This window comes from Bos indicus, chromosome 23 (assembly GCF_029378745.1).
Source record: "Bos indicus isolate NIAB-ARS_2022 breed Sahiwal x Tharparkar chromosome 23, NIAB-ARS_B.indTharparkar_mat_pri_1.0, whole genome shotgun sequence".
Lineage (NCBI taxonomy): Eukaryota > Metazoa > Chordata > Mammalia > Artiodactyla > Bovidae > Bos > Bos indicus.
In genome coordinates this window covers 49271349-49343437 of record NC_091782.1, presented here as the reverse complement: position 1 = coordinate 49343437, position 72089 = coordinate 49271349, and the positions used below count along the sequence as shown (strand labels likewise).

At 44.8% G+C, this 72089-nt stretch overlaps 1 long non-coding RNA gene across 3 annotated transcripts; it reads left to right on the top strand.

Moving 5' to 3' along the window:
- The first annotated feature begins 18888 nt into the window (after positions 1–18888).
- On the top strand, positions 18889–46328 carry LOC139178913 (uncharacterized). 3 transcript variants are annotated; one of them, XR_011563326.1, is made up of 4 exons: positions 19031–19619; positions 20556–20943; positions 45919–46021; positions 46126–46328. It is a non-coding gene; the product is annotated as an uncharacterized lncRNA (long non-coding RNA). The 3 variants fall into 3 exon arrangements; XR_011563325.1 differs by lacking the exon at positions 19031–19619 and adding an exon at positions 18889–19001 and having other exon boundaries at positions 45919–46328; XR_011563324.1 differs by having other exon boundaries at positions 45919–46328.
- Positions 46329–72089: the final 25761 nt, after the last annotated feature.

Here is a 72089-nt window from a genome sequence, read left to right as displayed (position 1 = left end):
ATTAAAGTTCTAGAAATCCCAGATGCTTTGGGGAGCAGCAAGAATAAATTTAAGTGAAAAAATTTACTATCTCTTTTGAAAAATTGTTGATATTTGCAGTTTACTTTAAATATTATGTTGGTAGCCTTAGTAAGTGTAAAACAAGTTGTAAGGTGGAATGTGAAAGTGGGTTAGTTATTGGTTTCTTTACTCCTATCATTTTTGGTGTCGGTGGGAACCAATTGAGGAAGATTCTCTCTTTTTTTAAAATAAATTTATTTATTTTAACTGGAGGCTAATTACTTTTTACAATATTGTAGTGGTTTTGCCATACATGGACATGAATCCGCCATGGAAGATTCTCTCTTTTAGAATTTGTTAAATTTAATCCAATTACACACTGAACATTGGGTATCTATAACATCTCAGGCACTGTGTTAAACTCTAGAGGTATAAGACACTGAACGAGGCTCGCTCCTTGCCTTTGAGAGGCTCATAGTATATTGAGCAGGCAGGGCTGTATGTCTACAGATTCTAATAGACATGATTTATGAGGTAATAAGGGCTTTCCTGATGGCTCAGCAGTAAAGAATCTGCCTGCCAACCCAGGAGATTTGGATTTGATCCCTAGGTTGGGAAGATCCCCCGGAGAAGGAAATGGCAACCTGCTCCAGTATTCTTGCCTGGGAAATCCCATGGACAGAGGAGCCTGGTGGGCTACAGTCCATGGCATCGCAAAGAGTCAGACTTAGTGACTTAGTGACTAAACCACCACCATGATATAATGTGGGTATGAATTACAGGGTGTGGGGACATAGAAGGGGGAAGATTTGGCTCTGCTGGGTCAAGTCAGACTTCGAAAGGTGACACAGGGTCTTGGCCAGGGTTCCTGGAGGCTCGTGAGTCTCTGGCTGTGCTTGGTGTTGCGTTGACAACTTCGGGTCCCTTTCCCTGCAGAGTCCACTCACTATGAATCCAAGTGAGATGGTTTGCTGCCTCTGCCTGCTGGGAATGCTATGTATATCAAGTCCTTGGGAGAGTCTGCAAATGAAATCAGCCTCAGCCAAGCCAGAGGGGTTCTGTCTGAGCTTGCCTCTGCACCCCCTTCCAGGAGAGGGTGAGAGGAAGGCAGTCTCAGGGTGGAAGCTGGTAGATTTCACACCGCACTTCTTCAGTCTTTAAAGAAGCCTGCTCGCATCTTTGCAGCTCTGTTTGCAGGTGTGCAAGTGTCAGAGAGACTGACGCCAGTGTTCAGTGACCTGTGATCACGGCTCCTTCCAGCCCTTGGTCTTTCTGCCTTGCTGAGCTCATTCCGTGGACGATAACACCACACGGAGAGTTTGGAAAGGGCACCAGGTGAACCTCACCTGCTCAGATTAACTTTGAGCTTCTCTCTGGAGCCTTCATGGCCCTCAGTCCTATGGTTTGCTGGTAGAGTTCTGCCCTCTCTGGTTTTATGCAATTTTAACTCTTTTTCTCTCCACTGGCACTACCCCTCCTCTCTCTCCCTCCCATTTTCCTGCCCCCTCCCCACCTCCCAAATTGCCGAAAAACCCTTGTCATCCTTTGCTTTGATGGCAGCCACTGTAAATAAAGCCAGGGAGCAGGTAGGACCTGCAGGAGAGGGGCGAGGTCACAGAAGCTGCCCTTTAAGCCCTGGGTTCTGTCTTCTGTGGAAGTCACAGGAATGGCCTCTTTCCTGCCCCCACGGCTCTTTGCTCTTATCCTTACCTCGGGCAATATTTCTGCTTTTACTGGAAGAAAAAGCAGAATGCAGAGCAGCTCTTTCAGAGGCTTGTGTCTGTCCAGCTGTGTCTGGGTCACCTTTGTCCCGACGTGGAGAGAGGAGTAGGGGAGGACGGATGGGGGGACGCCAAGACTGGAGGAGAAGTGGGTTTCTAAGGCTGTAGTCCTGAGCAGGGTTTCCTCTCTGAGCTCCATGACCCCGCATCTCCATAGTAATGGATTTGCCTGAGAATGTAACTTCCTATTTTGGAGTCATCAATGATCAAAAATATCAAAGCTTTTAAACTCTGGGCTCCTCTAGAGGAAAAACGATCACTAATTTGTGTGACTGGGTGCTTGCGGCGATGCAGAACCTACCCAACCAGGGCTGCTGGATTCTGATCTCGGATGCCCAAATAAAATGAGAAAATCAACGTGGAGAAAAAGATGAATTGCCCTTTATGTGCCAGAATTTTACCTACTTATCTCATTTAGATATACGCTCAGGCTCTCTGGGGGCTTTCCTGGTGGCACAGTGGTAAAGAACCTGCCTGCCAGTGCAGGAGATGCAGGTTCAACCCCTGGATTGGGAAGATCCCCTGGAGGAGGAAATGGGCAGCCCACTCCAGTGTTCTTGGCTGGAGAAGCCCATGGACGGAGGAGCCTGGCAGGCTACAGTCCATGGGGTCGCAGGGAGTCAGCCACGACTGAGTGACTGAACAAGAACAACAAATGGTCCTTTGAGGGGGTGTTCTTGTTCTGTGACAGAGGCTGGGAGAGGGTTCAGGGAGTTTCGAGCAGAGCACAGAGCAGAGGGGTTTCAATCTAGGTATGACTGCCTGGCTACTGAGCTAAGAAGAAGGGTTGCTGTCCTACTGACTTGGGGAAGCAGGCACATTCGGCTCTAATAGGAGCAGTTTATACACACTGAAATCTGACTGCAGAGTTATTAGGTATGTCTGAACAGAAATGGCACCCCATAGAGAGCGGGTTTATGCAGGAAACACAACTGATATAAAGACTCCGTCTTCCCTCCCTCCTTAACCTCCTGGAGAGGACAGGGAGCTATGCTCAATGTTTTGTAATAACCTATAACGGAAAAGGGGCTTCCCAGGTGGTTCAGTGGTAAGAACTCTCTTGCCAATGCAGGGGATGGAAGATCCCTGGAGGAAAAAGTGGCAACCCACTGTAGTCTTCTTGCCTGGGGAATTCTGTGGACAGAGGAGCCTGGCGGGCTACAGTCCATGGGGTCGCAAAGAGTCAGATACGACTGAGTTCACACACACATACACATACACATATAATGGAAAAGAGGACAGATAACTGAATCACTTTGCTGCACACTTGAAACTAACACAAATTGTAAATTAGCTGTATTTCAATTAAAAAAAAAAAGAACATCTGCCAAATTGTAGTCATCTCTCAATATTGGTTGTGGGAGTCTAATGAGAATCTCCTTATAATTTTCTAGCACATTGTTAATTCAAAAGAATTTATATCATTAAGATCATTAAACTCTGTTTATTTGCTATTGGCTATTAAAGAGAATGCTAATAATTTAAACTTTCTCTCTGATCCTGCAAAAAAAAAAAAAAGGTTGATGTGTCCCAGTTCATTTTATTTTCATTCTTGCCTTTTTAAAAACTGGACATCTTTATCTTCCAATAATTTTTTCAAGTTTTCAGTGGTTGAACTTCTCTGTGTAAAAAGATACCATTTAATCGGGGGAAAAGGCTTTCAGGTTAAGTGAAAAAGTTTTTCAAAACATTCATAATACTGTTTTATTTCGTGCCATAATTATTTAAAAGGTGATATTTACACCTCCATTCCCCTGGTCATCTTCCCCGTGTCAGTAAGCGAATGCAACCTCGTGAACACGGTCCACAGAAGCAAATATGTTTGGCTGTATCAGATTCCATTGTTTTCCAGAGAGCTTCCGACGAGGAACATAAAAAAAGGTGACAGTTTCAGAAGCCAGTAAAATTTTACACTTGGCTTTGTGAGTAGGATTAATGCATTTTAGCACAACTCCATAAGAAACCCTGGCCGCTCTGCTGTGTCTCTGTCACAGCTGTGAAAACTCCCAGTACGTCGGCCTCTCTCATAAAGAGTAAGTAGATTGTAAAACCGTTTATAGCCTTTATAAAAATATTTTGACTATTTTACCCAACTACCTGAGTAGGACACCTGATACTAGCCTTTCCAGTCAAGCCTTCTAGAATCCAGGGGAGGGTTGACAAGAGACAAGTCTCTTTTTTATTAAAGTGACACGAGGATCACGTCTGTCTCGTCAGAGCAGAGTCTCCGCGGTGGGGAGCATTCCATAGTACAGGCAGATGTTAAACTGAAATGCTGCACACCTGAACTTTATATAAAAAAAGAATCTTTGAAATTTAATATATTTTTTATTTTTTGGCCATGTGGTGTAGTATGTGGGATCTTAGTTCCCTGACCAGGGATTCAACCTGTGCCCCCTGCATTGGAAGCATAGAGTCTTAACCACTGGCTCGCCGGGGAAGTCCCCAAAGAATAAAAGTTTAAGTCTCTTTGCTTCTCATGCTTTATTTCCAATAGCTTCTATAAGGGATTCTGCTCCTGGCTCCCACCTGAGAGAAGCCAGACATTTTATTGAGGTGGTATCCGTAAGACTATCAAAGATTGAGGTGGTGTCTGCACGACTGTGTACCAAAGGGATGTAGAGGCCAACAGGCTGTAAGGGACATGCCCAGGGGTGTCCTGTCCACACCCTGAGCCTTGAAAAGGTGTGGTCCTTTTCTCCAGAGGATTCAGCCCCTCGGGGCAGCAGCCTGGGCCTCTGCCCCGCTCCAGCCCGGACAGCTGAGCACCCTGTGAGCACGTGGCCAGCCTTGACCTTGCGCGTGTCCACCCTCACGCAACTCCTCCTGTGCACTTTCTTCCCAAACGCTTGTGTGTTTACCAAACAGACCTTACTCTTAGTGCCAGCCAGGAATCCAGAAGCCAGTTCTTATTTCACGTATATGGACTGAGAGCTGGTAAATACAAGTGGATGGTCTCCAGAGCATATAGGAAAACAGAGCTGCAGCAACCAGCCCAGGAAACCCATCCATTATCTGCAATAGTCAGCCCTGGCTGCCAGCCTGCTGTCTCTAAGACAGGTTTATGTCAGACTACTATCTCCAGTAACAATCCAGGACACCGAACAATAACCCCTGTGATGATCATCCCCAAATGGTCAGGACTGAATAACTGACGGCTTCCCTAATTTTTGTCCCCATCTCCAACTTAGAACCAAGCCAAAAAAAACAAATATGCACCCCTACCCCATCACAAGGGATGCCCCACTTCTTGTGAGCCCATCTCCAGCTTCCCCAGCCCCACAGCAAAGGACAAAACTTTAAAGAGCCTGAACTTGCCGCTGCTGCTTACAATTGGGCCTCCCCTTTCTCGGTGCCTGAAGGTTAATCACACAGCTAACAAAGCAAGGAAGCTCTTGAGAGGGTCCACAGAAAATTCGTCTTATTCACAGGCTTTTGGTACCCCAACAGCAGTAAGAATTTGGGACAGAATGCTAGTTGTTGAAGGGTCTTGTCCTAACTATGTGGCTTTCCTGGTGGCTCAGAGGGTAAAGAATCTGCTTGTAATGCAGGAGACTTGGGTTCAGTCCCTGGATTTGGAGGATCAATACCTGGAGGAGGGCATGGCAACCCACTCCAGTATTTTTGCCTGGAAAATACCCTGGACAGAGTTGCCTGGCAGGCTACAGTCCATGTTGTTGCAAAGAGTTGAACACGACTGAGCACACACGTTTGTCCTAACTGCCACTTCATCCGGTAGCTTCTTGATCAACGGTCCTAGGGGGACAATATAACTCGTGTGGGGATTTGGGTTAGTAGAGTGGAGGACTGGACAGGGAGAGAAAGGGGAGAATGATGGATGATGAGGGGAAGGAAAAAGGAGGGGGAGTAAGGGAGAGGACAGCCGGCCTGGAACCCCAGTTCCCGTTGGAGTCTCTCTCTGATCCTGCAATCGTGGGGATGGTAGGAATCTTCAGTTTAGTTCTGGAAATGTCCTGAGTCACTTCCGGTGCATAACCAATGGGAACGTCCAGTGGAAGCTCTTAGACCTAAGGGACTGTCTGGTAGATGAAGGTGAAACACAGTTATTAGAGCAAAGAGCTACTTCTTTGGGGGGAAATCCCTGAGAAGACTTAGGCTGATGCCTTGTTTATTGGGGTCATTTCCCCCCTCAAAAACACATGAGTTGGACACCACTTGGCTACAAAAAAGGATGGAATAATGCCATTTTCGACAACATGGATGTACCTAGAGATTATTGTACTAAGTGAAATAAGTCAGAAAGAGAAAGACAAATACTATATGATGTCACTTACAGGGGAGATCTAAAATATGACACAAATGACCCCATCTACAAGGCGGAAACGGACTCACAGACGTGGAGAACAGGCTTGCGGTTGCCGAAGGGGTGAGGGGTAGGGGAGGGATGGACTGCGGGTCGGGTTGGCAGCTGCAAACCATCGCGTAAAGAAAGGATGGATAGCAGGTCCTACTGTACAGCAAAGAGAACTATATTCAATGTCCTGGGATAAACCATAATGGAAAGACTATAAAAGAGAATATATATATATATATATAACTGACGGAGAAGGCAATGGCACCCCACTCCAGTCCTTTCTCTTGCCTGGAAAATCCCATGGGTGGAGGAGCCTGGTGGGCTGCAGTCCATGGGGTTGCTAAGAGTCGGACATGACTGAGCAACTTCACTTTTCACTTTCATGCATTGGAGAAGGAAATGGCAACCTGCTCCAGTGTTCTTGCCTGGAGAATCCCAGGGACAGAGGAGCCTGGTAGGAGGTCATCTATGGAGTCGCACAGAGTCGGACACTACTGAAGCGACTTAGCAGCAGCAGCATATATAACTGAGTCACTTTGCTGAAGAGCAGAGATTAATACAGCACTGTGAATAAACTATACTTATATATAGAACATCAAACCACACACAAGTGTCCTTTCTCCCCAACATCTAGATGGTCGTGCATCCAGACGATGCCTCATGGAATGGCCACTGATGTCTATGAAGGCAGACACTGCCAATAGATTCCCTTGAAGATTTGTGAAAAGGGGCTCCGATGGAAAGTTTATGGTTTATATTTCCTTCTGCTTTTAGTTTTTCAAGATAAAATTCCCTGAAGGCTCAGATGGTAAAGAATCTGCCTGCTGCGCAAGAGACCTGGGTTTGATCCCTGGGTCAGGAAGATCCCCTGGTGAAGAAAATGGCAATTCACTCCAGTATTCTTGCCTGGAGAATCCCATGGGCAGAGGAGCCTGGCGGGCTGCAGTCCATGGGGTTGCAAAGAGTCGGACACCTCTGAGCAACTAAAACTTATGTTAGTTTTTCAACATAAAATTAGAAGATAAAATTCTGACGGCCTTAAAAATCAATTTTTAGTAACTTTATATTTAAGGCCATTTGTAGATTGCCCTTCTGTGTATTTTCTTTCCTTGAGCCCATTTTTATGATCCTCTGAAGCTTGAAAAATAAAGCTTGGAATGACCACCTCCATCTTTCACTTGAGATTGTGGTGATCTTTTTGTTAGCATGGCCTCAGGCTCCAACAATGTGGCTGTGATAAAGCAGCTTGAAAGAGAGGTTTTATTTAAATACAAGGCAGGGGACAGCTCCAAGTGTGATGACTGTTTTTCCTGACTGGTAAAGTCTGTTGGAAGGACTGATGTTGAAGCTGAAACTCCAATTCTTTGGCCACCTGATGCAAAGAGCCGACTCATTTGAAAAGACTCTGATGCTGGGAAAGATTGAGGGCAGGAGGAGAAGGGGACGACAGAGGATGAGATGGTTGGATGGCATCACCGACTCAGTGGACATGAGTTTGAGTAAACTCTGGGAGTTGGTGATGGACAGGGAAGCCTGGTGTGCTGCAGTCCATGGGAATGCAGAGTCAGACACGACTGAGCGACTGAACTGAACTGAAAGTCTGTTGGGTTTTGGAGAAAACAGGTGGTAACTATCCTTTCCCACATGGGTTCTGAATCAGTTGAGACAAAGGGTCTGATAAAGATCACCCAGTAGAAAGCCAGAAGGAACATTTTCTGTTTTTCCTCTTTGAATTGCATGAGCTTAACTGGCCAGTTGGTGCTGGCCAGCTGGGGACCTCCTGGCAGGTGCAGGCTGCTTTCTACCTGGGGAAGAAGGTGCGTGGGCTGTAGGCAAGTTAAGACTGAGAAAATGAGCACAGATGGGGCTGAAACGCTCCGGACCCCTCCCTAAGCCCCGCATTTAGATGTCACTCCTTCTTTCGTGGGACTAGTGAAAGGGAGCTCAGGTTCCCCCCAAATTCCAGAAGGCTAGAAGTCCCAACTTTGGGGGGCTCATCAGGAACATTTCTAAGGGAAACCCCTAACTTGAGCCTGCAGCTTGGCCCCGGTGGAGAGCTGGAAACATGTGACGGCCATGAGGAGGCAAAAATCAGAGGAATTCTCAATGATTCTAAATTCTGATCCTTGTGGAGAATGAATCAAACAGTAATTTCAGGGTATTTTTTGGCAGTGCTTAGAACAACTTAGGGAAATGAGATTTACCAGATAAAAAGGACCAGTATTTTATCTTGGATTTCCACCTTTATCCCATCAGTGACATTAGCATTTACATCCAAATACATCTTGTTTTCTTTTTAAAAAGTTTTCTTGAGATAAGATTCACATATCAGACAATTCACCCATTTAAAATACAGAATTTCAGGATTTTATTACGCTTAAGGAATTGTAAATTCATCACCACATTCGGTTTTAGATCATTAAAAAAGTATGTAGCAATCTGAAATTTATTTTAATTTTTTATTGGAGTATTATTGCTTCATAATGTTGTGTTAGTTTCTGCTGCACAGCAAAGTGAACCAGTTACATGGATACATATGTCCTCTCCCTCTGCCCCCCACATCCAGGGCAGGAAGAGAGACACAGGTATAGGGAATGGACAGGTGGGCACAGAGGAGGAAGGGGAGGGTGGGATGCGCTGGGAGGTGAAGTTTGACATACATACACCGTGCTGTGCTCACTTGTTCAGTCACGTCCAGCTCTTTTCGATCCCACGGACTCTAGCCCGCCAGGCTCCTCTGTCCATGGGATTTCCCAGGCAAGAATAGTGGGGTGGGTTGCCATTTCAAGGGTATTTCCCCAACCCAGGGTCAAACCCAGGGCTCCCACATTGCAGGTGGATTCTTTACTGTCTGAGCCACCAGGGAAGCTCAAGAATATTGGAAAGTGCAAGCCACTCAGTCATGTCCAACTATACAGTCCATGGAATTCTCCAGGCCAGAATATAGGAGTGGGTAGCCTTTCCCTTCTCCGGGGCATCTTCGCAACCCCGGGACAGAACACAGGTCTCCCGCATTACAGGCGAATTCTTTACCAGGTGAGCCACAAGGGAAGCCCAAGAATACTGGAGTGGGTAGCCTATTCCTTCTCCTGGGGACCTTCCTGAATTGAAGCAGGGTCTCCTACATTGCAGGCAGATTCTTTACCCCCTGAGCTTACCAAGAAAAAGTGAAAGTGAAACTTGCTCAGTCATGTCTGACTCTTTGCGACCCCGTGGACGGTAATCCATGGAATTCTCCAGGCCAGAATGCTGGAGTGGGTAGCCTTTCCCTTCTCCAGGGGATCTTCCCAACCCAGGGATTGAACCCAGGTCTCCCACATTGCAGGTGGATTCTTTACTAGCTGAGCCACAAGGGAAGTCCAAGCTTACCAAGACAGCCTATAAATACAGTACCATGTGTAAAATAGAGAGCTCCTGGGAACCCGCTGTATAGCACAGGGAGCTCAACTTGGTGCGCTGTGATGACATAGAGCTTTTTGATTAGCCCAAGAAAGTGCTCCCCTCCCCTGAATGACCTCCTCTCCAATTCCCTACCAATCTACTTTCTGTCCCTATGGCGCACCCTCTTCTGAACATCTTATACAAGTGGAGTGATTACAGCGTTTATCCTTTTGTGTCTGACTTCTTTCACTTTACAGAATGTTTTCAAGATTCATCCATGTTGTATCATTTATCAGAATTTAACTCCTAAAGGAAATCAACCCTGAATATTCATTGGAAGGACTGATGCTGAAGCTGAAACTCCAATACTTTGGCCACCTGATGCACAGAACTGACTCACTAGAAAAGACCCTGATGCTGGGAAAGATTGAAGGCAGAAGGAGAAGGGGATGACAGAGGATGAGATGGTTGGATGGCATCACTGACTCGATGGACATCAGTTTGAGCAAGCTCTGGGAAGGACAGGGAAGGACTGGGAAGCCTGGCGTGTTGCAGTCTGTGGGGTCACAAAGAGTTGGACATGGTTGAGTGACTGAACTGAATTGAACTGAACTGAGCTCCTTTTCAAAGCTGAATAATATTCTGTTGTGCGTGGATATCAGGTTGTGTTTATCCATGTATTCATGAATGGACGCTTGAGCTATTTCTGCGTTGTGACTACTGTGAATAATGCGGCTGTGAACATGTTGTGCCAGTGTCTGTTCGAGCCTTGGCTTTTGATTCTCTTGGGTAGAACCCCGGAAGTGGTATGTGTTGCTTAACCACTTGGCAACTCCATTTGGAACCATATGAGGAACTGCCCTGCTTACTTTTAAACGACATATTTTTATGATTTTAATTGTGAAAAAAATAAGTGAACAACCTTTCAAATCTCCATTCATCCCTCTTGCTTTTCCAACTGGGCAATATTCACACAACACTGTGAAAAGCAGACTGATTATCTGCCTTGTTGCCGCTAATAGAAAGGAGGAGAAAATGTTCAATTTCTGTAGAATAAAAAGCAAAACAGGAAGGGAACTTCGTTGCCAAATTCCATTATAAATGGATGGTGTCTTTTTGAGGAATACTGAAAATCCTTCAAGTCCAGGAATATTTATGAAGCCTTGAAGCCTGGCTTGCTCCGAGATGCCAATGCACAGCAAAGAGTTTTAGAGTTTTGAAACAAAACCCCCTAGAAGCCCTCATGGAACCTCCCCAGGAAGCTGGTCTTTCCTTATCTTGCTCCTTGAATCATTTATTTAAGCGGCAATAATAAAAGGTGTCAGCAATTCAGCTGTGAGCTCTGGAAGATTTCTGTGCTCATTGACCTTTAAGCATTTGCGTCTTGACAGGTGAGCTGTTGGTAACGTTTCCTGTGAGATATGGGGCGGCCAGGGGTCAGGCATGCTAATGATAAAATTACCATTTACCTTTTACCTCGGCAGGCCTGGTGCCTGACATTATAAATGTAGGTAACCTTTCACCTGAAGCTCTTTTTTTTTTTTTTTTTGCTCTACTAGAGACTGCGGGGACGAACACAGTTCTGGAGGCAGATGACTTATGGAGGGGAAAAGACTGAATTTAGTGCATTTTTTCCCCTCTTGGGCTTCTTTTTGGGAATGCCTTGTCCTCTCTCAACCTGGTTAGAACACTGTCTGTCCTTGGGGGGTGGGCTTGGGGAGCAGGGAGGATGTGTGCTTTGTCATCCTCTTCTCTTGACATTTTTGAAGCATGGCGGTGGCCCGTGTTCTTTCTCTAAAGCTGCAGGTATTAATGAGGTTTTATTGGTGGCCTGCTTTATCTGGAACATCAACCCCTTCCTGCTGATTCCAGTAGAGTGGCATTTCACTGCTACTGGAGACCGGACACGGTTTAGTAATTAGGGACTTGGTGGCAATTTACAGAGACCCGTGCTTCTGGCTGGTGCAAAAGAAATGTAAAACACAGAGGGATGCTGGTAACAGAAGAAACCGCTGGCAGCTCAGCTCAATCAGAGAAAGTTAAAGGGAAATGGTGTTAATGCCCGTTTCCCAGGTTGGCGATTTGATGCGGTAGAAGCTGTTTTTTTTTACATATTTATTGATTTGTCTTTAAGGAGCCTTGGGATGATCTGATTCTCCATAAGTAAGTCTTAGTGACATCTTTGAAGACTCTGGACTGGGCTGAAATTGAAATCAAAATCCTGTATTATCAGATAGTAAGATTCATTTTTTTGGATATCATTTTAAAATTAACTTTCATGGGAGTATGTTGGATTTGCAATGTTGTGTTAGTTTCTGCTGTGTAGCAAAGGGAATCATTTATACATAGAAGTATATCCACCGTTTTTTAGATTCTTTTCCCCGTAGGTCATTACAGTGTACTGAGTCAAGTTCCCTATACTCTACAGTAGGTCCTTATTAGTTACCTATTTTATATGTAGTAGTGTGTATATGTCCATTCCAATCTCCCAATTTATCCTTTCCTTCCACTCCCCTTTGGTAGCCATAAGTTTGTTTTCTACATCTGTGACTCTATTTCTGTTTTATAAATAATTTGATTTGTATTTTTTTTTAGATCCCACATATAAGTGGTATTATATGACATCTGTCTTTGTCTGACTTCACTAAATATGACTATCTTTGGGTCCATCCATGTTGATGTTTGACACTATTTCATTCTTTTTTATGACTAATATTCCATTATATAATATATATATATGTGTGTGTGTGTGTGTACAAGGTTTGTTTTGAATGTTTGCTCTCCAGTGTGTTGAGAGTTGGAGGGCAGAAAAGGGAGAGAAGTAGGGAAAGAAAGGGAAAAAAAAGGAAGAGAGAGAAATTGAAAAGAAGAAGGAAGATATGAAAGGAGAGGAGAGGAAGGAAAAGAAGGGAAGATCTTTGGTTAGATTTCATCTGAAGCCTGTTCATAGCAGGAAACTCAGGTCACTGCATCATAATGAGAGGAAGTGCTCCCTCGTGAGGAGCCCGGGAGGATGCATGGGGCTCCCCTAGTTCCCACCTTGGGAGAGAAGGATGGTCAATGAGGAGCCAGAATTCCTGGCCTCTGCAAATGTGTCCACCACTTAGTCTCTCTAACACTGCCCACATGACTTCAATGACATTATCCTGGTGTTTATAGGAAGACTTTGTGAATAAATAACGACAGATACAAACCTGAGCATGCTTCATTGCTTAATGTGTTCATCTAGCTCAAAACTGGGGGCCTTGGAAGTGTCCTATGGAATAAACCCTCAGCCACAAAAATCTCATTACGGATAGGTTCCAGGAAGGAAATGCACATTTTGGGGACCATTTGTAGCATATTCAACTGAAAGCTGGTGCTAATGAAATTATTCTCATGTAATTAGATCTATTAAGTAATGTCCCAGGTTGTTCCCATGACATGGTTGGACTGCTAATTTTCATTCTTTCCAGGCACGGAGAGAATTCTCACTGAAGAGCTGTGCCCCAAATAGCCTCGGAAGCTTGCTGATTGGGAAGTCCTTGCTGCATGGAAGGAAGGGCCATGGTGTCCTCTTCAAGAAGATTTGGTCTTCCCATTCTTCCTCTCTGAGCTGGTGAGCGTGACAGCACACAGGGTAAGTTTTTGTTGCAACTCTGAGATCAGATCCAGCGTGTTGACCTGTGTTGACAGGGTCCTGAAGGAGCCTCACGGAGGCTGAGGGACTGACAGTCATTTTTCAGCTTATCACATGGCATCGCCTGGTCTTGCTTTATTTTTCGAGGCAACTCTGACTCAAGAGGCCAGAATCCCAACAAGAATCCCATCGGTATGAGACAAAGGCCTTCCACCATCCATCCATTCTTCCTTATCCTTCCCTGGTCTGGAGTGACATGTAGCAAGATGGGCTCAGTGTCAGATGTGACTCAAGGCGGGACTCCTGGCCACGGGGCGGGGGGACTGAAAGGCAGGGGTTGGGTGGGGGAGAGCCAAGAGTCCCTGACCTTGGTGGGGAGTTCTTTTTTTCCCTTTATAGGTTGAACCTTGGTTCCAAATTATTTCATTCATTTTATTTAGAAAGGCGCCCTCATGTTGAAAAGACCTGAAGTCAAGACTTTCTCCTTGATGGCAATGCTATGTAATGGCGTGGGAGAAAGAGGATTCCAGAGAACCTGAATCTCATCCACGTCTGCTGCTCTGACAGCTCCGTGCCTCCCTGTGTGTGTTGGACGCAGTTGGGTTTTCTATAGCAGCTGTGTTTGTGGACATCATCCCCCAGTGGAAGGGGGCAGAGGCATCACATTATATAGCCTCAGCAGAGAAAAGGATTTTTCTCAACCTAATGGAATGATGTCTGGCAGAACAAGGTAGGTTTCTAAACACTTGGAGATGATGCTGTTTATTCCCAAGAATCTTATATTCCAGAGAAAGAGACAGGGAAAGGATGTGGGGGCTGGGGGGTAGGAGAGAGAGAGATACAATTTTTTTTAACAAAGAGGTTTTCTAAAATATATTTATTTATTTTAGGCTGTGCTGGGTCCTCTGCTCTGCAGGCTTTTCCGTAGTTGTGGCGAGTGGGGGCTTCTCTCTGGCTGTGGTGCCCAGGCTTCTGATTCTGCTGACTTCTTTTGTTCTGGAGCACAGGCTGGAGTGCTCGGGCTTCAGTAGTTAAGGCCTGTGCGCTCTGTAGTTGCAGATCTCAGGCTCTAGAACACAGGCTCAGTAGTTGCGGGGCACGGGCTCAGTTGATCTGTGCCTTGTGGGATCTTCCTGGATCAGGGGTCGAACTGGAGTCTCCTGCATTGGCAGACAGATTCTTTACCACTAAGCCACCAGGGAAGCCCTCAGCTTTGTTCTTTTAAGAAACATTCAAAGCAGAAGCTCCAAAGGATCTGATCCCTCCTGTGTCTAACTTGGGTCATTCAGGGGTGTTCGTAAACCACAGTGAGTGTGGTTAGTCCTCCAGGCCACTCTGGAGACTATTTGGTGTCCTAGCCATAGGACTTTCACTCTGAAAAGAAGAAATAAATCTAAGCAAAATTCCTGATTCTTATCCAGCAGCCAAGACTGACCCTTCCACTCCAAAGGGTAATGCATTTTGTAGATTGAGTGGGAAACTGAATAGGCACCCCTCTTTGGGGATGTAGATATCTCTGCTTCAGAAAATGTTTATTGATTCTGTAGCTTTTTCAGAACAACATAATCATGCAAAAAGCCATCGGCATGAGATTGGGAATCCTGGTGGCAGGAGGCAGGGGAGCTGACTTTCTTTTTACGGTCAGACCTCTGTCAACACAGTTCTGAAGCTTAATCAATAGTCAAACAATGCAAGTGACAGGTTGATCATTCTGGTAGAGACCAAAGCCTATAAGATGCTGTACAATTAAAACAGAAACAACACATAAGACGTTTTATTTGCCATTACTTGGAGTTCTACCAATCCTATCACAATTCATCTTAGTCCATCAGCCTGTGGACATAGGAAGATAGAAGTTACAGGAAAATGAAGTTTAGCCGTTGTATTAGAAATACAAACTCGAGGGCTTTCTCTGGAGGTCTAGTGGTTGAGACCCATACTTCCACTGCAGGGGGTGTGGGTTTGAACCCCTGTTGGGAAACTAAGATCCCACATGCTTCGTGGTGGGCCAAAAAGGAAAAAGAAGAAAAATATAAACTTGAAGAGTTGTTACCACTATTTCATCTCCAGTTTGTTAACAAAAAATAAAATTATAAATTCCACATCAGTTTCAAATAGACTGAATAATACATTATGTTCCTAATGTCTTGATAATAAAGTACTTTTATTTTTAACATTGTTTCCATTAGAACCTGGTTTTCTTTTAGCTGTTTTTTCATAATAAAGTTTTATATAATTTTTTTGGGGGGGGTTCCCTTGTAGCTCAGTTGGTAAAGAATCCGCCTGCAATGCAGGTGACCTGGGTTTGATTTCTGGGTCGGGAAGATCCCCTGGAGAAGGAAATGGCAACCCACTCCAGTATTCTTGCTGGAGAATCCCATGGACAGAGGAGCCTGGCAGGCTACAGTCTATGGGGTTGCAAGAGTCGGACATGACTGAGCGACTAAGCACACACACATATATAATTTTTATATTAAGTGTTTTAATATGAAGTTTTAGCCTTGTGGTTTTCCTTTTATAAAATGGGCTATTTTTCTACTTGCTTCTCAATAGTGTTTTTTTTTTCTTTTTTGAGTTCTTGGTAAGTTGAACCTTGCTGTAAGCTCCCGAGCCTTCAGTAAAAGAGCTTAGGGGTAAACAGGTAGGTAGGTCAGGGTTCAAATTCCTGTCTCTGCCTTTTACAGGCTGCCTGAGCTGGGCAGGCTTCCTGGCCTCTAGAAAGCTCTATTCAAGTGTGAAAGGGGGACCTGGAGGAGCCTGTTGGGTGGGTGTGGGGAGAAGTGAAGGATGGGCTGGGCCTCCTGCCACCTCGTGCTGTTCCTTATTATTTCTGTTATTACTCTACAGACAAGCTCTCTGTTATTCAGAATTGTTCATCTGTAAATGTTTGGCTCAGAAAAATGATGCATCTCCCTAAAATACGTGACATCCAGAACGATCACAAGGCGTTGGAAAATTCTGAACTATCTTGAATTCTTTTTTTTTTTGTTTCATGTTGGCTACACCATGTGGCCTGGGGGGACTTAGTTCCCTGACCAGGGATCGAACCTGTGCCCCTTGCAGTGGAAGTGTGGCGTCCTAACCACTGGACTGCCCGGGATTCAATCTTGAATTCTTAGAGGAAAGTGATATTAGGGACTGAATGATTATTTGTGGTGGTTTTTGTTTAGTTGCTAAGTTATGTTCGACTCTTTGCAACCCCCATGGACTGTAGCCCGCCAGGCTCCTCTGTCCATGGGATTTCTCAGGTAAGAATCTACCCACCCACTGGAGTGTGTAGCCATTTCTTTCTCCAGGGGATCTTCCTGACCCAGGGATCGAACTGGGGTCTCCAGCATTACAGGGAGATTCTTTAAATTCCTGTCTGAGCCACCAGGGAAGACCCACCCTCTACCCTTTAAGTACTAAGCTGCTTAAAATATCATTCTGCTTATTGTAATTTGATGTGTGAGATTCTGGCAGGCATTTACAATTCAGATCCCACTCCTAAGAGATTCTCATTTAGGGCCTGTTCCTGTGATTTCCTTATGGACGCCTGAGATCGTTAGGTAAAATGCATATATATGCTCAGAGATAAATGTTTATCATCATCACCTCAATGAAGCATTTAGCAGTCCCCACACGTTCTAATGTCCTGGGTGCTCCAGCAGCTCCTTCCCCCCTCCTTGTCCAGGGTGGTCCTCCTCCCCTCTCCCTCTCCCCACATCTCAAAATTTCCAAGTATTGCCCCCATCAATCACTAGAATTTAGCTGGCAGCAGGGAAAGTGGGGGAGGAGGGGTTGGCTGGGCAGCAGAATCATTATCCAAATACCTCGTTCAAAAAAAAAAAAAGTGGGGGGTGGCAGGAGATAATGGCCTCTTTGTGTGGAGGGAGAAGGCAGAGGGGAAGGGGGAGGGGGGCTTGCTGACACTTGGGACTCCAGCTGTTTTCCAAGAGGCGGATGGTGTGCGTGGTGGCAGCTTACAGAGGGGTGCTGCCTGTCTCCAGAAGGAAAGAAAAGCCTCCCCCAAGGCTGGACCTCTGCACGCTTGACTCACAGCCACTCAGTTTGCTCTGTTCCCTCGCACCGGGCTCATGCTTCTCCTGTGACCTCGTCTGGGTCGCTCACATGAATCATGTCGCTCCCAGGGTGCAGTCCAGGGTTCTTGGCATGACGCACAGCACCTCACCTCTGCCGCCTGCTTCACTTCCCGCTTTAGTCCTCACCCCCAGCACCACTCAGTCAGGGTATCGACAGTAGACTCAGGAACACGCCTTTTCACAAAGCTCACCAGGCAGCGCTGAGGCATCCGAAGCTGTCCTTGCAAACGGCTGTTCAGAAGCTCAAGACGCCATTCAGGCCTCTGTTTTTCTGTAATCAAGGCTCAGGAAAGGAGGCATTAGAAAGTGTTTCAGTTACCAAGTCCCCTTGGTTAAGGTCCAAGGCAGAATCCTGTTATGGTTAATTCTGCACAAAAAGTTTTGTTTAGAGTTAAACTGCAGGATATTATTGTTGCTCATCCCTCAAAAGATTGTGTGTTTGTTATAAGCCTGTGCGCTAAACCAGTGACATTATTCCACTGTCTCATTTCTGGAGCCTCGTACTTCCTTACGCCCATGTCAAGTCTTAATCTAAGAGGAGGGGAACGTGGAAATAATAGAGTGAGAAATAAGAACGAAAAGACTTCCCCATAAGATTATATGGCAAACTAGCAAAAATGGGACATATGGATATCCAAAGTATCAGCAAATGACTATCATATACATTTTCATTTAATTTCATTTGGCCATATCAAACTTGAAACTTTTAAAACATAAATTTTAATAACACAGGAATATGCTTATGGTTTAATAACATGGAAAATACAATTCTATGCAAAATGTTAAAGAAAATTTCGGGATGCAAAATAGGTTTTGTAATATAACCTTGGTTGTATAAAATATGCATGGAAAAAACCCCTCATAATATTAAATTCATATTGGTTCTCTCAGGTGTTGAGATACTGACTTTTTAAATTCCATTTTCCTTATGCCCCAATCCTTTCCAAATTTCCGAGTTAACACATATTACTTTTGGAATTGGGGAAATATAAGCTTATTTTGGGGCTTCCCTGGTGGCTCAGTGGTAAAGAGCTTGCCTGCCATGCAGAAGACTCAGGCGTTTCAGTCCCTGGGTTGGGAAGATCCCTAGGAGGAGGAAATGGCAACCCACTCCAGTCTTCTTGCCTGGAGAATCCCATGGACAGAGAAGCCTGGTGGGCTACAGTCCTTGGGGTTGCAGAGTCAGACACGACTGAGCAACTAAACCACCACAACAAGCTTACTTTTGTGATTGTCATTGTTAAGCCTGCAACAGAAAAAGGCACGAAGGTGACAGAGAAGCTGGCAAAGGTGTAGGAGGGAGAGTGAGACAGAGAAAGAAAGAGAAAAAGTAGGATGAGAGGAAACAAGAGTAAGGCAAGGAGACCAGTGCACATTTTGCTTCAAAACCTGAGGAAATACCCATTATTTGAATCGCATCTTCCAGCTGGGACTTCTGATTTCTAAGCAGCCTAGAACTCTGATCAGAAGATACCACAAAGAGACAGCTCTTGTACAGTTTACTGGTGTTCTTTACAATGACACATGGTGGAAACAACAGCTTCTTTTTACCATCAGCACTGAAAGCACCAGGAGCTCCGGGCCGCTGCTTTCAAGTCCTGGGCTATTGATAAATGAGTCACACGCTGGCAGAGCTCCAGCGTTTCAGGAATGTGTTTCCTATGTCCTTTCTGCTGCTTTCTACTGTTCAGATGTTTCCAAGTCAATCGTGAAGGCTATGAAGCTCCGACCCTGCCCACTAGTGTGTTCTCTGGTCCCCAGGATGAGTCCAGGACCTGGCTGTTGCTGTGACCACCCTGACCTGCAGAGAAGCTCCAGACTCGGTGAGATTGGCAGTTGGATCAGACCATGAATATGCAGAAGGCAGGAGGGAGGCAATGACTACCCAACACATAATGACTGAATTACAATTTTAAAATGGAATGAGTTGGATAGTTATTATCAGTGTAATTATTCATAAATGTGCCTAATTATTCATAATTATTCAGAAGTATATCACTTCCCTGATTGCCATAAGTGATCTCGGAGGCCAATTACGATGCGCTTCTGGCCGCAGGACTCGGGGAGCGTTACCCCTTCTGTCTTGGCGCATCCGCACTCGGTCTCCGGCCTGACTCCACGGGGAGATCTTTGTGTCGTTGGGCCCTTTAACTACACACAACAAACCCTCGGCTTGAAACCCAGCTGATTACCAAGCCCCCGTCGCCTTTCTTCCCCGTTTCCGGTCCCAAGCTCCTCTTGTTTGGGTTCGGTCTGTTCCTTCGAGGGCGCTCTTTGATGCTGTTTAATTAGGGCTCTCTTGTTGTCACTCCGGCATTTGACATCTTAATAGCGTTGCAGGGCATACGGTGCGAACCAGGGCAAGAAGGGAGGGACCCCTGCCTGGATACAGCTGAAGCGGAGAGGCCGAAAGCCTGGGCCACTTGGCCAGCCTGCAGAGGGTGAGCCGTTAAGTGAGAGCTTTCAGGTTTCTTATAAATCTAGAGATCCTCTCACGTAGGCGACGGCAGTCCCCTTAACTCACTGCCTCCCCAGACACCTGGGACTTCTGGGGATCGTTTCAAAATAAGGCAGCCTAGGAGAACATTTCCAGTTTTTCCAGAGAATTTTCACGTTGACCTGGATGAGGCAAAGCACCGACGTGGACTCAGGCTCTCAACTTGCTATTTGGGCCGAGGTCCGCACGAATGCAGACTTCAGAGATGGAGGCACGGCTCAATTTCTTCTTTTTTTTTTTTTTTCCTCCCTGGAAAACATTACAGCAATTACCATATTGTGGGGCAGCATGATCAAGTGCAAATTAGCATATAGATTAGTTCTGGGGGGCAGGGAGAAGGAGAGGTGGGTTAAGATCTTGAAAATCATGTAGAGTTATGCTGCACAAAGAGGGACGTGCAGAAATCTTCCAGGTTCTGCTCTACCTAACGCTGTGTACACGTGAACGCCTCTGACAGGGGTCAGCGGGCAGTTTCTAAGGGAACCAGGACAATTCGGTTCTGACCGTTGCTGAGATGAGACGAGGGACTGGGCCGTGTAAGAAGTTGCAGATCTGTTTGGTAGATTTTTAAGACTTTTTTTTTTTTTTACCAGCTTTTTGCTCCTGATTTCTTTAGTAAGACTAGCCTCTAATTAATTGGAATCACCAAATTCAGTTTTTGTGTTTTGTCTGAGAAATGAAAATGGTTAAATTTTGACTGACGGGGTGAAAAGAGGGACACAAAAAAGAAAAGAGTATAATTTAGAACTGAGACTTGTGGGGGAAGTGTGCTGAAAGGTGGCAGGCAAAAACAAGGCAGATTAAATTACTGCCTTCTAACCTAAAAATATAAAAGCAGACTGGAAAACAAACCCCTACAGGACCCACCTTTTCTTTCTAGATTCTCTAACAACGCAGGAGATCGGTTCAGAGTCAGTTACTCCGTCACCTCCACGCTCAACCAGCTGTAGCATCTGAAATGGCACCAGCTGTAGCATCTGACACCAGCGGTCGAAGTTTCTGCATTTTGAAGAAATGGTACCGGTTAGATTCTTCCTACGGCTGCTGTAGAGCGGAGTTCAGAGGAGAGGCAGAGCTGTGAGGACGGAGTGGCCAGGAATACTTTCGTGGTATTTGGGAACGACCTTGGCCACAAGGGTACGTGGAATATGAATCAGTATTTAAGAGGACACTGTGGCCAGGGTGATGGACAGGACTCAGAGGGCAAGGAGCCATGTGTGAGGAGCCTGGCCTGGCAGAGCAGAGGGTCTGTGCTGAGGTGGTGGCAGGTAAGGATAAAACGGGGTAATGAAACCCAAGGCAGAGATCAACCTCTTTCATTCTTTGCAATCTGCTTAAAGTGAAAGTGAAAGTCGCTCAGTCATGTCCAACTCTTTGACCCCGTGGACTATCAGTATGAAATTCTCCAGGCCAGAATCCTGGAGTGTAGCCTTTCCCTTCTCCAGGGGATCTTCCCAACCCAGGGATTGAACCCAGGTCTCCTGCATTGCAGGTGGATTCTTTACCAGCTGAGCTACAGGGGAAGGCCCTGCTTAAAAGGATCTAGCAATAACCACTTTGAAAAATTACTATATGATAAAGAAATCAGTTTTTTCTTCCTGAATTTCTGGCACATAGTAGGCAGATGACAGCTGTTTCATTACATTAATGAGTTAATGTAACTCATTAACTGTAAAATCAGCTCAGGATAAACAACAAGGTCTATTGTATAGCACAGGGAATCATATCCAGTCTCCTGGGATAAATCATAATGGAAAAGAATATGCTTATATGAAAGAATGTATGCATGTGTGTGACTGAGTCGCTTTGTTGTACAGCAGAGATCGGCACAATATTGTAAGTCAAGTACACTTCAATTAAAATAAAAATTAAGGGACTTCCCTGGTAGTCCGGGCTTTCTTTATATATCAGATGGTAAAGAATCTGCCTCTGAAGCAGGAGCCCCAGGTTCAGTCCCTGAGCCCCAGGTTCAGCCCACTCCAGTATTCTTACCTGGAGGATCCCATGGACAGAGGAGCCTGGTGGGTCACAGTCTATGGGGTCAGTCTCAGAGTTGGACAGGACTGACTGACTTTCACTCTAGACTCCCTGGCAGTCCAGAAACTGTCAGGACTATGCATGTCCACTGCAGGGGGCATGGGTTTGATCCCTGGATGGCATCACCGACTCAATAGACATGACTACGAGCAAACTCCAGGAGATAGAGAAGGACAGGGAAGCCTGGTGTGCTGCAGTCCATGGGGTCACAAAGAGTCAGACACGCCCGAACAACTGAACAACAGCAATAACAAGGGAACTAACATCTTGCGTGCCACGAAGCATGGCCAAAAAAAGAAAAATAACAATTATCATAATAAAAAATGTAAAAAAAAGCCCTCAAAAAAACAACAAAGAAGAAAACCAGTGTACAGCCAGTGTGAGGCATGCGAGTCTCCCTGTAGTAAGTCTTATCACCAAGAAACAAATCAAACATTTTTTAAAAAATAAACACTGCTGCTGCTGCTGCTAAGTCGCTTCAGTCGTGTCCGACTCTGTGTGACCCCATAGACGGCAGCCCAACAGGCTCCCCCGTCCCTGGGATTCTCCAGGTAAGAACACTGGAGTGGGTTGCCATTTCCTTCTCCGGTGTAGGAAAGAGAAAAGTGAAAGTGAAGTCGCTCAGTCGTGTCCGACTCTTAGTGACTCCATGGACTGCAGCCTACCAGGCTCCTCCATCCATGGGATTTTCCAGGCAAGAGTACTGGAGTGGGGTGCCGTTGCCTTCTCCGAAAAATAAACACAGTTCTTCTTAAAAATAATATCCCTCATTGGCTATTCTGGTTGGGAGCTGGCTAAGATTGGGGTATGGAAGAAACTTTCCCAACAAAACAGAAAAACAAAAGACATGTGTGTGAGCCAGTGAACAGGGAAGATAAGCCAGAAGGACCGGCAGGGAGATTTCTTTTCCCCCAAAGACTCGAAAGGATAAAAGCCAGAAGAATGTGCTCCAGAGCCTGACCAGTCAGCGTGGCTACAAAGCAGAGTGGGTTACATGGCCTGTGATGGCTGGAGCCAACACAGCACATTTTACGGCCCATTAGGTAGATCTGACCTGAGTTTGAGCAAGCTCTGGGAGTTGGTGATGGACAGGGAAGCCTGGCGTGCTGCAGTTCATGGGGTCGCAAAGAGTCGGACACAACTGAGCGACTGAACTGAACTAGGTAGATCTGAAAACTAATCTGGTCCCAGGGGCAGGGTTGGGGCATGAGATAGCCATCTGGCCATGTGAAATTTGGCATGACATCCTGGGTACCAGCCCAGTGCCACACACTGGCCCTAGAGACCCCATCAACTGTGCACCCCAGGGGCCTCCAAAGACATCTGGGTGCATTCTGGAGTCTCTTTCCTACTCAGATTCTCCAAATGCTGTGAGAAGCTAGTTAGGAAGAGTACAAGGTCTTCGGTCTCAGACAAAAGTAGCTGAGACATAGTAGGTGCTCAAAAAATATAGTGAAGAAGTATTTGTTGAAAGAATCTTCCCTTTTGTTCAGTTTGGAACACCAGGTCCTGTGGTTTTTATTTCCTAGACTGTCTCTCATTATCTATTTTTCAACATTTAACACAGCTATTACATGCTTTTTTTTAAAAAAAAGAAATTTGTTTATAAATGAAATGCCTTATTCTTGCAATTAGATTTCAGACTGCTGTGGGATGGAGACCTTCTGGTGGTTCTGGTCTCTCTCACAGCATCCAGGGGAATGCTTTGCTCACCACCTGTGTGTGATCATTAGTGACACTGGAGGGCACCTCTGTTCTGATAGAATTGGTACTCCATTAGCAATCAGAAAATCAGGCTTGTTTGTAATCTGACGGGCAGCATAAGAGTAAGTAAATTATAGTCTTTTGGAGCCTCAGTTTGATCATATATAAAGTATGAATAATAATTCGTGTCCTTCCTGTAAAACAGGGTCAAATAATTGGATTTGTTTTAAGTCATATATTTAAATAAATAAGTAATAGCCAGAGTATATCCATCCACTCTGTTTTCTAGTGGTATGCTCCTGCTCAGTTGCTCAGTTGTATCTGACTCTTTGTGACTCCATGGACTGTAGCTGCTGGGCTCTTCTGTCCATGGACTTTTCCAGGCAAGAATACTGGAGTGGGTTGCCATTTCCTATTCTAGGGGATCTTCCTGACCCAAGGATTGGACCCACGTCTCTTGCATTGGCAGGCAGGTTCTTTACCACTGTGCCACCTGGGAAGCCCCAAATAATTGGATTTGTAAGGCTCAAATAAATTACTGTCTGCTAAAGTGTTCCAGCTACTTCTTAAATTTAGCTATGATGGTACTCTTTGATGTAGTTTATGATGTACACAGACATTTCTGTATTCCAGGAATTCCCACTCTTAAGGAAAGTGGGGGATTCCTGGAGTACAGAAATGACTAACCCATCACTAACTGGTAGTTGGCTGTGATGGGTTAGTGCTGGATTGGGGACCCGTTGGTAAAACTTAGCACGAGGGGGACAAGACCATGCTAATAAACATCGGAAAATTCACCCAGTGGCTAACTGAGAAAACTGTTCATTTCACCCTCTTCTTGCCCATCATACTTTATGTTCCCAACAAATTCAAGAAACTTCTTGAGACGTTCTAATTTTCACTTTTCTAGTTAGAGCCTTTTCTGTTTAAAGAAGTCCCTTTAACATTCTTGTAAGGCCTCCTTCGTGGTGATGAACTCCTTTAGCTTTCTTTTGTCTGGGAAACTTTATCCCTTCCCAAATTCTAAACGATAATCTTACTGGATTGAGAATTCTTGGTTCTAAGTTTTTTCCTTTCAGCACTCTGACTCTATTGGGCCAGTCTTTCTGATCTGTGGTATTTCTTTTTTTAAATTATTTTTTATTGGACTAGAATTGATGAATTACTCTTGCCTAGAAAATTCCATGGATGGAGGAGCCTGGTGGGCTACAGTCCACGGGATTACGAAGAGTCGGACACGACTGAGCAAGTTCACGACTTCACGAGTCTTACCAAAGTCATCATACATTTACTTATATTTACCTTTAATAAAGGCTTCCCTGGTAGTTCAACTGGTAAAGAATCCGCCTGCAGTGCAGGAGATCCTGGTTCAATCCCTGGGTCGGGAAGATCCCCTGGAGAAGGGATAGGCTACCCACTCCAGGATTCTTGAGCCTCCCTGATGGCTCAGACGGTCAAACTGAGAAACATCTACTAATTCCTTGAGTTTCAAGAAGCCTTATTTTCCCATCCTAGTCCTTTTGATGACACCTTTTTTTCTTTCTTTCTTAAACTTTTTTATTTTAGACATTTTCAAGCATACACAAAAGTAGACAGAATGGTCTGTTTTGTTCCTATTTACTAATTATCCAGCTTCAACAGTCATCAGCCTTCACCTTTTATTCATCTGGTATCCTGTCTCATCTTCATCCTTCACCTTCCAACCTTCCATCTCTGAGACCAGCTTAACCTTATGAGTCTTACAGTTCCTTTTCAAACTCTTGCTAATTATTTAATAGTACATTGGCAACAACCTTCGCTCATCCCTAATGGAAGAGGCAGGCTCTAATTCGGTCTCTGGTTTGTGAGGCTTCCTGCTAAAGCTAAACCCTTAAGCTATGTTCTTGCAGTCTGGGACATTAGCAAGATCTCTCGATTGAATTACAGAATCACTTTCCACCAAGGAATCAGTTTTGTGGAGTACTTAACACTGAACTACAAGAGGAGGCACAGGAGTAACGGGTCTTCTCAGTAATGTCATCTTTTTTTTTCCCTTCTGTAAATCAAAGGAGGTATTACAAGACCTTCAGCTTTGTGGCATGAGTGGAGTTAGAAGTTTACAGGGGCTGGAAATAGCCCTTCAGATGATAGCATTTTTGTTTTCCTGCAGATTTATTCTTTTTACCTGTAGTTAATATGAATCATTGAACGATCTGAGATTTTTCTGTGATTTGAAACTTTTTTTTCTGGGACACAGATTCAGGAGTTTCGAGGGACCTACAGGCTGAAACAGCATTGATGCCCTCACTCCATTCTGCCTTCTGCCAGTGACCTCTCTGGGGGCTCTCTGATGCTGCCCGTGTTCAGCAGGGCCTCTGCCCTCCAGCTTGAGGATCAGAGTTTACAGGTCACTGCGGGCTCTGAGACAGCCTGCACTCTCTTCTGGGTTGACTCTGGCAGTGCAACAAAGAGAACCTCGGTGAGAAGCTCAGTCCTCAGGAAGGTCCTTGGGCGACACGCAGCAGGCCAGCTGGTCCAGAGGGCGCTCAAGGCAGGAGGCTGAGTTCGCTTCCCACCTGGGGTTCGATGCCCTCCCTCCTTTCATCACGGGGGTTCTGAAGCTCAGAGTGTCAACCCTCTGCTGCCTCTTGTTACTTCTAGAAGACTGAATTTTCTGAACATTTTCTCAAAGCAGTACTTAATCGCATTTTACTTTTGTTAAAAATCAAACTCGCGTAAGATTGCCTGTCAACATGGGAGCAAACAGAGGAACTAGAGAAAAGGGGAAAAGATGAAAACATTGTATACATTTGGGAACTGAAATCTTATGTCTCTTTTTGGGGAGAGGGGGATAACGAAACCATTCTATGCTCTGATTCTGGCCGTGTTTAAACACATCTATTCATATATTAAAATTCAAAGTTCATCTATTCATGTATCAAAATGGAAAGACTTGTACGTCAAAAGAAAAAAAAGGTCAATTTTACTGTTATAATTTAAAAAATAAAATAGTTAACCAGGGGAAAAATAAAAATTCTAGGCTTGTTCAAGTTTGAAATTCAAGAAGCCAATGGGTAAATAGTGAAGATTCTGAGAAGAAAGTGGGGAGGAGACAGCAGCTGGGGATTGTCAATCATTTTTCGTGTTGTTTAAAACTTTTAAAAAAGATTTTAAAATTCTTACTTATTACACAAATGATTTTGTAATGACAGAGATTATAGAAAGTTACCAAGAGTCTTCTAACTATGGTAAATCCCCTGATTTGCATTTAAAAAATCCTTTAGTGACTTCCCTGGTATTCTAATGGTTAAGACTCCACACTTGAAATGCTGAGGATGCGAGTCTGATCCTTGGTTGGGGAACTAAGATCCCGCATGCCTAAAGGTGTGGCAAAAGAGAGAGAAAGAAAGAAAAAGAGAGAAAGACAGAGAGAGACAAGGAAAGAGAGAAAGAGGAGAGAGAGAGAAAGAAACAAAGTCCTTTCAGCTCAGTCAAGCTCTGCTCTTCCCTCCCTTCATTGGACAAAGGCGAGTATGGCTCCAAGCTTCCTGCAGAGAAGGAGAGGGTCTCCCACTACTCCCGAGAGCCTGAGACAACCATTCTCTGCCCCATTCCAGAATCAGAAGCTGCCTTATAGCAAGACAGCCCTGGGTGACTCCCTTGGAGTCCACTTTGGAGTTTGAGAATTCCTGGTTGGAGACCCCTGGTTGTCATGGAGATTGCCATTGAAGCTTCAAGAAAATCCTTCCTCTGAGGGTGCCCCGCAGCACACACCCCACCCCTGTTCCAGCAGCTGAGAGTGAGGGCGTGCTCCCCAGGATTCCTCCCAGCAACGTGAGACCAGTGTATCAGAGGTGCCCCAGGAGGCCTATCTTGATTCCATTCACAGCATCACAGGCATATTCCAGGAGAACTCTGCCTGTTATCCTAAGCCATCTGCTTTTCCTTTTAAATTTAAGTCATCTCCACCAGGTTTAGTGGAGCAGGCTGAGGTGTGTGGGCCTGGGTAGAATGTGGGAGAATGTGGCATTTAACTGGAAGTTGAAGAAGGTGCAGCTTAGCAAAGGGAGGTGCCTGGGGCAGAAAGAGATCCCTTGTTGGGAGGGTGGTAAGGATGGGTTGAGAGTTCGGGGTTAGCAGATGCGGACTTACGTGCAGGATGGATAAACAACAAGGTCCTACTATGTAGCACTGGGAGCTCCAGTCAACATCCTGTGAGCGAATCATAATGGAAAAGAGTGTACATGTATCTGTATAACTAGGGCACTTCGCCGTACAGCAGAAATTAACACAACACTGCACAGAATACTACTCAGCCATTAAAAAGAATGAAATAATGCCATTTGCAGCAACATGAATGAACCTAGAGATTGTCATACTGAGTGAAGTAAGGCAGAAAGGGAATGAGAGATATCATAGGACATCTCTTATGTGTGAAATTGAAAAAGGAATGATGCAGATGAACTTACACAACAGAAAGAGACTCATAGACGTAGAGAACGAATTTATGGTTGCCGGGGGTATGTATGGGGGGAAGGGATAGTTAGGGAGTACGGGGTCAACATGTACACTCAGCTGTATTTAAAGTGGATAACCAACAAGGACCTGGGAACCAACAAGCACAGGGGACTCTGCTGCATGCTGTGTGGTAGCCTGGATGGGAGGGGAGTTCGGGGGAGAATGGATACATGGGTATGTGTGGCTGAGTCCCTTTGCTGTCCACCTGAGACGATCACAGCATTGTTTGTTAATCCTCTATTCCCCAATTAAAAAAAAACACATTATAAATCAATTTCAATAAAATAAAATAGTTCAGCTATTAAAAAGAAGAGTCTCTCCGATCTCACTTACTTAGTGGGGCAGAATTGTTCCATGCAGAGCTGTGGGGTTCTACACCCCGCTGTGGGAAGCTCTGTCATGAGTGTGTTATCCTGAGCATGTTTTGTGACCGCTAATGTCCAAATGAGATTTCCCCTCTGGGTCCTGAATGTCAGTGCAGACAGGCTCCAGACCTGCTGGTGAAAGAAGCAAAATGAGTGTCTCCCTGCAGGTGACAGAGCCAGGTCCATGTGCCTTTAACTTTATGCAGAAAAAAATTCCAGTGGAAAAACTATGAGTGAGCACCCACTGAGATTGCTCACATCATATATTTTTCTTTTTAATTAATATTTCATGACCAGTTAACCAGCAGTCTGTTATCCTTCTAATAAAGAAAAAGGTGTTATAACCAATAAAATATATTTATTGCCCTCATTTTAAAGTCTTAATTAAGGACCCATCCCTCATGAAAATCTTTCTTAAAATACCATCGGAAGTGCATGAGCGAGAAGGAAGGAAGCCGTGGCATACTGAAAAAGAAACGTGTCCTCTCACGGTTAGCCCATGACGTGTGTGTCTTGGACCAGTTTGTAAATACATGCGGTATTAGCTTGTTTTGGAAGAGATGGTTCTGTAAGTAAAAATATGAATGTGATTTGCTCTGTGGATTTTATGTGTAGAATGCGTATGCTATAGAATTTGAGGAATTCGGAGATTTTTCTTTTGTAAACTCAATATAAAAAGATAATGCTGCTCTATGTTCAGGGAGTAACATGTGAGTTAGGCAGGAGTTTCTGAGTTAAGCAGGAACCCGTGATAAGAAAAGGAGTTTCAGGCTAACAGTATGGTCTTCGGTGGGTGTAATACACCGTTCTAGAATCATGGCTGTCGTTCTTGCTGGATTCTTTAAGTTGTAGGTTCCAAGTGTTGGAATCTATGAAGCTGAGTTAGCTACTGGAGTCTGTGCAAGACAGCTACGGCTAGAGAAGGACCTCTGTGCATACACTCTGAGGTGGCTAAATATTAATTAGACCAGAAGAAGGGAACAAGTTCTACACCAAAGGGCTGCTCTTCCTTTGCACACTGAGAGCTCTGGGTTCTACTTGTCAGAGAAGGTGGAGAAGATGGGGGACAATCCGCACACTCTTACCTTCAGAAGGGTTAGGTCTTGTACTAGAATCTTCCTTAGCTTCTCCTGTTCCCCCAGTTACCTTGAGACATTTTATGCTACACAATATTAGATTCAAAAGTAGATAAAATCATAGGTTTACAAGTAAAATGGAGCCTTAGAAATATTCTACTTAACTTAGAAAAAGAAGGTGGAAGGAGTTTAAATGAGAGACTCCCGTGGTGCTCCAGTGCTCAAGACTTCTGCCAGCGCAGAGGGTGCAGGTTCCATCCCTAGTCCGGGAGCTAAAATCCCCTGGCCAAAAAACCCAAAATACAAAACAGAAGCAACATTGTAACAAATTCATGAAAGACTTTAAGAATGGTCCACGTCAAAATAAAACCTAAAAAAAGAGCTTAAGTGACTTGCTCCAGGCAGCACAGCCAGCAACTCAGCAACCAGGGCTCGAGTTCACCCCATTCTTCCTTGTGATCATTTTGGATTTGAATGAAGCAAAAGTCTCATTTGTGTGGCCATTTGATCAAAAAACATTAAAAGTTCTGTGTAAAGTGTTGTTTAACAGACTACTAGTTCTTCTCAACTGGGGTAAACCCGGAATCGCTTTGTTATACCCCAGGGAACAAAAAGACCACCTTTCCCAATAAAGTTAAAAGCGTATTTCCTTTTAGGCAAGAAGGATTATTTCTAAGGTATGATGACAGTCTCTGTCTCTGAATCTGAATGCAGTTCTGTAAAAATATTTGAAGAATTGGAGTGGCTTTGATGATTTTGGCAATTAAGTCATTTCATAAATGTTGGAAAAAACTTGCTGAAATCTTTACAGTGTTCAGAATGCTAACTTGATTGTATATATTTCTCTTATTCTAGCGTATATTCACCTTTCTGAGTAGTTAGCATAAATGTATCATAAGATGTGTATGTGTGCAGTTGCTCAGTCATGTCCGACTCTTTGCGACCCCATGGACTGTAGCCTGCCAGACTCCTCTGTCCATGGGATTTCCCAGGCAAGAATAGTGGGGTGGGTTGCTGTTTCCTTCTCCAGGGGATCTTCTCAACTCAGGGATTGAGCTCACATCTCCTGCAGCTCCTGCATCACAGGTGGATTCTCTACCTCTGAAACACAAGTGTTGACTATTAAATACCAGTCATCCTTGTTTGAGTATCCTGAAAGGTTAAATAATTTCTCCAGTTGCTTCTGTTTCCACGTAAAGATTAATCAATGGACTTATTTTTGTTGGTATTTCTGTTTGTTGATGCGTTCGTATTTCGTTGGCTCAAAGCTTAATAAAAAAGCAAAGCAAAGTACCTTGCACTGATAGTAATGACAGTCTTAAAGCTGAGAAAGCACTTGTAGATTCATACACATTTATGATGTTAAATTGGTTTGGTGAGTATTTAGCATAAAAAACTAAACCCAACATCTTCCAGAGGTGGTTTCTTTTTTCCTGCCCTTGGATGGTGAAAAGAAGGCAGAAGTGTGCCACCTGGTGGTTGAGGATGGATTGGCATGGTAGACACCGCAAATCCCCTTCTAACTGAATTTAAAGCGTACCAACATGGATGGAGGAGAAGGCAATGGCACCCCACTCCAGCACTCTTGCCTGGAAAATCCCATGGATGGAGGAGCCTGGTAGGCTGCAGTCCATGGGGTCGCTAGGGGTCGGACACGACTGAGCGACTTCACTTTCACTTTTCATTTTCATGCATTGGAGAAGGAAATGGCAACCCACTCCAGTGTTCTTGCCTGGAGAATCCCAGGAACAGGGGAGACTGTTGGGCTGCTGTCTATGGGGTCGCACAGAGTCGGACACGACTGACGTGACTTAGCAGCAGCAACATGGATGGAGGAGCCTGGTGGGCTGCAGTCCATGGGGTCGCTAGGAGTCGGACACGACTGAGCGACTTCACTTTCACTTTTCACTTCATGCATTGGAGAAGGAACTGGAAACCCGCTCCAGTGTTCTTGCCTGGAGAATCCCAGAGACGGGGGAGCCTGGTGGGCTGCCGTCTCGGGTCGCACAGAGTCAGACATGACTGAAGCGACTTAGCAGCAGCAGCAGCAGCAGCATTTCCTTAATGACCAATTCTTTCCTCCTCAAACAGACTTATTTTTTTCTTCGTATCAAGAGTACTTAGCAGTAACTATTATCTTGTTTGACATTCAAAAATATTTTCTAAAATTAAAATGAGTAATCACTCTGCTGTGCTTCTCATGGCATGTGTATCCATGAACATTTGCAGTTTGAGTCATACCAAGAAATGATATTTAGTTAAATTCAGATACTACCAAGGACTCAGGTATGCAGTGAAGAAGAACTAAAGAGCCTCTTGATGAAAGTGAAAGAGGAGAGTCAAAAAGTTGGCTGAAAGCTCAATATTCAAAAAACAAAGATCATGGCATCTGGTCCCATCACTTCATGGCAAATGGGAAACAATGGAAACAGTGAAAGACTTTATTTTTTTAGGCTGCAAAATCACTGCAGATGGTGACTGTAGCCATGAAATTAAAAGACGCTTGCTCCTTGGAAGAAAAGCTATGACCAACCTAGACAGCATATTAAAAAGCAGAGACATTACTTTGCTGATAAAGGTCCGTCTAGTCAAAGCTATGGTTTTCCCAGTGGTCATGTATGGATATGAGAGTTGGACCACAAAGAAAGCTGAGCGCCAAAGAATTGATGCTTTTGAACTGTGGTGTTGGAGAAGACTCTTGAGAGTCCCTTGGACTGCAAGGAGATCCAACCAATCAATCCTAAAGGAATTCAGTCCTGAATATTCACTGGAAGGACTGATGCAGAAGCTGAAGCTCCAATACTTTGGCCATATGCTATATATAGCATATATATATATAACTATATGCTTTATATTTATATGTATAATGTAATATTTGGCTCTAGCTTTTCAGAGGCCTTTGGTTAAAAGCAGTTAACACTTTTATTTAACCTGTCCTACCTACCCCTTAGGATCTTTGAGGTTATGGAGGCTTTTAAATAGGTTATAATCCCAGAAGTTACTGCATACATTTACATTCTATTTAAGTAGAAAATGAAGCAAAAAGACACTGTTAGGTAAAGGATAAAGTTCATTAGCCTGACTGCTGAAAAATGTTAATTGTGAATAATGAGTCTCTTTTGCATAGGAATGTAAAATAGAAAATAAGATTCATTTCTGGTTTTGAGACTTTGATATTCTTTGTTCTGAGGTCGCTTCATCTTCTTCAGTCAGAGACAATATCTTGTTAATCTATCTCCATTTCTAACATAATGGCATTAGTGAAATGTCACATCAAGGGCATAATTATTATATTATAGTAAGTCCTTCCTGCCATCTTTTTTTGAACAAAGCAGGATGATTAAACATCGCTAGTGAGGGGCGCCCACAATTTTTGGTGCAATCTTTGGAAGCAGGTATTACCCCTCAATCAGCTAGTGGAAGCCGTTGTCCAAAGTCATTGTGGATCAGAGAAGCCATCTTCTGGTTTCTCTGTCATCAGTTCAGTCGCTCAGTCGTGTCTGACTCTGCAACCCCATGAACCGCAGCACGTCGGCCTCCCTGTCCATCGCCAGCTCCCAGAGTCATCTTAGTTTTTTGAATGTTGATCTCTGTCCTAGTCCTGGTCATTTCCATGGACTGAGCGATTCTCTCTGGGACATTCTTGAGGGGGCAAAAGCAGAGCTGCACGTGCTTTTACCCTTCTGTCTCAATGAGATTTATTTCCGAATACATTTACATATGTTAAGTGAGTTTTGTGACTAACTAGCTGTAAGACATTTTGCAAATTGTTTGACATAGTTGGCCTCAGTCTCCTTATTTGTTAAATAAGAGAGTAGAACTATACGCTTTCAGAGGTCCCTTCCAGCTCTAATCCTACTATACACTTTCAGAGGTCCCTTCCAGCTGTCATCCTACTAAATGCTTCTTAAAGGAACATGTAAAAAAGTCTAGCTTATCAAAGCATTAGAAAGTACTTAGCTATTTTTATGGTTTGGATCAAAAATATGAGCTGTCACTTCTTGGGAAGCTTTATTACCTCCACTTCTTGGCACAGGCTGAAGTTTAATATCATTATGGCACCCTTTAATGAGGATTCCCTAATTTAGGAAGGCATTTGTGATAATGATCACTTAAAAAGATCACTGATTTGAGAAATGGTTCGGGTCTTAATGGGTGCTGAGAATGAAGGCTGAGTGATTACTTCTTTACTGGGCTGTGCTAGTGCTGATATTTGTTCTGCTAATTGTACTTAATTTACTGTGAAGTTTTTTTCAGAGATTTCTGTTGCTGTGAGCAATGTTGCTACTGGGTCTGGGCATTGAACTTAGAGCCCTTATTCCTTGACTATCACATAAACCGGTCCATCCTAAAGGAAATCAACCATGAAAATTCATTGGAAGGACTGATGCTGAAGCTGAAGCTCCAGTACTCTGGCTACCTGATGGGAAGAGCTGACTCATTGGAAAAGACCCTGATGGTGGGAAAGATTGAAGGCAGGAGGAGAAGAGGGACACAGAGGATGAGATCATTGGATGGCATCATTGACTCAATGGACATGAGTTTAAGCAAACTCTGGAAGATGGTGGACAGGGAAGCCTGGTGTGCTGCAGTCCATGGGGTCAAAAGAGTTGGACACTACTGAGCGACTGAACAAACACAATTTTTTAGAGGGAGTGACCTGGAGGTAGCCTAGGAATCTTGCATCTTCCTCCACACTGCTGCTTAGGCACATCAGCAGTTCACCCATCAGTTTATGAAAACCCAGGAGTTGGAAATGCTGCCAGTGGTTCTTGCAAAAAAGACCAGATAGATCACTATTCCTCAAAGATGGGCATTTCACACTGGGATGCAGAGGGAAGTTGGGAGGGAGGGAAAGTGAAGGTTGAGAATGAAGGGAAAAGAAAGGAAATCATCGAGATGAAAAAGCTATGAGGAGCCTTCTCTCTTATAGAAAGCTTGGCAGAGTGCTGGGTTCCCTCCAGGACTGCACCTGGGCTCAGGGAAGAGGACTGACCTTGGGTGTCTCTCTCTCTCTCTCTCTCTCTTTTTTTAATGAGTATTTTTTTTTTTTTTGGCTTCCCTGTTAGCTCAGCTGGTAAGGAATCCACCTGCAATGTGGGAGACTGGGTTTTATCCTTGGGTCAGGAAGATTCCCTGGAGAAGGGATAGGCTACCCACTCCAGTATTCTTGGGTTGGGAAGATCCCCTGGAGGGGGGGGCATGGCAACCCACTCCAGCATTCTTGCCTGGAGAATCCCAGGGACAGAGGAGCCTGGCGGGCTGCAGTCCATGGGGGTCAGAGTTGGACACGACTAAAGCGACTTAGCACGCACACATCATAGCCAATTAACAAACGATGCTGTGAGAGTTTCAGGTGAACAGTGCAGGGACTCAGCCATACACACCTGGATCCATTCTTCCCCGAACTCCCCTCCCATGCAGGGACTCAGCCATACACACCTGGATCCATTCTTCCCCAAACTCCCCTCCCATGCAGGCTGCCTCATAACATTGAGCAGGGACACCTGTGCTCCACCGTAAGTCCTTGTTGGTTATCCATTAAAATGTTTCTTGATCGGAGTGGAGCAGGTTTTGTCCTCTATTTTCTACCCACCCCCTGAGGGTACCTAAGGAATCATGAACAAGAAGCTCCATCAAATATAATTATAATCCTGGGAGTGATTGCATAGACACATTGCATTCACGTTATCAATAGCTCCCTTGCTCTGTTAAGGCCCTCGTCCCCTTCTGTCTGGTAAGGAAAACTAAGCCACAAATCAACGGCTGGTCTCAGATTTAGGTTACACGTTTTCTCCAAAGACTGTGTGAGGACTGAGAAATAAAACAATTAATTTCACTGGACTCAGGCAAGTCATCTGATCTGAAAACCAGGTGTCTGGTCTTTCCATGAAGATGGATTGCCTGGTGTGTCAGCCAGTCCCGGCTGAGCATTCCTGAGTAATTAGGAGTCATTTCATTGGCAGATGCCTACCCAGCTCACCTTGCAGAGCTCTCGAAATGTCTAAGCCAGAAGCCGCCCCGCCCCAGCAGACCTCCGCAGCACTGGCCTGCAGGACTTGGTGACACAATGCCGTAACGTAAAGGCAGTCCACGGAACTGCCGTCCACAGCCCCAAGCCCCAGGCTACCAGGAAGAGGGGTGAGTGTTCGAAGGTTAAGCTAAATAATATGCTTTTAATGATATCGTGTGCCTGGCAGATCAAAAGCATCACGATGAGATAAAAAGTTCAAAAAGGACTTTCCCTGCACAGTGCATTTGACCAAAGCTGCTTTCATGATCTCGCTGATGGAATTCTAAAAAGTGTTTTTAAGGGTTTGACCCTAAGTGTTACACTTGAGCGGGTTTTCCCTCACCTTTCATCCCATGGAGACGGGAGCCATTTGGTGGGAAGATGGATTATTAGCAGGAGAAAACCAGCGCTTTGTGGTCTGTAAGGATGGACTGATCTGGGTCTGGAAGCATCTGGAAATGTTATCTGGGTGCCTTGGCCATCTGACAGGGTGTTTATCCCTTTAAAATGCTAGGGAAAACACAAAAGCAACACCCAGGTTGGGAGAATTTAAACTTTGCTCAAACCACATCAACTTCATGAGGCTTTCCCAGAAAACTTCTCAGTTGGAATTGAGGGGAGGGAGGAAGACATGAACATTTCCTGAGTGCCCGTTACATAATATGGGATTCCTAGGGGGCACAGTGGTAAAGAATCCCCCTGTCAAAGCAGGAGACGCAGGATTGACCCCTGGGTTGGGAAGATCCCCTGGAGATCATTTCCTGGAGAAGGAAATGTCAACCCACTCCAGTATTTCTTGCCTGGAGAATCCCATGGACGGAGGAGCCTGGTGGGTGAGTCTGCCGGGTTGCAAAGAGTTGAATACAACTGAGTAACCAAACAACAACAAATTACATACTATGTATGTATTGGGGACTTCAGATGCATGATAATATTTAATCCTAAAAGTATCCTAGTTACTATTAATTAATAATAATAATTATTAATATTATTAATAATCTGTTCTTATTAATAATCTGTTCTCCCGCTGAACTTTATTTTTAAATATTAATCTATCTGAGAAGGATCTTTAGTTGCATCTTGCAAACTCTTTAATTACAGCATGTGGGAATCTAGTTGCCTGATGACCAGGGATGGAACCTGAGCCGCCTGCATTGGGAGCATGGAGTCTTAGCCACTGCCGCCTGGGAAGTCCCTGAACCTCCTTTTTTTAACCATAAATTTAGCCTTTATTATAAACATCCTTGTGTGCAGCTTGTGTCGGCCTTCACCTTTAGGCCGGGTGCAGGTAGAGAACACAGGCTCTGTCACTTCCTTAAGCTGCTATTTATGGCCCTACTCTGTGCTGACCATCGTACCTACTTGCTTCATGCGCACCGTCTCCTTTCATCTTACAAAGACTCTGGGGGTCTGGCTTTGGTTTGCTCACTTACATACAGATGAAGAAATTGTCTGAGGGGTTGGGTAACCCGCTTATCCTCGCCCAGTCAGTAGGTGGCAGGGCTGAGACTGGCACGCAGGCCTGAGGGGCTCCCGTCCACGTTCCCGTGTTGCACTCGCTGCCCCTAACCCTGGAATCTAGGGCCGCGGTGTCTGCTCGACTGATTGCTTGTGTGACGAGCGATGCAGTTTTCCATCAGGCCACCCTGCCTTCCAGGCTCCCATCACCCTCTCACCTATTTGACTTAAAAAATACTCACAACCTAAAGTTGAGAGTTATGTTTTATTGGGCGGGCATTTTTAGGACTTCAAGCCCAGGAGGAGGCGTCTCTGTATGGCAAGGTGCTGGAGTCTGGGCTCCCTGAAATCATTCCTTTGATGTGCACCTAAGCTAGCTGGGGCCAGCATCCCGTGTTTTCACGTCCTGAGGTCCCTCGGGGCTCACCAGCTCAGCTTCAGTGGTGCCTGCAATTGCTGATGATTGTGATATCCTTTGTCTACTGATATGGCAGGAAATATTCCAGTTCTCACACCCATCGTTATCATATTACAAACCTCCTCAAAATATCCAGCCCACCCTCTCCAACCCCCCAGGAAGAAGTCCTTGTCCTGTAAAGTGTGATTCAGCGACCAGCAGAATCACCAGCATTGGGGAACTGTGTAGAAAAGCACATTCTCAGGGCCTTCCCTTAGACCTCCTGAACCTGGAGTGCCGCTCAGGAAAGTGGTCTCGATCAAGCTTTCTAGGTGATTCTTATGCCTCCGGAAGCTCAGAAAGCACTCTTTTAACTGGTCTCTCCATCTGGGCCTGAGTCGTTCAGTCATTCCTTCAGAAAGCTGCCAGTGAGTTTTTGAAACACACACAGCATCATGTATATAATTCATGGCTATTATATAGGACATGTCATGAGCACAGTCCTTAGGCATGGAATCCTCTACAGGCTTCTACTCAGGAACCTGCAATTTTTATTTTTTAACAAATAATTTATTTTTGGCTCTGTGGGTCTTTGTTGCTTCTCAGGCTTTTCTCCAGCTGTGATGCTCGGGCTTCTCACTGCGGTGGCCTCTCTCGTTGCAGAGCGCGGGCTCTAGGGCAGTAGGCTCAGTAGTCGAGGCTCACGGGCTTAGTTGCTCTTCAGGATGTGGGGTCTCCCTGGGCCAGGAATTGAACTTGGGTCTCCTGCATTGGCAGGAGGATTCTTTACCACTGAGCCACAGGGAAGCCCTACAATTTTTTCAGTTGAGGGCTTTTCTGGAATAACCACGGGTGCTTTGTGGGCTGGTCTTACTCATCTACAGAGCTCCTGTACTGAGCACTCTGGAAACTGTTCACTGAACAAATGAACTGCTAAGTCACGTGTCATTTTCTTATGGCAAGTCTGTTAATCTGTTTGAGTTTAAAAGGATGAATTCAAGTCCAGTTTTTGGACATTTTTTGATGATTGATATTTCCTCAATTAAATAGCTGGGAGTTGGGGGGACGATTACATGAGTAAGTTCAGTTCAGTGGCTCAGTCGTGTCCAACTCTCTGCGACCCCATGAATCGCAGCACGCCAGGCCTCCCTGTCCATCACCAACTCCCGGAGTTTACCAGACTCATGTCCATCGAGTCGGTGATGCCATCCAGCCATCTCATCCTCTGTCGTCCCCTTCTCCTCTTGTCCCCAATCCCTCCCAGCATCAGAGTCTTTTCCAATGAGTCAACTCTTCGCATGAGGTGACCAAAGTACTGGAGTTTCAGCTTCAGCATCATTCCCTCCAAAGAAATCCCAGGGCTGATCTCCTTCAGAATGGACTGGTTGGATCTCCTTGCAGTCCAAGGGACTCTCAAGAGTCTTCTCCAACACCACAGTTCAAAAGCATCAATTCTTAGTGCACCTGACAGCTTGGTTACGGCCTCTGCCCTAGTCATTCCCAAATGTTTATATATAAAGTTACATCATTGTATTATAAATCACTTACCTTACAGTTCTCTTTTACAAATTGAGCATTTTGTTTAAGGTTTTTGAAAGCACATATGTACAAAATTGTATGAGCCTGTGGTTAAAGGCGATCAACAAACATAACCGGTACTCCAGTTAAAGGATGTGTAAGGATGAGGCTTGCTGGTGACCCAGACAGCCGCTGCTTTGCAGGGAGGCAATTCTTTTGCTGGCAGTGTGTTTTTGGAACTAAAGAAGTTTAAAAGGTGTGTTTCCTCCTCTCCCGCTCCTGGAGTTTTGGTTGGAGGCTCCAGATTACAAATGTGTCATTGCCACGTGTGTTATTTTTTCTTCTTCCTCCCTTCCAGAATCCCGAGACTGGGGCTCCTCCCCAGGCAAGGCAAGGCAGGAGACTGACAACGAAAGGCAGCGTTGAGACTGCTGAAGAGTTCATTTTACGGATTCACACGCTAAGGCTGATAGCGTTTCAGTAATTTACCCAGTCAATTTCCCTTGGTTATAAGAGGTGGGACTGGGATTGAACTAAGAGAATTCTTTTCCCCTGTAACACTGATTGCCCAAGATAGGGGCTCCCCAAAGTATGAAACTCAGGAACAACTGAGAGCTTTAAAAAATACATGGATTTCTAACTGCCACCATAACCCTAATCAACTAGAATCAGGGTGTAAATTCAGGAGAAATTATATTAAAAAAAAATGTTTGGTTATCTGTTTGTCAAATTCCTATGCTCAACCCTGCTTGGAAAATGTAGTATCAGGCAGACCTCATATTCAGAAGGATCTGAAGCGGCCTCAGGCAGCCAAGTGGGTACCTATGACTAATGCAGTGGTTCTCAGAGGGTAGTCTTTACACGGAAGCTTCAGCATCACTTGGGAACTTGTTAAAGATGGCAGGGCCTCATCCAGAACTACCTAATGAGAATCTCAAGTGGTACCTAGAAATGTGTGCTTGTAATTGTTCTGGGCGATCCCAACGTTGGCTACAATTTGAGAAGCACTGATGTCATTGGTGACTGTGAGAATATAGCTGTTCTGGACTAGAGAGGGACGTATTTCTAAGCCACCATCAGTCATCCGTAGCTGAGTGAAAACACAGTGCCTGCTCTGTTGGGGGAGGTGAGCAGGGCGGGGGGAGGGCTGAGCAGAGAGGGTCAGGGCGGGGTTAGAAAGGGAAGCGGGTAACTAGGACAGTCTCCACGCTTCCCCATTCTGCCAGCCCTGCCTCTGCTACCTTTTGCCTTTCTTCTAAGAAGTAAATGTCAAAACTAGTTTTCTTTGAAGGCGACATAGGTATTTAACACCTCAAACAGCTGGAGTCCCACTAAAAAACAGGGGTTTTATGATGTGATAATTCACCTCCCTGGAGTTAGTGTGCTTTGCCTGGTTAGAATTTGACTAGCTAAATTTGGGTTTCAGAAAGGAATTCTACCAAAACAATTTTGTGCTTTTTTTTGAAGGCAAATCAAATTGACTTTTAAATTTTTAATTGGAAAATTAAGTTCCTTTAGGCTCATTGCATCTCTAACAGGATGGGCCAATTATTGGTCAATAAAACAGTGTGACCAGGGATTCCTGTGGCTTACAAACATTACACGAAATCCTCTAATCTTCCTTTTGCACAGCATAAAATGAACATGTTAATTCTTCCTGCATTTAAAAAGATTTAAATAAAAATTCCCTTACCCTTCATTTAAAAATACTGAAGTGATTTTCTTCGTGTACCAAACACGTGTTAGCCCAGCAGTAGATCCTGGGGAGTCAGGGATGAACAAGACAAGGTCCTTATGCCCAGGGAGCTCCTGGTCCAGTAAGCAGCTTGTGGCCACCAAGATGTGTGTACCCCGCATGCTCTAGTCATCAGAGATCTTTCCGCTCAAGCTCTGCTAGATGGTACATGGTTGCCCATACAGACCAGGTCTCTGCCCCATAAGAGTATCAAGCCCTGATATCAGATCAAGAGAATAACAATCCCTTTGGGCAATTCAAATAGAGGGAATTTAACACAGGGGGTGGGTTACACCGGTAATGAAAGAGTTGAGGGTACAGACAGGCAGGAAAACTGGGCTGAAAGGAGTCAGGGAAAGTTGATGTTATCAGACTCTATGAGCTGGTTTTTTTGGGTGCTTTTAGAACCACAGCAGGGGTGTTTTGGTCCCTGCCCTGGGCTCCGTCCCCAGGGTGGACTCCACACTCTCCAGCGGCCCCTTGGTCTCCGTGGTGCCTCCTGTCCCCGCCCCGGAAGCTGCAGGCCCGCCCACGTGTAGGATGTTTTCCAGTGGTCCCCTCAACTCTTCAGAAATGTCCCGAGCTCCCTGCTCAGGCTGCAACCTGCCTCTTTCTCTGGTGCCAGGGGTGGGGCTGGGCAAGCTGACCGTGTTTGCTTCTCCAGGCTGTGTTGATTGGGTGGTGATGAGCTGACTCATTTGAAAAGACCCTGATGTTGGGAAAGACTGAAGGCAGGAGGAGAAGGGGACAAAAGAAGATGAGATGGTTGGATGGCATCACCGACTCGTTGGACATGAGTTTGAGCAAGATCTGGGAGTTGGTGATGGACAGGGAGGCCTGGCATGCTGCGGTTTATGGGGTTGCAAAGAGTCGGACACGACTGAATGACTGAACTGAACTGAGCCCTCCGGGGAAGGTATTGACCGTGGTTTCAACAAGAGCTGAGCTGAGAGAGGAGACTGGATGGGAGTCGAGTCTCGAAGCTCAGGTCAGTCATCTGCCAATGTCTCCCGCTGAGCAAACCCGAGGAGAAAGGAGGGGACTGGAAGCCATCCTCCGCCGGATGGAGCAAAGCAGAGGAAGGTGGGGACCGGGTCTGAGAGCTAATATTCCAGTCAGGGGTATACCCAGCTGTCCCCCGAAGGGAATTCTTGCCAGCTGGGTCAGAATAAGAAAGGTTGTTTTCTTTCTTTTTGCCGTATTGCCTGGCTTGTGGGATCTTAGTTCCCTGACCAGGGATGGACCTATACTGGAAGCAGAGATTCTTAGTCAGTGGGCCACCAGGGCAGTCCCAGCAAGAAGGTTTCAATGACTATCCGTCTCACTCCTGACCACTCTCAGGGGGATGGAGAGGACGACAGAGAGCGTCCCACCCAGAAAGCAGCTGGGACACAGAGGTCAAAGCCGTGCAGAGGTGCAGTCCCATCAAGACCCCTTTCAGAACCAAACTTCCTGGATTCTCTGCTAAACCTCACTCGCAGCTCAATTTTTAAAAACGTTTTCATCTTGCAGCAGTGCTCAGAATCTGCCCTCTGCTCTCGGAAGGAGTAGGTCTGACAGTGAATCCTTTCAGGTATCCGTGTCTGCGTTGACTGGCCTCTTAGATACTTAGAGAAGGAAGACTTAGCTCAGAATAATCAATGGCAAGCCTTGTGGAAAAAGTAAAGAAATTTTGGGCAAAAGGGTCCTGCTAGGACCCTCGATGGGCTCCTTGCCTCACCCGCTGTAAAGAGCTCAGCACAGAGGTAGAATTTGGGACCATTTTGCCAGGACGATGGCTAGCTGGTATGATGACATCAGCTAGGGACAGTGCTGCTCAAGGACCAGTCTCCCCCCCCCCCATCCATTGAGGATTCATATTTTTATAAACTATATTTTAAAAATTGCAATAGAAGAAAAACATACAAAACAGCATTTGAGTGTTTTTTGTTAGATTTGACAGGCATAGAATTACACCGTCCAGTTACATGGCAAGTTGCTGAACTCTTTCTGTTGGGCACCTACTGTTATGGACAGATTCCTGTCCCCCCTCCACACTGGCTCAGAAGACGCCAGCCGAGGTGGCCTTTCTGATCGTAGGAGGCTGCTCTGCGGGAGGCTCTTTCTTCCCATTCCCACCCCCTGACCCATGTGTTTCTGGAAATGGTGACAAAGGTTTAACAAAAAGCAGGCTCTGTAGATCAGCAGGAACCTGGAGGAAAACAGCTCTGAGGGGCGCACTTAGCAATAGCCGAGCATGGGGCTAATGCCTGCACCCTGGCTCGGTTGGGTGGTCTGTCTCTTTCCCACCCACTTCATTTCATGTTCTTTCAATGCTGACAACTCGGGAAAGGCAGCAGACATTTCTAAAAATGACAGTTATCTTCAGGGAAAGGAAAATGGCAAATATGAGACAAAAAAAGTATGAAGTAAATTTTTCACCCTGAAGGACCAGAGAAATCATTAGAGTTATCTGACAGCCTCCGTCTCCAGGCGTGTGACCTGCCTTCTGGCTATCTCATTGCTATTTATATGAGCCGGGATGTCTACCTAGCGGCCGGGTTGAAATCAGGCGGGATCTACGGGAACTCAGATATGGCCCAGAGTGACAGAAACCTGCAAACTCTTACATCTGTCTTTTGAAATTCTGGATTCCACATTATCCACCTATAATTCGCAATTAGTTGCTTTTCTCCCAACACACACACACACATACACATGCCCACACAGACACACACAGACAGACACACAGACAGACACACAGACATACACGTTTTTATCCTTCTCTCCCCTAAAACATCACATTGAGCAAAATGAAACTTTAGGAATTAGCTGTTATTTCTATTCCATATGATATCATGATACTAACAGAGTGGGTATTGACATAAAGTAAAATAAAAATATCTGCTCTTTGCCTCAATCTTCAATTAAGATATTCAAACAGATTTTGAAACAGGAAATTCAAAATTCTCTTACTTATTTTTGACACTTAAACCTACGGAATTTCTTCTTTAAAAAGCTGCCATTACTGAAATGTTATTAGGGTAACATGAGTAAAGTTAAAGCATACTGGTGGGAGGGGGGTGGAAAATCATACCGGTGGGATATACAGTCAAATGCAATTCTGTACGGCCAAGCGTTTCTTCCCGCTTGAGAGATTCGTTTTCTCTGATGCCCTTTATTAAAGTTTAAAGCAAGTGTTGACTTGGCGGGAGGGAAAGGGTTTGGGAATGAGCTTTCTTGCGGTTGACCTTTAGGGGCTGTCATGCTGCCTGAGGTATTGTTAACAAGTAAAGCAGGGTGTGGTTCTGTTTGTAAAAAAATGTTAAAAACAAGAAAACCAGAAACAGAAAACCCTCACCCCCAAATCAGCCTCCATATTCATCTCTCAAGATCACCCCGTGTTTTGGATCACATACCCCTCTTGGAGTGTGTCCCTGTGTTTGGAGGGAGAGTTTGATCAATTATTCCACTGACAGCTAAAATCCCATCATGCGTCCATGTGTTTCTCAAAGAGAAGCTTAACTATATTCTCTTTATATCGTTTCAGCAAATGATTCTCATCACTAGGACTCAAAAACCTGCTCCCACAATCTTTTCACAAGTTAAAGTTTCTCCATTTCAGCCTTTAGCATGATGAAAATGAATCTGAAAAGCCCTGTACCTATTAAAATTCTTACTCCTGCCAGACAGCTGCTTTCCTCTGACGATCACGTCATCTGCTTTTTGACTAGGTTGTGCATTTAAGACCTGAAAACTGTGACCCCCGTTGCCTAGCAACCGAGAAACTCTGGCCTGAGCCCTGGTGGGTGAGATGAAAAAAGGTCCGTGAATGTGGCAGGCCTGTCCTTATCAATATGCTACCATGGCAGCTACTTTTATTTCTTTCTAGTAATATATCATAATAAGTTTTGTAGGTCTTTATACTGTGGTTCTCCCTTTTGAATAAAAGCATAACTAAGACTTGAGGGGATGTCTGATATAACAGAAAATGTAACCATAAAAAAAAAAAAAAAGCCCAGAATAGAAATCATCTAACTGCTGAGTACCCTGCCGAGCTGCCTGAGGCAGCTACACATTTCCATTGAGTTATTTTATGATCAGGCCAGTATGTTATTGAAATATTATCTCTTTAGCCTTTCTCATTCTGATAAGAAATGACAGGCTCTCAGAACAGTAATACATACAGAGTACAGAATATGGGGCCATGGACAGAATTCAGCTGGGGTAAAGCATACTGGCTTTGGAGAATTTCCATTAAAACTGATCATCCTTGGGTTGTATTTTCAAATTGGGCACAGTCCACATTCTAATGTCCACTTTAATTGTGATGAGAATTTGGAGCTCTGCAGATGGTTCCACCTAGACCAGTTTATTGAATAACATTAAAGAAAAAGTGTGCAATGTTTTCACCCAAAGCAAAGACTGAAATGCTGACCTGTTTGAGATGCTTAGGTAACAGCTACAATTGGGCTTTGAAGTCATTCATGAAAGGAGGGTAAGGAGGCATAATCAGGAAGAGAAACTTTCAAATGAAATATTCAGAAGGGGGTCTGACTTAGAAATATCGTGGAAATGGTGTGTGATCCATAAAGCTTTGTTACCTTCTAAAGCTTTCACAGGAGGAAAGATGATCTTATCACTGTTGACTTACTGATTCTTTGCTGTTGTTTAACATGTAAGCCATCCCATATTGACAAACCAAACATGTTCATATTTCGAGATGCTGCCGGCAATGCAGGAGACCCAGGTTCAATCCTTGGGTCAGGAAGATCCCCTGGAGCAAGGGAATGGCTACCAACTCCAGTATTCTTGCTTGGAGAATTCCAAGCAAGACAGAGGAGCCTTGACAGCTACAAAGAGGCTGCAAAGAGTCAGACATGACTGTGTGACTCACATTTGCACTTTCAAGGGAGACGTGCGTCTCTGTGTCTGGCTGTAGGAGTGTGTGTCTGTGTGTAGTGGTTCAGTCGTGTCTGACTCTTTGTGTTCCCCTGGATTCTGGTCTGCTGGACTCCTCTGCCCATGGAATTTTCTAGGCAAGAAAGGAGACTTGGGGTTTATTCTCCATTCTGCTTCTATCAACCCCGCGGCCTGAGGAAGGTGGGGACTCTTAGGGACTCAGAACTGCCCCCTAGAAAAGAAGAAGTTGGACTGTGCAGCTCCCAGCATCCGCCCGTTCTTTCTTGTGTTTCTTTCACCCTCTATCAGCTACATCTACTCTCTGCTCTCTTTTATCATCATGTGTGTGTCCTCTGTCACTTCAGTCACGTCTGACTCTCTGCAGCCCCATGGACTCCAGCCCACCAGGCTCCTGTGTCCATGGGATTTTGCAGGCAGGAATACTGGAGGGGGCTGCTGTTTCCTCTTTTGGAGGTTCTTCAAGATACACATAATCACATTTTTGTTACTCAAAATACGATACCTATGTAATTTTGATAATCACCCCTTTGTATATTTTCAGACTTTCTGACCCTCTGACAAAGGACATTCAAGAGGAACAGAAGCTGAGGAGCTCCTAGTGACTGATCCTAGGGCTGTGTAAATTGATCTGCCACAAACCCAAAGTGAGCATTTCCCTCTGTTCAGCCCAGTCTCTGTGTATGTATGGGATCCGTGACTGGTTTGCTTTCTTCTTCTTTTTTTCTCTTTCTTTTTTCTTTTTTCAAAGAGCAATAACGTCGACGCAGCTGTTGCCTCCTTTCTTACAAATGCTGCACAGTGAATCATCTTAGCCTCTCTGTAAAATTTTAACTTAATGGAGTCCTGGCATTTCTGATGAGACGAGGAACTTAATTTTATACAACAACCTATTGAACAAGCTGTTCTTGGACATTCCCATCTCAACTAAATGTTAAAAGTATTAAAATTCACATTAGCACAAGAGGAAATTTTGCATGGGTAATCCTTTAATACAGTGTTTTATGGCTCTATTAGCTGCACAGCAGCTGGTGACATGATGAATTTAATCCATTAAAAAATTCAGGAAGAGGTTTAAAAGTCAGCTTTTTAAAACATTATCTTGCTACAAGGAAAGGGAACTTCTCCTCGGGGCCAGAAGTGGCCTGGCTTCACACTGAGGCAGGTGTGCAAAACACACGTGCCTGACAAATGCACATGCTCAGAGGCTGGCTCCCAGAGAGGGGTTAGTGTGATGGTGAGCCAGGGCTCAGGGCGGGGGAGCCAGAGCAGGCTGAAACAGCTGAGCATCTTTGACTTAGGTCTTCTGCTTTCTCCTTGCTTTTCAGAGAAGGTTTTACATGGATAGTAAACAATGGTATTGTTTTTAGATGGGTGCAGCATTTTTGTGTCGAGGTCTGTATTTCTGTAAAATCAGAAATTCCCTGAGCCTTTAGTGGTATGATTATTTATCTGACAAGGGCATAAGTAAGAAAAGATGTTTCAACCCTTGCTATAAATAAGCGTCTGCCAAATCCCTTGGGTATAAAAGCTTTGGTGCAAGGGATCCAGGGCCTCACCTTGAAGAGATGCTCCCGCTTGGTACCTCTGGAGGGCCTTGGGAGGGAGCCTGGATGCAATGCAGTGAGGTAGCATCTTGGATGGCTTAGTAAGTTGGGGACCTGCCTTGGAAGTAGATGGATGGCACTGGCGTGTCTTAACCACTAGCCTGCTGCTACTGCTGCTAAGTCGCTTCAGTTGTGTCTGACTCTGTGCGACCCCATAGACGGCAGCCCACCAGGCTCCCCCGTCCCCAGGACTCTCCAGGCAAGAACACTGGAGTGGGTTGCTATTTCCTTCTTCAATGCATGAAAGTGAAAAGTGAAAGTGAAGTCGCTCAGTCGAGTCCGACTCTTAGCGACCCCATGGAGTGCAGCCCACCAGGCTCCTCTGTCCATGGGATTTTCCAGGCAAGTGTCCTGGAGTGGGGTGCCATTGCCTTCTCTGAACCACTAGCCTTAACATCCTTCATTTTTCTTTTCCAAATTGTAACTTGTTTTCCCAAAAGGAAAAAAAAAAATGACATTGTCCTCCCCCACCAATAGGTTTTTCAAGTTCATGGGTAGGATTAATTGTTCTCAATGTCAGGAGAATTTCTTTGCAACAAATAGGTATTTCTGAGTGGAGACAATAACAGGTCACCTTGGATCCAATTGCCTGATATTTGTAAATGAGTTTGTTACTGTATTCAACCCTCATGAACTGAAAAATAGGGCGTGTTGCCTAAAGAACTCATTTATACAATTCCCAAGTTCATGTAACTTCCCTTATGTTATCTCCTGACTTAGCGGAGCTCGATACGGGAGGGGAGTTGCTATTCTTGCAGCGTAGCTCTTATGGGTCATAAGACCAAAACCAAACCCACCTCATCTGCCTTGCAGGAAATCTCTAACGGTCCCTACAGTTTCAACAAACCACCAGGTTGCAAACAGCAATTATAGCCGTTGTAGTCTTCAGTATAAAAATCGGTTTGTTTTTCTTCTGACATAAAAGGCTTTACCTTTCTCAAGGTGCATGGGTTACTTGGGTGAGAAAGGCCCTTTCTTCTGTTCTGTGGACAGAGACAGGAACATTCTAAAATTCTTATTTTCTATAATTCTTCCCTCACCCCACCTCCAGTCCTGCCTAGAATTGACTTTCTCATGGCAAGTTTCGTGTATTTAGCAAACGGGCGAACTTCAGAGCTGCTGGCTGTTAGCACGGGTGACGTTGGTCTGATGGGATCTAATCCTGTGTTTGAGGCTGACTGATTGAGATGCAGCAACCTCTGGACCGCACCCCCTCCAGACCACCCCGCCTCGGACCCCCTCCCCGGATCGACGCCCCCCGAGCCCCCACTTGGAACACTTTTGCAAAGATGTCTTTCACGGGTGTGTGGTAATGTGTTTCATTTTCCAATCTATGTGGTTCCTGGTGACTGAGCCTGTTGTGAGAAGGGTTATGCAGTCTGAGAGCTCGACTAATGACACTGCCTTTTTTTTTTCTACATAAAACACAAACTCCACTAGAGTGATTTCCATATTGGAAAAAAATGCATAACCACAATCCAGCCAGTAGTGTCATTGTTGCTGTGTGCATTTCCATGTCTGTACTATTTGCAGAAGCAAGAGAGATTCTGGTTCGCATATCAGACGTTATAGTCAAGGATAAAGCAAATGCAGAAGAATCAGAAGGGGAGGGGCATAGGCATTTTGATGGAATTTGGTGTGTTCCTGCCATTTCCAAAGAATTTAAAAATGAGAACAATTTGTGTTTCTTGATGATTTGATGGATTCCCTGATGGCTTGGATGGTAAAGAATCTGCCTGCAATGCAGGAGACGTGAGTTCAATCCCTGGATTGGGAAGAAGGGTATGGAAAACCCACTCCAGTATTCTTGTCTGGTGAATTCCTTGGACAGATAAGCCTGGTGGGCTATAGTCCATGGGATCACAAGAATCGGACATGACTTAGTGGCTAAATGACTACTACCATGATCCTTAAATCATTGCCGTAGGATGGCCCAGGTGAGCCCAGCTGGGGTGGTTGGTGTGTTATTGGCCAACTCCGGCTTCTAAGAGACACCACTCAGCCACTTCCACCTGCTCAGTTTCCTCCACTTCACAGGGGGTGCCCTGCAGTTAGACTCCCTCCCGGCCTGGTGTGAATGAGCTGTAGACGGCCTCTGTGTATTGATCCTTGCATTCTTTATTTCTTTCCGGTAGGCTGTGACCTGTTAGCTCAAAAGCCAATCAACACCAAACTCAAATTTTTACATGCCAGTTATTTAACAAATCACCTGGAATGGTTTTAGAGTCTTTATTGAATTTTAAAAGTAATTATCAAAGATTATAATTGTACAGTATTGACAAGTATAGAGTGAAATGCAGTGATTAGAAGACAGTTGCTCTCCAACACTGCTTTAAAGTCTTTATTGAATTTGTTACAATTTGTTACAATTTGCTTCTGTTGCTTATGTTCTGGGGTTTTGGCCAGGAGACCTGGGGTCCTAGCTCCCTGATCAGGGATCAAACCTGTACACCCTGCATTGGAGGTGAGATCCTGACCACTGGCCAGCCAGGGAGGCCCCCTGAACTAGCAGAATTTTAGCCATGTAGAGACCGCCTGCTCTGCCTACCTCAGGAAACCTCACCCAACAGCTGGTACCTACTGCACTGATATGACCCTAATTGGTGATGCCCTCTGAGCTCTCGGACCCAGACTCACCGTGTGCGGCTGGGCGCCATCACCCAGACACCGAGCCCCTCTTCTTCCCAGGGGTCCCTCGTCTTCTTCCCCTTCTGAGCCTTGCCCGCATGTTGTGTGGGCCTCCCCCACCTGCAGCCCCGTCCTGGGGCCCCCTGACAAAGCCTCGGTGCTACGGTGGGTCCCAGGGTCGTTCCTTTCTCCTTGGGCTTCCCTGATGGCTCAGTGGGAAAGCATCTGCTGGCATTGCAGGAGACACAGGAGGTTCGGGTTCAACTCCTGGATCAGGAAGATCCCCTGGAGAGGGAAGCCCCAGATTCCTCAGCCTCCTGACCTCCACCTCCTCCCCTTCCTTCCTCTTCCTCCTTTGCAATAAGCAAAGCAGTCTTAGTTCCTCTGGGCTGAGAGCAGGTGTACAGAGCTTAAGGAAGGCTGCCAGAGTGTCCTCGACTAGAGTGAGTTGATGAGCAGTTGACCACAGGACCCGTGGGACTGGCTGCCATAGGAACTCCCATCTGAGGGAGTTCAGGTCTGATCCCCGGGAAACTTCAGTCTCGCTGGGTGGATGGCTCAGCTACACACAGCGAGGGACTGATGCGAGCCACTCGCCCCGACCGTGTCTTCCTAATTCAGAAGCTGGTTTCCTCCTCGGTTCTGCTAACGTTCTCTGCTCCTGCAGGTTTTGACTGACTCCCTGTGGTATGGCCGGCCCTGTTTGAGGGCCGGGATGCAGAGGAGAGTGGAACAAAGTCATGACTCAGATGATGGTGAGGGGGTGTCCCAACCGGAGTGGGAGGGAGGAGAAGCCCTGCTTTTTCTAGCTCCAGTGGACTGTGGGGAAAGGAAGAATTAGAGGAACATGGCGGGTTGCAGGCAGGCACCCCTCTTGCCAGCACTCAGGCCTGTGGTCCTCAGAGCCTTCAAGTTCTCTTTGGTTTTGAAGGAGATTTTAACTTTTTAATTAAAAAATTTATTCATTTCATTAAAATAAAATTAAATTAGTTTTTAAATTTAAAAACTTTTAAATTAAAATTTTATTTACTTAATTAATTTTTTTTACAATATCATGTTGGTTTCAGGTGCCCAGCATAGTAATTCAGTTATACATATGTGTGTGTATAAATATAATTATATATTTTCCTATTCAGTTTCTTTTCCCTTATAGGTTCTTATAAAATATTGAATGTAGCTCCCACCGCTATACAGTAGGTCCCTGTTGGTTATCTGTTTCCATCAAATTCTCTTGGGAAAAGCCTGAGGAACATAAATGGGCCTGGTGACCTATTTCTTTAAGCCTGGCAGAGGCTACAGTTCCCTGAGCATGAGTTCTGGCAATCCCAAAATGAATTCCCAGGAATCCCGAGAAGTGATCAGGGTTAAAACAGGGCTCTGTGGACGGCTTTGCTTGTGAAACACTGCACGGTCTCACGAGTCAGTGCTTCTCCAAGTGTCTTTGCACACTGATAACCTGGGCGTCCTGGGAAGATGCAGGTGGTGGGACCTGAGATTCTGCATCTCTAACCAGTGCCTGAGAGATGTGGTTCTGCTGATTCAGGAACCATATTTTGAGGAACAGAGCTTGTGAGATGCTTTCTGCCTATCAAAGTCTATGAAACGTGCTAAGAAACCCCCCACTAATTTGCTGAGTTTTATTTGTCTAACAGTCACCTACCAAACTATGCAGGGTCAGAACGGCGATGAGCGCTTTTGGAATAGTTTAAGAAACATTCCATGAAGAGCCTCATGGCGCTGGCTGCGTCGTGAATCCTGTTTACTGTGTGTGAGCGTGTGTGCTTTGGATACTGTGTGAGTGTGTGTGTAAGTGTGCTGCCCGTTGAGGGGGAGGTGGCTGTTTGCACAGGTAGCTTCAAGATCATTTCCCAGCCTGCACAGGAGCCTCTCAGAACCTTGTTGGCTCCTGATCTAGAAGTGCAGTCTGTTCCCTCCTTCCCACCTGAACCTGTGTGTGGGCGACTGTCTCCCCAGGTGGAGCAGGCACAACCTCTCACCAGGCGGTGAGGTTGTCAAAGGCAGGCGTCCCCACCCTCCGGGGTCTGCTGCCTGATGACCCGAGGTGGAGCTGCTGTAATGATAATAATAATAATAATAATAATAGAAATAACACGCACAATAAAGGTAATAAAGGCTCACCAGGCTTTAGCACACTGTCACACCGCGGGTGGAGGATGAACTGGAGATGCTGATATGCTGCAGGAGAAAGGAAGTGCACAACAGGCGCTCCGGAAGACGCAGCGTGCCGCCGCCCGCCCGCGGCCTGCGCCCCTTACCCGATGCCCGGCAGCCGCCTCTGCTGGCGGGAGTCCCACAAGCAGGCAGGGCCGCGCGGGACGCGTCCTGCAAGTGCTGTGCCCCCGACGGGGCAGGTTTGAATCATCCTGAAACCATACCTCTCACCCCGCTCTGTGGAAAAACTGTCTTCCACGAAGCCCTTCCCTGGTGCCAAAAAGCCTGGGGATGGCTGCTCAGAGCTGATCCACTTCCCACCTGCTCTGTCTCAGAGCCATCCTCAGTCTCCAGGGGAGATGAGAGCAAAAATGGGGAAGGGAGGGGACGTGGAGGTAGGAGGGGGGATAAGGGAGAGGAAGGGGAGGTGGGGGGAGGAGAGGTGCCTGAGGAACCCAGCTGTTCCAGCACCCAGCGGTTTGAATCCCCAGGCCAGGCACTCGGCTTGAGTCAAATGCTTTCGAGATGACCTCAGTCAGATCGCAGCTCCAGCCGCACGTGGGCTGCAAGCGTATGAGAGACGCCAATGAGAAGGGCCTAGCTGAGCCCAGTTGGCCCCTAGATTTATAAGCCAAATAAATGATGTTTCTTGTCTTAAGTCACCGCGGTGAAGTGATTTTATGCAGCAATAGATGTCTGGAGGAGTCCAGATAGTAGAGATCGGATTGAGGAGTTGCTTTTTTGTATTTAGACGGGGGAGCCTGGTGGGCTGCCGTCTATGGGGTCGCGCAGAATTGGACATGACGGAAGCGACTTAGCAGTAGCAGCAGGGCCAAAGAAAAACTGGGTACACTCTCTATTTGAGCTGAGATAGAAAATGAGTTACTCTGAGCATTTCCTGCGGCTGGAGTTCTCCTCCGAAGCCTGGGCAGCCTCTCTGCTCAACCGCTTCGGAGGATGAGCACGTGTTCTGTGGTGCCTAACGACACATTGGATAAACAAGCAGATGCGCATTAAAATGAACGAGTGTCAAAACTTTTTCATGCTTATTTGTTATTAACGACAGAAAGTGAAGGTGCAGTTCGAATAGTTTGTTATTCTTTTACGTTTGTGGCAATATATTACAATTTATGCCTCGGCTTAGAGGTTGATTACAAGTTTTATGAGACTGAGTGCCTGTTATTGGCAATCTTGATGTTTTCTTTTCTCCTGTAACGTGTCACAGACAATGGATTTATATGCAGTCAGTGATTTTTGTTTTATATCATTTCAATAAAAAAAAATTAAAGAAGAAAGTGTGGAGTGGGGAGCAAAAAGGGGATAATGAAGGTTACATTCGTCATATGGGAGGATTTAAAGTATATTAATAATATGTGTTCTTTCTGGCATCCATTCTCAGAGCACTTTATATTCTTTGCAAGAGACAAAACAACAAGTCATCAGGGACTTTTTATAAACACAGGTGGCGCTTATTAAACTGAGAAATAAAAATTTTACACTCCTGATGATTAGCCTAGACAAGTTTTCATGAGCTCCTGCACTTACGAAAAACGGTGCTTATTTTCTTTCCTACTTTCTCCCTCAATTCTGATGACTTTCATTCTCTGTGAACAGCTTGAGTTAGTGGTGCAGTGATACCTAAAATATTTCTGGCAGATTTTTGAGGCAAGATATTAACAATCTATTTTACAACGATCGTCGTAATAAAATACCGCACTCTACAAATTTTAACAGACATGGCCATGAACCTCAATGCAAATAAAGACTTCATATGTGAAGAGAGAATTAAGGTTTATATCAACAAATATTTGACTAAAAAGAGGAAAATCCAACTTGCCTCTTCTATTTGTCATTGTCGCACATTGCTTGTGTGATTTTTTTCTTAAAGTGGCCTGAATTGATTACTTTAATATTGTTTCAATACATATGGAGGGCAAACCCCAAAAAACACAAAACAAAATTGAGCAGATTCTGTTAAATATTGGGGACAGAGCACACGAAATTATTGTGCAACATTTTCATTTAAAGAAAGCCTTACATATTACAACTGAGAATACATATTTAAATGTGCAATGAGTATTTGTAGTAACATCTAAAAGCATAGGGATACACATTAAAAAAATTAAGATCCAACAAAAATTAAGATTTCCCCAACAAGGGGGAAAACATTCGTAAACAAGATGGAAACACGTCTCCAATTACACACGGTAGCAGCTACCTCTTATGCTTATCCTTCGTCCTCAGTCTTTTTCAAGGTTCACTTGCAACAGAAACGCACAGAATCCATGAATAGGGCTAGCTCCTTACCTTGACCTGCTGTGGCTTTATGTTTTTCTGCTTGAAGGATTTCTCCAGCGTCTTAGTTCACAGGCATGGCAGCCTGAGGATTTAATACCCCAAAGAGTGTCTGTGGATACATGCCCCCAGTGGGACATTTCTAAGGCGTGTTATAAATATCTTCTCAGACATGGAGCTCTACTCTCTCTAGTAGCTTTAAATCACTAATGAATTAATCCTTAATATTTTTTTTCTCCTGCCCAGTATTGCTATCTTCACTTTCTCATGTATGCTTCCTAGAACCACATAACTTTTTTTTTTTTTTTTTTTTAAACATGGACCATTTTTAAAGGCTTTATTGAATTTGTTACGATGTTGCTTCTGTTTTATGCTTTGTGTTTTGGGCCTTGAGGCATGTGGGGTCTCAGCTCCCCGACTGGGAACTGAACCCACACCCCTGCATTGGAAGGTGAGGCCCTAACCACTGGACAACCAGGCCAGTCCCTCAGATGACTTTCTGTACCAAGGACTTGCTGAGGGTTTGCTTTCAGGAAAACCCGAACTACAGCACACATTGCCTTAAAGCAATATAAAGAAGGCCAGTGTGTCTCAGAACTTACCAGATGTGACTGACACGCTCCGAATGGAATGTGTAACATGGTACATTTTCATTATTAAAAAAGGAGAAATATAAGACTTAAGTCATTCATTAAAAAAGTAAGAAAATATCTAACAGCCATACCTAGGAAACACAGAGATAAGAAAATTACACCGATAAACACACATGCAAAATAAATTTATTAGAAAACAAATTCAAAATAAAATTAGTTATAACTCCAAGAATCTGTCTTTTGGAAAAAACAAAATCTGATGAACATGTGGAATATCTGGTGAACAGTAACAACAAAAATGAGAACAGACAAGTAATGTGAGAAAGGGGTTATTACATCAGCTACTGAGAAAAAATAATGACTTAAAGAAGAAGCTACACATGTTTAGGGTAAGAACTTGAAAACCATGGCAAAATAATTTTTAAGGAGAATATGTGTGATCATCATTAACTCATGAAGTAGATAGCTGAATAAAATCATGAAAGAAATTAAAAATATTTTCCAAGAATTACTTTAAAAATACTCTAGGGCTGGATTATTTTAAACAACTTTTTTCAGAATTTCAAATCCTCGCTCATTTATATGCTACACAAGCCATTTCTAAGCATAGGTGAGGAGCTTTTTAATTTCTTTTATAAAAATAGTGTAAATTTGATTCCAAAATGTAAACAAAGATAAAAAGGAGAAAAAAACCACTGAACAGTTTTTCTTCTGAATACACTTAAGATAATGAGAAATATCTACAATCAAAGGAAATACTTTACTAGGCATTAAAGAGCTAGAGGCATTGCTACTAAAATTAAGAACAAAACATTCAGTTCAGTCGCTCAGTCATGTCTGACTCTTTGCGACCCCATGAACCGCAGCACGCCAGGCCTCCCTGTCCATCACCAACTGCCAGAGTCCACCCAAACCCATGTCCATTGAGTCGATGATGCCATCCAGCCATCTCATCCTCCGTCGTCCCCTTCTCCTCCTGCCCCCAATCCCGCCCAGCATCAGGGTCTTTTCCAATGAGTCAGCTCTTCGCATCAGGTGGCCAAAGTATTGGAGTTTCAGCTTCAGCATCAGTCCTTCCAGTGACGGGTATATGGTATTGCCACTACCCATTTGTGTTGTCCTGAAAGTTCTAGCTATTAAAAATAAGACAAAAAAGGATAAAGGAGGAAATCTGTTTGTTATTGAGGGAAAGAAAAGAACAAAACACGATTGTTTGTAGATGGCATGGTTGTCTTTCTAGAAATTGCAAGAGATCCACTGAAAAACTTTTAACACTAAAAAGGTTAGTTAATGGATTAATTAGGTAGATGGCTCTTGTAACAGAGACCCCAACTATCATAGATTAAATAAGACAGAAATTTCTTTTCACCTCCTACAAACGTCCAGGGCTTATTGGTCAAGAGTAGCAGAGCTGGGAATTCCCTGGTGGTCCAGTGGTTAGGGGGCTTCCCAAGTGGCACCTAGTGGTAAAGAACCCGCCTGCCAATGCTGGAAACTTACGTTTATGTTTATGAGACGCAGGTTCCACCCCTGGGGCGGGAAGATCCCCCGGAGGAGGGCACGGCAACCCACTCAGTATTCTTGCCAGGAGAATCCCACGGAGAGAGGAGCCTGGCGGGCTACAGTCCATGGAGTCCCAAAGTCGGACACGACTAAAGAGACTGGCGCACATGCCCGTGGTTAGGACTCTGCGCTTCCCCTGCAAGGGGCTTGGACTTGATCCATGGTGGGGCGACTAAGAGCTCACGTGCCGGCAACGTGGCCAGAAAAAAAAAGAGTAGCAGAGCTGCTCAGCTCCTGTGGTTGAGAGCCCAAGAGTCCTTCTATCTTGTGGGCATTAGTCCTCCAGAGTGGACACGGGTAAACGTTCTCTGAAGTGGGCTGCGAAGCATTTCGGGTTTTGAGGGACTGTACAGACCCTATATAGTCTCTGTCAGTTTTTTCTCCTTCTTTCTTTCTCTTCCTCCCCCTCCCTCCTCCTACTCCTCTCATTTCTTTCTTTCTTTCTTTTTTAAAAATTAATTTATTTTTATCTATTTGGCTGTGTTAAGTCTTAGTTGCAGCTTGTAGATCTAGTTCTGAGACCAGGGATCGAACCCGGGCCCCTTGCATTGGGATCGTCGAGTCTTAGCCACTGGACCACCAGGGAAGTCCCTTCTCTTTCTTTTGACAACAATTTAAAAGTTCAAAAGCATTCTTAACTCACAGACTACGTGAAAATCAGGCCACAAGTTGGATTTGGTCCACAGGCCGGAGTTTGCTACCTTCTGTTTTATAAATGAAATTGTTTACTTCTTCCTGGTTAAAGACGACGCATTGAGTTTGTGTTCCAGGATGAAAATATGAAGCTTTCTATCTGGAGATGACCTGGAAGGTACACACACACTTCATTCACGTGGCCAAACGTAGTCACCAGCATATGTACAGCTCCCTGGGAGTTTGGCAAATCTGAGTAGACATGTGACCAAGAAAAAGGGAAGAACATACTTGGGTGGGACAACTATAAATTTGACTTACTGGTTAGCATAAGAGGTAAAAAACCCAATACATTCCTGAATATATATAATTGCCCATTAGAAAATATAATAAAAAATGATCTCTTGCAGTAGCAAAATATCTTTAATTATCTGGAAAATTTTGAGCCTGAAATGTTTAGGATCTACCTAACAAGAATTAAAATTTACGAATCATGTGAAATTGCTTTAGTTGTGTCTGCCTCTGCAACCCTATGGACTATAGCCCGCCAGGCTCCTCTGTTCCTAGGCTTCTCCAGGCAAGAATACTGGAGTGGGCTGCCACGCCCTCCTCAGGGGGTCTTTTTGGCCTCAGGATTGAACCTGCATCTCTTGCATCTCCTGCATTGCGGGCAGGTTCTTTATCACCAGTGCCGCGTGGAAAGCTGCCCAAATTTATACATCACGTGCACTAGGTCTCTCCAGTCGTGTCCCACACTTTGCGATCCCACAGACTCTAGCCTACCAGGCTCCTCTGCCTGTTGGATTCTCCAGTCAAGAATACCGGAGGCGGTTGCCATTTTCTCTTCTGGGGGCTCTTCTGGACCCAGGGGTTGAAGCCACATCTCATTACATCTCCTGCACTGGCAGCTTTGTTCTTTACCACTAGCATCACCTCGTAAACCCAATTTATACATCAGTGAAAGTCAAATTTGACCCATTAAAGGAAAAATAAATACAATACTAAAGGGAGAAGCATTTGAAATATGTATGTTCATTTTCTCAAATTAATTGGTAGGTTTAATGCAATACTCATAAAAATTCCAAGATTAACTATGTGTGTTTGACAAGATGATTCTGAAATGTATGATGATTCAGAAAAATAAATGGGAAAGAATTCCCAGGAATAAAACAGAAAATAAGTGAAATGAGAAGAACTTGATCTACTTGATATCTAATTGTCCATCAAACGGGAATTCAGAAGAGAAAGTGCGGTTGGAACCATGCCAGCTGGAATATAGTTGAACCATGCCTTCTAAATGTTTTTAGGTCACAGAATTTGGAAAACGGAAGGTCCTAATTCATCAGTAAGTGATGTAATCAATCTGAGTATCAGTTTTATCTTAAAAGTAAGCCAACAATACATATTTCACAGGGGTTTATTAAGGATTAGAATTTGTTCTGTGCCGATTCTCTACCATCCTATGAAGCTGGAGTAAAAGACCCCATCTAGTGGGCTGCCATGCCCTACTCAAGAGCTTCTTCCTGACCCAGGGACTGACCTGTGTCTCTTATGTCTTCTGCATTAGCAGGCACATTTTTTACCAGTACTGCCACCTGAGAAGCCCCCATTTAACTAAAGTTGTGGTAAATGTTATATTCCTGGCATAGGTGTTACCTCAGATTGTAACACACAACGCTGATGGATACTGATGCTGATGCTGAGGAGAAGGAGAACTGGGAAGTCGGCATGACCTTCTCCTGACTGGCTATGGAATTGCATACGGCTGTTTACTTAAGGAGTGATGGTCAGTTTGGGGAAAGCTGTCCTGAATTTTAGTTCTGTTTCCAGCTGCAGGATATTGGGGACTTGGCTTAGTTTCTCTGTGCCTCTATTTCCTTACCAGTCATAATTCAGATACAAATGACGACAGTAACAAAGCTACAACAAGCAACTTACTGGTCCTTTGCTCTGCACCAGACACGTGGTGCTTATTTTTTTTAAGTTGTATTTCTTTTTTTTTTTTAACTCTTTGTTTTGTGTTGACCTATAGCTGATTAACAATGTTGTGATAGTTTCAGGCGAACAAGGAAGAGATTCAACTCTACATATCCATGTATCCAGTCTCTCCCAAACCCCACTCCTACCCAGGCTGTCACATACCATTGAGCAGAGTTCCCTGAGGCAGCAGGTGCTTAAGATACGTTAAATCACTTTATGCTTTATACACATCTTAGCAAGAGGGCATGGCAACCTTCTCCAGTTCTTGCCTGGAGAATCCTATGGGCAGAGGGGCCTGGTTGGCTACAGTCCATAGGGTAGCCGAGAGTAGAACATGCCTGAAGTGACTTGGCACGCACCACCACCACCATCATGGTTATTATTTGCACTTTGCAGATAAGGAAACAGAGATAAAAAGATTTCTATGACTTGCCAACAGTCACACTGCTATTTAATGTGGCCAATGCGGGCACCACTATTGGTGCATGGTATAGTCCTCAACAGAGAAGGCAATGGCACCCCACCCCAGTACTCTTGCCTGGAAAATCCCATGGACGGAGGAGCCTGGTGGGCTGCAGTCCATGCGGTCTCGAAGAGTCGGACACGACTGAATGACTTCACTTTCACTTTTCACTTTCATGCATTGGAGAAGGAAGTGGCAACCCACTCCAGTGTTCTTGCCTGGAGAATCCCAGGGATGGCGGAGCCTGGTGGGCTGCCGTCTATGAGGTTGCACAGAGTCGGACGTGACTGAAGCGACTTAGCAGCAGCAGCAGCATAGTCCTCAGTGAACAATTATTGAATCTGGGTTTGAAGAGGTGACTGAGAATATGGGGCTCACATTATAGAGGCAGTAAATGGAAGATGGACACTATCTGTCTTTGTTGAACAATCTTTATCGAAACAAAGGCTCAATGCATCCTTGAGGTCAGGGACTATGCCATTATTTTCACTAAAGCATCTAGCAGATGCCTAACTCTTTATCAGCTACTCAATGAATATCGACTAACTGCATTCTTTAATAAGATCTTTGATCTTCAAATGTCTTTGATAATCCTGGATTTTCCTAGAGTTAAAAATTTAAGATATGAAAGATACTCCACAGTGAAAAGGCTTGTAGCCATAAACCGGTGTTTGTCTGTTTTACAACCTTTCCTATTTAAATTGGACTTAGAACTCATGAGTTTGTAAGGAAATGGTAACAGCCTGAAATAAAGACCGTGAAACTCCAACTCACTCTGAATCAACAAACATGGCTTGAATGTTTAGGAGTAGTAGCTGATTATTTTGCAGAATTCTGGTTCGCGTGTTTTATTACAGATATGTGTTGATACTAGCTTCACACAGTTCAGTGAAATTTTAAATTTCAGCAAAAATGATAGATTTCAAAACAAATGTATACTTTTCTTGCAGTATTGTCTCTATGATGGCTTTCAATTGTAAATCAAATGTTTGAGTTATGACAATGAAGATAGCACTTTCGTTTTAAAGAGTTTTATGGGTTCACTGAAGTTAATTTATTTTAATCTTCTCTGACAATTTTGGCTAGAAACTGCTTTATGATTATAGTGGTTACCAAGTAGAAATGTCCCAGAAAAATACAGTTTTCTCAGGTAGACAAAATGATTTGAAGGGCAAAAATAAAGCCACTGAAGGCAACAGTGTTTAAAAATGGTGTTTTATTGCAGAGGTTGGTTTGCTAGGGTAGATGGCGACTCTACTGGGACTGGTTTCCAGTACTTGGCTGTGCCATTTTAGACTCTCTTATCTGTAACTGTGTGTGGTCTACTCATCACTTGTAAATGGGGCGTCCACGTGAGGTCACCCTACTTTATCAATGCTTGTAGAGATGAAAGCTCCAAGATGAGAAGAGCCACTTATGTTTCATAAAGTCAGCCATCTAGAATAGATCATGCCTATCCCTGAGTTAGAAAATCTTTCGCAAAATCTTGCTATAATAAAATCTATCTCATTTTATCAATTCGCAGTGTTGTTCTGAAAATGAACAAGTATAACTCAGTGCCACATCCAACTGAATTATGCTTCTTTGGTAAAATAGTTTTCCTCTTTTACTGTTTGTACACATTTTTTTTTTTGGACTGTCTGATAACATTTGCACATGGGAGTATAAATTAAAAAAAAAAAAGAAGCAGAATACTAGTGGAGAGAGAGTGTGGCGAGGAAATAATTCCTATACTTTCTACATGAGCTTCTAGAATCATCCCCAAAGAGTTGTTTGTGAGCCTACTTCTTTGAACCTAATGGAGATGGGAGATGAAAGGGTGAGGCTGCTGCTCCTGCTGCTAACGTGTGGCTTTGCCAAGGTATGGCATGGTTGACTTGCTTCCAGGAGGATGGAGGTGAGAAGCAGAGGGAAAAGGGTGCAAGCGGCCATTCAGCCCCTCACTTGCGAGCTAACTAGGAATGATTTCTGATGATAGCCCCTGCCTCCATCAAGGGCATTTCTTCCATTTAATGAGCACGCGGGGAGGCAGGCATGGCTCAAGAACAAGAGTTCAGTTTGCAGTCAGCCACAAATCACATTTCATTTATCAGGCCCTACAGATGACAGGATATCATCGAATCCCTGGAGAGCCATATTCATTAAAAAGAAATCTTAAGTAATTACAACAATTAATTGACTTGAAACGTTTCTGGTGGATAAGGTTTACATAATTCATTTGCCAGACAAAACAAGCCTAATCAAGCCTGGAAAAAGCTATTTCCAAGCCTTCCTCTATCTGACACTGTGTGGTCCTGGAAAGGGGGTTTACCTTTTAGAGGTCTCCCTCCCCCTCTTTTTTGGGGGCAGGCAACAGTAGTTTGTAAAGTGAGAAATGAGAACCTGAAAGAATTTTATCGACTCAATTTGGGGTCCTTGAGATGGCTCTGCAGCCCTTTTATTTTTTACTTACCATTGTTCCTAAAACTGATGAATGAACATAAATATGGGTTGGATCAATCATGAACTCTCTGAATTTGTGGTTTTGAGGAGGCAGACATGGATCCAAGACAAGGCTTTCCAGAAACCTAAGAGATTATTTAGGACAAGGTCAAGGCTCCTTCCAAGAGCGCTAACATCCCCGAAGTAACTTGCATAAACAACTGCTCTTGTCAAAGTAATATTTTGTCAACATTTTCAGTGATCAGTCATTAATTCTTTAGCTCAAAGTTTTTAAAATGTGGGAATAAATTTGGAGAAAGAGAGATCAAAGAAGAGCTACAGCAGGCAATTTCTTTTGTGCACGGTGACATATAATTTTCTAACCACCTGGCAACCATGGTGTCAGGCTTCTGCTGAATCAGCACCTACTTTTGGAGAAATGATTCTGAGGGTGCAGATAACAAGAAAATATCTTCTAATACTGTCCAAGGTTGTGGTCGGGGCATTAGGAGAGGGAATGCTGGTAACTCTCTGGAAAATAAGAAAAAACAAGTACAATGCTATAGAGGGTTTGAGATGCCTATATTTTATTTCATGGCCCCAGACAGAGTTGCTAAAGCTGGTATGACTCCCAGGGGCAGGCACTCAACTCCCGAGAGTCTCTGAAGTTTACTTCTCCTCAGTCAAGCCATAGACTAGCTGCCTCCATATCCTCGTAGAAGCTTGTTGAGGTGAATCTCCCCTGGGGTGGGGAGGGGGCTTCTGTGTGGCTGGAAGCTCCAGAATTTCTCAGCCGGGGAAGGAAAGAGGAGTCTCCTGACCTGTTCTCAAGAGAAACATCTTGGGACTTCCATGGTGGCCCAAGGGTTAAGACTTCACCTTTCAAGGCAGGGGGTGCAGGCTCAATCCCTGCTCAGGGAGCTAAGATTCCCACATGCCTGGGGTCCAAAAACCAAAAAAAAAAACAGGAATAATATTGTAACAAATTCAATGAAGACTTTTAAAATGGTCCACATTAAAAAAAAAAAAAAAGAGCATCTCTCCTGGGGGCTCCAGATCCAAACAGCGCTGGTTTGCTTTCTGCTGTCAGATGGGCCTTCTGGTCATCCCGTGGGGGGAAGGGCCAACAGACCTAGCTTCTCTTAGGAGCTTGGGGGAGAGAAACGCTGGGCCTGAGTCGCCTTCCCCTGTTGGTGTGGGGACTTGAGACACCCCATCCTTATGTTGTCCCTCTGGTCCTGGGGCTCCAAACCAGGTGGCTTTTATATCATTCCCCTTTCAGAGTTCTCTTCTGCTTGCTTTTTGTGTTATTTATGGATTTACAGTTGTATTTCCTGGGGATGAGCAGGTAGAAATGGGTCTATGCTATGGATGGACTTTAAGAAAATAATTTCCATGCCATCTCCTGGGACCCTGAATCTGGAAGTAATAAGGCAAAGACACAGAGGCTGAGCCCTGATCACCTTGAGAGCGTTAGACATGGAACAGGAGAAGAGAGCTTGTATGATGCTTCCAGACGGGGGTCCTGGGGAGAGCAGGGTCTGTACACAGGGATGAGACTGGCAAGGATTACCTTTGCCTGTTTCATGGTTTAGAATTTTGGTCCAAACTACCCCTGTTATGAGCTTTATAAGCTTTTCATGAAGCAGAACACGTTTAATGAGGGAAAGGAGAGTTCAAGTCTTCCAATTTGTAAAGAAGTTTGAGTTATTCAATATCCTACAAGAACTCTGCAAGCACAGTAATTCAGCAAATACATGTCACGATTTGCAATAAAGTGTCAATCTTGAGAGGTTAAAAAAATTTTCCCAGAGAAAATCCCATGGATAGATTTTAAAAATTAATTTCAAGCCAAAGTTTTTTCTTTTTTAAGGTTCCAACATTATTTTAGATAATATTCTGTGCCATTTAAATGAGATAAGATGGATAAATAAATTCATGTTTGCCTAATATTTCTATTTGAAATCATGCATCAAAAATGTCACAGGGTCCCAAATTCTATGATCTGGAGACATGAAACCAAAAACACTGTTTTCAAAAGTGGAGAGGCCTGGTGAACACACAGCAAGGTGGCATCTGCAAGCCAAGAAGAGTCCTCACCAGATATCAGCCCCTTGACCTTGAACCTGCCAACTTTCAGAACTGTAAGAAGTAAACATCTTTTGTTTTTTAAAAAATGTCATTTTCTGTTTCTGGTTGTATACCAAGCAATATAGACAGCACCTCTCAGTTAGCACTTTGTCATCCTTAAATGGACAATTAATTATTTGAAATACAGGCAGTTTTAAGAGTTCAAAGCCAAACATGTTCCAGAAGGTCTAGGTCAGAGGTGCAGTGGTTGACTGACGGATTCGCTGAGAGAATATGAGAAAAACCCAGCCTCCTGGGTCCCATCCCCTGAAACTGAGTCAGTTGGTGAGGCCCCTGAAGGTATGCATTTTTCTGAAGTTCTCGAAGCAATTACATTGATTGGCCGCATCTGCTAATCACAGCTTAACTGAGACACTGGTACATTTCCTAGAAGTGATGGAATCGAGAAAAAAAAAAAAAAAAAAAAGGAGGCCCTTACCCAGGATAACACTTTTTTCAGGGAAAGCCAGAGGACAATGGAAATATGAACTTTGGAGTGAGGGCAGCACTACAAAGAGGGAGAATGAAAACCCAGAAGCTGTGGGCGAGCACGTGAGGATTACATACATCATGAGACGACTAGTGTGTAAGAAAATGCACAAAACATCGCTGGGCTATCTGCCTCGGTGAAGATGAGCCCTGGCGAGAACAAGACGGTTTCCTTCAAACATTGAAAGGACTGTTTTGAAGAGGAGTTGGGCTTACACTGCTTTGAATGAGGAGTCTGTGTCTTCAGCAAACTTTCCACGTGATTCTGGGGGAGATGGTCCGAGGACCTGGCTGGGAGAAGCAAGCCGCTGGAGCTCTCCTGGTTATGGGAGAGGTTTGGGTGCTTGGGGATGAATAGAGCTGCTGGGAGAACTTCAGTAAGGAACCAAAGGCGTGGAAAAGGAAGGGATGGAGGGAAGGAAGGAGGAAGAAAGAAGACAGGGAGAGAAGAAAAGAGGAGGAAGGAAGAAAGGAAATAGGGATGGAAGGAAGGAAGCCAGGGATACAGGAAGGAAGGGGAGAGGCAGGGTCACTCTAAGTCCTCAGGGCGGCTTCTGATTCAGTGATGGTTGTCTGCCTCTCTGCACTGAAGCTCAGTCATCTGGAAACAAAGCCAGAAAATGAAACAACGTTGACTTGAAACCAGAAAAGAGAAAGGCAGGCAGAATGAGGTCAAGGGGTAGAGGGAATTCTGACTGTTCGTGGGAGCAGGTTAAAATGCAGGGTTTTGGCAAAGGGATTCTAGATTTGGAATAGTTCCCACCCCACTCCAGTACTCTTGCCTGGAAAATCCCATGGATGGAGGAGCCTGGTGGGCTGCAGTCTATGGGGTCGCAAAGAGTCAGACACTGAGCAACTTCACTTTCACTTTTCACTTTCATGCATTGGAGAAGGAAATGGCAACCCACTCCAGTGTTCTTGCCTGGAGAATCCCAGGGATGGGGGAGCCTGGTGGGCTGCCATCTACAGGGTCACATGGAGTCGGACACGACTGAAGCGACTTAGCAGCAGCAGCAGCAGCCACTTTTCACGGCCCGTGGGCTGAGAAGGGAAAACTCTGCGCCCTCTCAACCTCCTGAGCCAGTTGTCTGACTTTTGCATAGGATGATGGCTTCAAACCATTGAGTGGAGTGTGAGAATCAGCAGGAGGGCCTGTTAAAACACAATTGCTCCCCAGTGTTCATCCCAGCACTGTTTATAATAGCCAGGACATGGAAGCAACCTAAATGTCCGTCAGTAGACGAATGGATAAGAAAGCTGTGGTACATATACACAATGGAATATTACTCAGCCATTAAAAAGAATACATTTGAATCAGTTCTAATGAGGTGGATGAAACTGGAGCCTATTATACGGAGCAAAGTAAGCCAGAAAGGAAAACACCAATACAGTATACTAACACATACATATGGAATTTAGAAAGAGGGTAACGATAACCCTGTATGCGAGACAGCAAAAGAGACACAGATGTATAGAACAGTCTTTTGGACTCTGTGGGAGAGGGTGAGGGTGGGATGGTTTGGGACAATGGCATTTAAACATGTATATTATCATATGTGAAATGGATCACCAGTCCAGGTTTGATGCATGAGACAGGGTGCTCAGGTCCAGTGCACTGGGATGACCCTGAGGGATGGGACGGGGAAGGAGGTGGCAGGGGGGTTTAGGATGGGGAAGACATGTACACCCCTGGGGGATTCATGTCCATGTATGGCAAAACCAATACAATATTGTAAAGTAATTAGCCTCCAACTAAAAAAAAAAGTAAATAAACATAACGGAAAAAAAAAAAAACCCACACAAGTACTGAACCCATCCCTAGGGCTTCTCTGGTGGCTCAATGGTAGGGAATCTACCTGCAATACAGGAGATCTGGGTTTGATCCCTAGATTGGGAAGATCCCCTGGAGAAGGTGATGGCAACCCACCCCAGTATTCTTGCCTGGAAAATCTCATGGGCAGAGGAGCCTGGTGGGCCACAGTCCACAGGGTTGCAAAGCGTCAGACATGGCTGAAGTGACTGAACACTCAAGCATCCTTGGAGAAACAGCGACCCAGTAAAAGCCAGGCTTCTGTTAAATTAACAGTCTTGGAGAGAATGAAGACTTGAGAAACACATCCACCAGAGAGGCTTCTAAAGTGCAGAGTAGATGAGGCTGGGTTACAATGAGCTGCCTCTGGGCAAGATTCCGGGCATCCTTACAGGGCTGGGGGGAGTCGGGTGGAATCTGGGGTGTTTCCCAGCAGCCGTGGAAGTCTGTATGGGCAGATCACACTTATCCACCACTAGTTACTTACACTTGGCCTCCTTCTGTACGCATCTGACTTTGTCAGTGCCCAGGGCAGTTTATTTCTCTGTGACTGAGAGGGGCTTTGGGTCAGGTCTATATTGGGTGGGATTGGTGTCCTCAGAAAGAATGAACAGTTTTCAGCAGAGGCCTTTAGCAAAGCCTGATGGTACGAACACTATATGGTTTTTCTTAAAGCCTCCTGACGTCCTATGGCTTGTAGGGTAGGACCTAGAATCTGTAACATCACATGCAAAGCCTTTCACAAGGTGGCTCTGGAGCGTCTCCTCCAAGAAGAAAGCTCTCCTTCCTTTTCTCAGCTTGGCTCGCAGAGGATGGCTCCTGTTTCCTCGCCTGCACCACACTTTCTCCAGCCTCGAGGCTGCACACGTGTTAGAATGTTTTTCCTCTTGCTTCTTTTTGGCATGTGGGATCTTAGTTTCGCAACCAGGGATTGAAGCTGAACCCCCTGCTTTGGAACCGCTGAGTCCTACCCCTTGAACCCCAGTGGTCTCCTCTTGCTTTTTGAGCTAACTTGAGCTGATTCTTCTACCATTGCTTCAGTGTCTGTTTGAGGAAAATGCCCCTCACCATTAAACTCGAGCACCTTTACCTTCCTCTTTGACAGCATGCCTCACAGCTCTGATTCCACATTTACCGGAACTTTCCACGTTTTGACCACAACTCTGGAATGGCGGAAGGGTGACCCATTCGTCTGGGTTGCTCCAGGACTCCCCTGGTTTTACAGCTCCAAGTCCTGTATCCTGGGTACCCTCAGCCTCAGGAAAACCAGGGTGGATGATCATCCTCGTTCACACCATTCCCCAGATCTAGGGCTTAGCTCTGTGATGGGAAATTATGCCGTGCTTAAAATATTTGCATTAAACAGAATTGAATGATGCTTAAAGTGAGTAAAAAGGGAATTATCTTTTACTCTCAATAACCTTATGATCTCAACAAAATATTGCTTTGAGAAGGGGAGAAAGATGGTGAAAACTTACTCAAAATGACTTTTGGGGTGTGATCCCGATCTTTTACCTTGAAAGTCGCAAGATGGATTTAAGACTGAAAATACATGGTCAGAAATTAATAAGACCAGCCTGCTGAGAATGGGGGCCTGCATTCATCATCTCTTCATTCATTCAGCAAACAGAAGTTTTTTCCTGCCTGTCCTCTCCATACCCCCAGCCCTCTACCAGATTCACTAGCAAATACTATTCATTTTCCTGAGAATTTTCAGAAATTCCCTAATCAAATGCAAATACGTTGCCAGGACATTACCTTAAACTCTGTCAGATGCAAATCTGAAGTGGGGAGATGAGGCTTACATGGAACCCCAGGACAAGGAGGACTCCTAGGGTGGCCTGGGTTAGGCTGTGTGACATCCTGTTTCTATTTCGATGTCCCCTCTTCACTCACATCCCTGAGAACATGAGTGTCTCTCTCAGTAAATGCCTGATCTGTGCTTCTGAAGAAATGAAGGGCTTACAAGGAACAAAATGTCCTGAGTCACTTAAGTAAACAAATCCGGTATGTCCCCTATAAAATCCTTTGTAATTTTAAACACTCTAGACTGCTTTCAACTGTGGAGGAGTATTTATGAACACGGCATGTTGAAGAGACAGCATCCAGGATTTCCATCTTCCAAACAAGAAAATTGGAAAGCATGTCCTGGTTTCCACTGAGACAGTAAGGGCAAAAGCTATTAGGACACCTCATCTTCTAGAATATTAAAAACACCCTCGCACACTTCTCCAGGTCAGAAGAACAGGGACCCACCCGCTGGAGAACAGCGGTAAGGCAGGGCTTCTCAGACAGGTACGTGGTACCCGAGCCACTGCTCATGAAGACAGAGGTTAAAGTGGAAAGAAGGGAAACAGGAATGTTTCTCTGTGGACCGTGATCCCTACTTACTTCTCAAAGGATGAAACTACTTCAGACGTTGGGGGAAAGCTGGAGACGAGAAGATTTTGAAAAGAGTCTGGAGTGGAAACAGAGAAAGATGCTCCAGAGTGGTTTTCATCCGCTCAGAGCCAATTCCATTCACAGAATAGGAGCATCCTTTTCCTCTACTTCCCTCTAATCAAACAGTGATGGTGGGGTGACTGGAGTAATCTTCAAAGCCCTCTTGATCCAGCAGCTATCTCAGAGACGTGTATCTGTCACAAGATGAGCTTGTGGGCACAGAGTGAACCACACCAAGCCAAACCCATCAGTGCCTGTTCTTTCCTGGTTCCCTGTTGCTATGTAACAAATTACCTGGGAATGTCAGTTGTAGAAAACAGCCACCATGTTGTTAGAGTTCACGGGGGCCAGGAATTCTGGTGGGGCTCTGTGGAGGGCTCTCTGTCCCGCTGGGCATCAGCTGTAGTCAACTGGTGCTGTGTTCAGCTGCCAGGTGGGCCGGTCTGAGGATCCAGGACAGATGCATCGATGGGAGCAGTTGGCTGAATAACGGCCCCCAGGATATCCGGGTCCTAATCCTTGAGAGCCGTGAATGTCACCTCACATGGTCAAAGGCACTTTGCAGGTGTAATTAAACAGAGAATCATCAGATGGGGAGATTAGCTGGGATTACCTAAGTAAGGCCCTAAATGTAAGCAGAAGTGTCCTCACAAGAGGCGGGGAAGTCTGACTCTAGAATGAGGCTCTGGGAGAGAGGAAGCAGAGTCCTACATGGCTGGATTTGCAGCTGGAGGAAAGGGACCAGGCATCAAGGATTTAGGGGGATACAGCTTTGGAAACAGATCTGCCTTTAGCGCCTCTGGAGGGAGTGAGGTGTTGCCAACATCCTCCTTTTTGTCCAATTTTGGACTTCTGACCTCCAGAGTGATAAGAAGTACCTGGATTGGTACAGCAGCTGTAGGAAACTCGTACACCAGGCATGGTTGGAAGACTGGACTGAACAGATACAAATTAATTGAATGCCCACCGTGGCCTCTCCAGTGAGGGCCTGGTCCCAGGATTCCTTCCGTGGCAGCTCAGGGTCTCAGGAGGAGGTTCCCGGAGGTATGCAAGGTTCAGCACAGAGCCTGCCCAGATCTAAGGGGGGCATGCCTGGTGTGGGCAGGATACCCTGCTATGTACGGTAGCCCCATAAATGTCAGGGATTCAGCTCCCATTGATTCACGGTCCTTGGTCTGATGGCCCCTCATCTAGGAAGGCTTCCTGAATGCCAGCCAATGTAGCTGTGTGGTTGTCTGCTAGGAAAATTAAGGGAGGAGGACAAAAGGAGCCAAGAAGACAAGCCAACTGTCTTTTAAGGGTCTTTCTAGAAGCTGTTGGGCTTCCCAGGTGGCTCAGTGGTGAAGAATCCACCTGGCAATGTAGGAGATGCAGGAGACATGGGTTCGATCCCTGGGTCGGGAAGATCCCCTGGAGAAGGAAATGGCAACCTCTCCAGTATTCTTGCCTGGGAAACCCCAAGGACTGTAGCCTGGGGCGGGCTACAGTCCTTGGGTTGCAGAAGAGTTGGACACGACTGAGCACAGAAGTTGCTGCTCATACCCGGCAAATGATCTGTAAGGGAGAGTCTTTCCTCTGGGTGAACAGGTGCCTAGGTAAAGCCAGAGTTTCTACTATGAAGAAAGACAGGGAAAACCATTAGTGGCTAGAACTTTGGCATCTGAGGCACACGCCATGCCTAGAAGAGAGATAAAAACATGGGGATCAGAAAAAAAGAATGAGTCTATTTCTGACTGGATTTTAGTATATGATATAAACAAATGTATATCATATACTGGGCTTCCCTGGTGGCTCAGATGGTAAAGAATCTACCTACAATGCAGGGGACCCAGGTTTGATCCCTGGGTCAGGAAGATCCCCTAGAGAAGGATGGCAACCCACTCCAGTATTCTTGCCTGGAGAATCCCATGGACAGAGGAGCCTGGTGGGCTACAGTCTTTGGGGTCATAAAGAGTTGGACACGACTGAGCAATTAACACATAAACAAATTAACATTAGCATGTAATGTTTCCAAAAACACATTAAAATCAATTTCATGACAAGTATCACAAAATGACTTTTCCCTAAAATCTTTTTCTGGTAAAGTTAGGATATATCTTATCTTTCTTCATGTCTTATGTTTGGGCAATGATGGTAATTATTTCATTGAATTTGCTACCTCAAATTTAGCAAGTAGATAACATCCTACTAATATCAGAAGGGTGAGTTATGTTGTTCAAGCTCAGAGCCAGGTTTGAAATCCAGATGGATGTGCCTTCAAAACCTGTGTTCTTAATGTTCCAAAATATTTCATGTTTCCTCAGAATAAGCCAAAACTTTTGGATTTTAGGAAAGAAATAATCTTAATCTGAGGGATTTATCCTATGTCTTCTGGCACTAGAACATTGATTGGTGGTCAGCAGAGGTAATTTCAAGCTGAAGAAGAGAGAGGTGCTGTACTATAAAGAAAGACTGCAATGACATACCGGCCCAGTCAGAATTTTGTGTAACTATCCAGTAATTAGGGCTCCTGAGTCCTTTCAGCAACACAGCAGTAGGTTCTACCTGAATTTGTGTTACAGCCTGGTGAGCAGTGGGCGTAAACAGTGCAAATTGAATTTTCTGTGCTTCTAAGTCCTATAGTAGATTCCTGAATGCAGAGCAGATGGGAAAAATAAATGTGGACCATTTATATCTGTCATAAATTGAAGGGGGAAAAAAATCCCCAAATGGAAACACAGCTTGGCTTCATGTTAGCAGAATGCATTTTTAACAAGATGATACTCCAAGAAATTTGAATAACGAAATGTTATAGGGTGAAACTGGGTAAGTACAATGTTGGAATCCAAGGGTCTCCTAGGAGACAAGAGCTATCCTTCATTACCATTCTAATTTAATCAGATATTCCAGTGGTCAAGCCTTAAATTGAGAGGATGCCTAAAAGCATTTTGCCCCAGGTTTCATGAAGAGTAGACTTGAGTATTGTCATGACAGAAATGTACACATACTGTTTCTGTGCCCAGAGGTTTCCCCACAATTCCTTCCCAGTGCGATGAAGCAACCCAGAAGAGGTTCCAAGGGAAGCACATCTATGCAGCCTTGATACAGTCTGGCCTGATGGAACGGCTTCTCTTGGCAGCTAGGTCTCCTAGCACCGTCTTAGACATTTGAGTACCTTTGTGGCCAAGAGCCAGCTCTATTCACATAGAAGCTTCAAAACAAGTTCTAGTCTGAGCTGAAAGCAGTGGTGTGGTTTAAAAGATCAAAGCCTCAAACTTGAGGATTCAAGCAGAAGAACAGTGAAATTCAACACTTCCTTCTGCCCTGGAGAAGGCAGTCAGACATACTTGGCTGAGCTGCTGGAAAACTGGAAAACCGTCTGTGGACTGCTGAAATCTGAACACTGAGGGAAATTAACCTCTGAATCCCCTAAAGCCCTAAAGAAATCATCTGTCCCCAAATGGGTGACTTATTCTCATTGGGACCTATTGTCAGGTACAGTCACTTGAT